We start from the raw sequence: 72,089 nt of genomic DNA on the forward strand, positions 1-72,089 counted from the left end.
TCACAGCCTGTTTGGATTCTTGTGGCTTGAGAAAATAGTATTCCAGCTAACAGATGCCCTGGGCCAGGGAGGACTTCTCACAATTTTCCTACCAGTTCCTTTGTTATCATCACAGTTGGATCCATCTCATATCAATGGTTGGGAGTTATAAGAAAGCAGATTTTATGTTTAGCTCAGATGAAGGATGTGCTCTGTTCCATACTTCTCACTCCCTTTTAGGTCCTCCAAGTAGATCTGCCTAACAGTGAGGCATGCTGCCTGGGGAATTAGCACTGTTTAAGTCGACATGTCTAAGCAGAGGCTGAATTTGTGAACAGCCATCTGTCTGAGATGTTGTATGGCATAATTTTGTGCTGGATGCATGGTAATTATATGAATTATTATTTAAAAGTCCCCACAGAGACACAGATTTATAAAATATGGCTATGAATGAGCATTATTTTTAGATGCTTCTTTCTAATGGCTAGCTGATTTTTCAAAGGAGCAACTATGATTCGAGCAGGATAGGATATTATCCCTAGTGTTATGGTTTCAGAATCTGTTGATAATTTTTTTCCAGTCATAAAAGATACAGACTGAATATCAGGGTCAGCCTGAAAATCATCTTTGGAACACATTCCATTAACCCATATCCTGCCTTAACACTGGCCAAATCTCCTTTGGGGCATCATGAAAATATTGAACTTACATATATAGTTAATGTTCTCAAATATGGAAACTCACCATATATTTTCATCATAATAAGCTATTGGAAATCAGGACTATTCTTGACAATTTTGACTTATACACATTGGCCCATTATGGGGCATCTTCACATATCCAACCCCAAACCTTCCATCTGAACTTAAGGTAAAGAATATAAGAGAAATACATTTCCATATATTTACTGTATTTCTTTATTTAGGAGCCTTTTAACCAAATTAAATCATTCATTTTTCTTGTACCTATGAAGACCTTTTTCAATCCTACAAAATTGTGTGTTTCTCATCCTCAAAGTAAACAAAGGATTTGACCAATATTGAATGAGGCTGTTGAAGGTGATAGACTATTTCTTTGACATCACATTCCAAATTATTGCTTCATCCCTTGAAAAGTCAATTATTAAGGCTCTACATGAAGGAATTATAAGAATCTCTGAAATCGAAAGGAATTATTGTATTCTTCAGGTAAAATTAGCTTAATATCTAAGTATTGAATAATTTTATTACTCCACTTTTTCATGCTTTGTGCCATCTTCTTCTCTCTTTATTTTCCAGTAGTCTATGTGATGAAAGGGTCAAGAGACTTCATAGCTATGAATTACAGCAAAGAAAAAGTATTCATTTAAAACACATCATACTGTGGTTTTGAAATACAAATGTCCCAAGTGTATTTACACAAAAATAGGATTTTAATTTGGTGCATAGTTTTTCAGGGTAAGAATTATAAGGCAATGCTTTCTTCTGTTCTTATAATTTGATGAGAATTCAACATAAGTGGTTTTTTTTATTTATTTATGAGTGTCAAACTTTTTTATTTGACTTTCATACATTTCTTTTGTTCTAGGAATGGTGACCTCCTCATAGCAAATTTGAAGAAAATCTAATTAACCTGGATTTACATTGGCAATATGTTCATACAAGTAGAAAGGCTCATAAAAAATGTATAGGTTGATTAAATTTCCTGTTATGCATTCTTCAAAACACACCAAGTAGAAAATTGATAATCTAACATAATATCAACCTGAGTAGGAAAATAAAAGAAGTCTTGATTATAGTAGCTGCCCCTTATCCCTGGTTTCGCTTTCCACAATTTCAGTTTCCCACGGTCAATCATGGCCCGAAAATATTTAATGGAAAATTTCACAAATAAACAATTCATAAGTTTTAAATTGCATGCCATTCTGAGTAGTGTGATGAAATCTAGCATCGTCTCACTCCATCCCACCCAGGACATGAATCATCCCTTTGTCCAGCGGATCCACACTGTATACACGACCCACCCATTTGTCACTTAGTAGTCATCTAGTAGTCATCTCAGTTATCAGATGGACTGTCTCCATATAAGCATTGCAGTGCTTGTGTTCAAGTAACCCTTATTTTAGTTAATTATGGCCCCAAAGCACAAGACTAGTGATGGTGGCAATTCAGATATGCCTAAGAGGAGCTGTAAAGTACTTTCTTTAAGTGAAAAGGTGAAAGTTCTTGACTTAATAAGGAAACAAAAAAAATCATATGCTGAAGTTGCTAAGATCTATGATAACTTTTATTAAATGTTATTGTTATAATTAGTCTGTTTTATTAGTTATTGTTAATAGTTTATAAATTAAACTTTATCATAGGTATATGCATATAGGAAAATACATAGTATATATAGGGTTTGGTACTACTTATGGTTTCAGGCATGCACTGGGGGTCTTGGAATATATCCCTTGAGGACACAGGGCACTACTGTATATCATGTTGAACTGCAAAGAAGTGTGTGTATCACATAAGGGATGAGATCAGCCTAAATTGCCATTGCAAGCCAGGTCTATAATTAGCAGTGGCCTATGTAATATTTAGTTTTTCTGTACTTGAGTTGAACTAACTAGACATATCCTCTTAAAAGTTGTTTCAGAGAGGGCTGGTCCCATGGCCTAGTGGTTAAGTTTGGTTCACTCTGCTTTGGCGGCCCAGGTTCAGTTCCTAGGCATGGACCTATACCACTTGTCTTTCAGTGGCCATGCCGTGGCTGTGACCCACATACAAAATAGAAGAAGACTGGCACAGATGTTATCTCAGGGCGAATCTTCCTCAGTTAAAAAAAAAATAAATGTTGCAAACCTTTGGCTTGCTCTGCTTCAAGTTAATGTCTTTCCACTTTAGATAACAGTATGGGTTTTATAGCTGAAAATGTCATACTCCATGTCCTACTATATTTAGATGTTAAAACACTTCATAATCCATGATAAACTTAAAAAATTCTCTCTCATTTAAAAATATATAAATGGATTAACTAACCACATATCTAAATAGGAGAGTACAAGAGAAGAGCAAATGGAGAGAATATAATCATATGTACTTTTGAGGTATTAGATTATGAATTATCTACTCATTTATTTTATTTAAGCATCTCTGCAGATGAACTTCACTTTTGTCCTCCTAGTCACTCTAACCGGTGGATTGGTTCATGTTCTACACAGCTGGTTCTCACTGCCTGGTATTTTCTGCAGGGACTGAGATTCCACTTCATACCACTTGTAGTACCTGCTACATTTAAAAATGAATATGCATTTTATTCATCAAAGTAATAATAATATGACAACTGAATGGCACATAACAACATTATAACCTTCTCCTGGACATTGAAACAAATAGTTTCTATGACTAATTTAGCTGAATAATTGAATCATAAAAAGAAAAAGAAATTAAACCAGTCAATTGGCATGTATAAAAAATTTATATTGTTTGCATACAACTTTTATTTTTCACTTAATTATTATAGATAAAGTAAATTTAAAGGCTATGCAATATAAAATGTTACAGCTAAAGGGAATGTGGCCAGAAAGTCAGAATTATTCAGGGAAGTTTTCCCTATTCTCAGTCCTATAAACAGAACCATAAAGATCAGAGAAACCCAAATTATTGAATGGAATGTAAACTTTTGACAATTGCTTTTCTAAGGGGTAACTTTTTTTTATTTCTTAGTTTGTTGAACGCGTCTTGAAAAAAGCCATCCACAGATTACTACAGAAATAAGTATTTTAAAAGTTTATTTTTTACACATAAATAGGTTAGGAGGGTAGTCATATTAATGTGTGCCATAATATGCAAAATGTTATAATACAGCAAGTTAATAGCTGGAAAGTTATCATTAAATATTCAGATGTTCAGAATAGCAAATGTAATTTAATCAGGGACTTTGTTAATGACTCCAATGATTTGCAATCAAATAATTTTCCTCTTGTCTGTTCAATCCCACTTGGAATATATAAATTTAGATAAAAAAGAATAGAAAAGACGTGATGCTTATACATATATAAGGACAAAAATTTCCATATTTTTTTATTTCAGAGAAGCAGCCTGTTGTTACTTAGAATTGAAAAATGTAGCTAATTTATCTCCTTAATTCATTATGTAATATTAGCAACTTTGTGCAAGATGCAACTATAGATAAAATTGATTGTGCCACTGTTTCAGTGCTTCAGTGTCTTACAAGAAACTCATGACATAAGAGTAAAGTATCTTGAAGACAACTAATGCCTACACAGAGAAAAAGAAAATACAAAAGCTATATAAAGTACAAATAATGTCTGTTTAAAAGCACCAGAGAGCAACTGATGAAACAAGGTCCAGAAGGGTCAAGATTCTGGAGAGAAGAGAACACTGAGAAGTGAGCTTACAAGCAGTAGATACTTTTAATCCCAGGAATATTTGTCATTAATGGGCCCAGAACAAGAGGCTGAAAATCTAGTCTTTCCCAGGCAGAGTTGTTGCTGAGAAACAAAGATACAAGCAAAATGTTTCTCAGTATCAACAAACTAGAGAGAAAATTGAAAGCTTCATCGCACAAAATCCATGTAAGAAAGGCATAGTAAGAAACTGGTCCTTGCGTGCATCTAGTTTTATCTTCAATAAATTTGCCAAATTCTGAAGCTACTAGTGGCAAGATGCTAAAAGCTAAGTTGAAATCTTCGGTAAAGGGGTGTAAAGTTTTCTGCCATTTATTTTTGCTGAGAAATGAAAATGAAAGTTCAGGACCAGCCAGGGAAAGGGATCCTAGTTATCATACCAGACTCTCAGCTGAAAGGTCTAGATGGCTGCTCTCTAACATCAGCGTCAAATCAAAGTCTACCAAGCCTTATCAAAAGTGCACTGAAGCTCCTATTCAAATCAGTCCATATTCAGATTAAAGCGAACAGGTCCATCTACTTGGCAGAGAAAATTGGAAACCTGTATCTAGGAAAATAACATCACCCGCAGCTTCAAACATTTTATAACTAATGGTTTGCCTTCAGTAAAAAAAAACAAAAAAAAGTCCCCACCTAGAGACAGGACGACATGACTAAAAGCAAGAGAAAAAACATCATACAAAAAGACAGAGCAGAGGAATTCCAGATATTGCAGATGGAAGACAAAGAAAAATGGAAAAAAGAAAAAAATGTGGGTGACTTAAGCAGAAAGTTGTTCTGGTTAGAGACAGGTCACAAGGCTGTCACTGGGTCCGCAGTAGCATCTGCAGTTGGCAGGCCTGTTACCAGGGGCTTAGACAGGTGTGGATCTTGTCTGGTTTCTGAGTGGACAGGACTATCTCTGGACACTGTTCAGTAGGGTGCGGCTGGGACAAGAGTCTGCTTTAGAGTCTGCAGTTGGATCTGCAGGCAGCAGGCTTGTTACCAGGTGTGGATGGGTGTGGCCCCTAACAGGTCCTTGGGAGATCTGTTGCCAGGACATTGAGTAGGTCCCTGAGGGGCTGAATTCAATCCTAGGGCTGTTTCAGGTCTGCAGTCTATCAAGGTCTGCAGCCCTGGGGAGGCATGAAGGGGTATGTCTCCCGTGGGGTCCCTGACAGGCAGGATTGCTCCCTGACTGTGGCTACAAGGAGCTGGAGCCAAGTAGAGGGCCATTTCAGGATCTCCAGTGGTACATATGGGAGTGTCTCCCACTGAGTTCCTGGGCTAGCAGGACTGTTTGCAGACTGTGACTGGGATGGGCTGAAGCCCAGTTACAGGGCCAATTCAGAATCTCCAGTTGGAGTGAGTTCAGCAAGCTTTCCTCTAGGAGCTCCCAGACCATGGCTGAGAGGAGCTGCAGCTGCATCATGTTCTACTTCTAGGTTCAACGCTGAGACCAAGGTCTGCAGGCCTATTATGTGAGGCATGGATGGGCATGACTCTTCCAAGGCGGCTTGGCAGATGGTGCTGGTGGCAGGACCAAGACTGAATTGTGCTGAAGCTGAGTCCACAGGAAGATGAGGCTGTTTCTGGGTCTGTAGCCAGGACCACAATCAGCGAAACTGCCACCTGGGCACAGGCTTGCCTTCTCAAAATGGCCCTCCTGAGTCTTGGACCCCACCAGGGCCCACAATTGTCTGTCTATCACAGGGTTTCACAATCTCCTACCTGAATCCCAAAGCTCCCACGAAGGCACTTTTGTATGTGGATGGCTGCCAAATTATTCTTGCTGAGGGGAGATACTGCTGAACACCATGTTTGCTGATATCTTGCTGATATTAACCTCTCAAATGTGTTTCTTCTGGTGCTAAAAGTAAATTCATTCAACCTAGATTTCTATACCCAGTCAGGTTATCTTTCCTAAATGAACTAAAAGTGAGTATGATTTCAGACAAATAAAAACTGAGATATTTGTCACCAGCAAATATCCAAAATTTTCTTGTGGCAGAAAGTAAATGATCTAAGACAAAAAGATTAAAATACGGAAGGGAATGAAGAACATGGTAAAGAAAATTAAAAATAAACATTTATTGTTCTAAGTGAAGCTTGCAATGCCTATTTTGGTTTGAAATATACCTGGAATAAAACTGCATGATGACAATAATGCAAAAGGCTTGGGGTATTGGGGTGGAGGGTAATGGAGTTAAAATCTTTTAAGATTGTAAAATTATGAGGAAGATGGTAAAAGTCATATTTATTAGACTGTAATAAGTCAAGGAGCGTGTTGCAATATCTAGAGTATCCACTAAGAGAATAATAAAGAATGCATAAGTAACATGTTTTGAAGGAAAAATGACATGTGTGTATAAATTAAAGAGACTGAGAGACAGAGAATGATTAATACAAGAGAAGGTAAGAAAGAAAAATGAACATGAAAAGTTCAGTAAAATAGAATGAGTTTGCTTCAAATCAAACTTTTATGGTCTGTTGAAATTTTCAAAACCCTCCATTAGAAAAGTCCCATAATCTGAAAGGCCAAGTTTCCACAGTAGTAGGGTCTTTGATTCCCTTCTCACAACCTCTCCATCCAGCAGATGGAAAAACTCCTTTTGAGTGAAGAACTGATTCAAACATTTATACCAGCTCATTAGTGAAGATGTATCACGGAAGAAGTAAAACACAGTAATTCAGGACATAGAGTGTTCAGAATTACTATAGGACATGAAGATAATAATTGGACAAATTAAACCTAAATGCATCAGCACAACTACAAACCTACATAGGAGATCTGGGTATCTGAATAAGTGCTGGTAGAGTTGAGGTCACTAAACTTTTAGTATCTACCCTACACTAGCACTGATCTAAGCACTTAGAGCTGCCAAAGTGAGGACGACATTATATCTCTTGCTCTCACATTTTTATAGTCTAGTAAGAGAGATAAATGCAAACAAATAATCATAATCCTGATTTCATATATATATATAGTTTTTTTCATAATATTGCCATGTACCCTCCAAAAAGTAAGAGAGTAATGAAAGACATCCATTAAATTTGCAATTAGATGCTCAGTGGTGACCTCAGTGAAATTAGTTCCTGCTGTTTGTAAGGACGAGAGTCATATTATAGGAGAGGAAAAGGGAAAAAAAAGTCAGAAAACGGAAATAGAAAATGTTGACTATTTATGAAAATGCTTTTATGTAAAAATGAAGGAAAAATTAAAGCAAGAGCTAGACAGGATTAAAAGGTAAAGAGGTTACAATGGCGTAGTGTGTGTACGTGTGTTAGAATGGGTGCCATATAGATATATATTTATAAACTTGGGGGAAAGAGTACATAGGGAGAGGGAAGATGAAGATAAGGTGAGAAAAGGAAAAAAGAATGATCTCTGTGGGAGATGGAAGCGGATAGGATGAAGAGCACAGGACAAGAGATTATGTAGAAGAGGAAGGATCCTTCTATAAAGTTATTGGACTTTAGAATAGAGTTGATTTGTCCTCTCGTTAGAACATTTTCATTCAAATTTTACTACTAGGCAAACATCTCTCCTTCCCTCAAAACTCTTCTCACCTGTCATCTTCTCTACGAAGATTTTTTTCTGACATATCTAGGTTGCAAAACCTGTCTTTCAATTGTGACCACACTCAAATCTTCTTTACATAATAAAAATACATTTACCACTCTTTTGCTCCTGTTTACTTGTGCATAACTAGTCAAACATTTTAAGTTCCTTAAAACCTGATACAATGTCTGTTTCGTCTGTCAATCACTGGAATCTAGTACAGTGTCAGGCCCATGGCTTGCATTAAATAAATAGCTGGTAAATATATGAGCAAATGAATGGCTATACACAAGCTATACATTAAGAGGTAGAAATGATGTTGCACAATTGTTTACCCAATTATAAACTATTTACAACACTAAAGACAAAATATTCCCAGCTGTGAAAATAAACAACCCAAACTAAACTTCCCTAAGAAATTCTCAAGCAAAAGATGAAAGTTTAAAAATTCCATTAAGAGGGGTCAGCCCAGTGATGCAGTGGGTGATTGCACACATTCTGCTTTGGTGGCCCAGGGTTCTCCAGTTCAGATCCCTGGTGTGGACTTATGCACCACTTATCAAGCCATAGTGTGCCAGATGTCCTCCATACAAAGTAGAGGAAGATGGACACAGATGTTAGCGCAGGGCCAAGCTTCCTCAGCAAAAAAAGAGGAGGATTGGCAGTGGATGTTTGCTCAGGGCTAATCTTTGTCAAAATTTTTTTTTAAATTGAAGAAAAAAAAAATAAAAATTCCATTAGAAAATGTTAATAAAATGACAATAATTAGAATACTACATATCAAAATCTGTGAAATATAGCCAAAATTGTACTCCAAGGAAAATCAATAATTTTGAACTTTTCATATTTAAAAAATTAAAAATGAACAATGAAACATTGTCAACTCAATGCACTAGGAAAAAAATTTTTAAAATATACAGCATAATGAAGGAATTGATAACCATAAAAACAGCTAAAGCTCTGTTTAAAAGCCATCCACCACAGGGGCCTCCCCCAAGGGAAGATACACATTTCTCTAGGGTGTTTTAAAAAGAGCACAAGACAAGAAAGGCTAAAGATTTGGTTATCATTTTTAAGTAGATAAATATGTTTAAATATTAATAATTAAAATATTTAATTAAATATTTAAATATTTTATAAATATTTAGTTAAATATATTGTATTATAAAGTGGATTTTAATTTGTTTATAACATTTAAAATGACTATAATTTGTCTAATCTACACTATGAAAAATTATTATAATTCAACTTTTATAGGAATTCACGTTTTCATAGGGTATTCAGGCCCCAAAAGCACAGACTTAATATCTCTATAGCTATATTCTTCTCTCTTGGCCTCAAATTGGATTTCTAATTCAGTTCATGGATATAACTAAGTAGTTCATGGATCATTCCCTTTTACTTCTCCAAATCTACCATCTGTTGCCCTGCCTAGAAGCCTAGGTCCTTCCAACAAAGACATTGGGGAATGACAAGCAAAACAAGTCACTAGTTTGTTACCCACAATTTGAGTAATGTTTTGAATTTTTTTAGGGAAGTTGACGGTACAGACATCTACTGATAGTCAAAGTAATATTTTTTGGTGTGGGACTTAGTGAGGGTAGTGAGGATTTGGAATAGTTGCTGAAAGGAATGAAAGTGAAAAGATTTATTTATTGACATCAAGATACAACTGAGGTTGTGTTAAGGACCATGGATTTTCAGAATCATAGGTCTACACAGCTGTCTGGTATTTGTTTAGCATCGCTTATCTACCAAAATATAGTTGCAGGGAAGAAGTGTTATAGAACTGGTCAATCTTCCAAATGTTAGCAACACATGCAGCTACAGCATGTCTTACTCATTCTGTACCAGTCACCTCACAGCCCAGTCAGCACTTCATTGCTTTGCCAAGAGTTGCAAACTCAAATGCCTACTTAGGTGGGGTAGGTAATCTAAAGAGGTGATAGGACATATGTAAGATGACAGGTCATGATCGGGATCGATATGGCCCTAAAAAGATTGTATTCTACCTTGATTTATGCAAGTCAAATGTTCTTTCAGTAGTGGAGTAAAGCTGTTAAGAACATTGCTTGGAGCCAGACTATATGGACTTGATGCTCAATCCCACTGTTTGCTACGTGTGAGGCTTTAAGCAAGTTACTTACACTCAATTTTCTTAGCTGCCAAATGGGGCTTATAATGCCCCAAACCTCCTCAGATGGTTGTAAGCATTAACTGAGTTAATATGAATAAAATGCTCGAAATAGTGCCTGGGTCACAGTAGGTACTACATCATAGGTGTTTCCTACCATTATCATTTATGTTCTTTTCTTACTTCCTAAATATTAATTTAACATTTATTTTCCACTTTGAAAACCTGAAAGTGCTAAACAATAAAACACCTTCCAAATTCGAACAAGTTTTAAGTCAGAATACTCAAACATGCCTACATATGTTGATTTCAGTGTTATTTATAATAACGGATAATTAGAAACCACTTCAATTGCAAACAACAGGAAAATGGTTATGTAAATTATGGCAAACCCAGATAATGTAGTATTAATCAATCATTAAAGTTTTGTTTTGAAAGATATGCAAGAATATATCATTTTTTATGATTTGCCTTTAAATGAAAAAAACAGAAAGCAAACATATGCTATACTATAATGTATATGAAAATATACACAAAAATAATAGAAGGAAATAGTTTTGTCAATAGGATTAGAGATAACTTTTGATTTTCTCTATTGGGAAAAATTTATATTCTTGTACTATGATACTTTTATAAAAATGTATTAAAAATATAGGATATTTTTGGTTAACAAATTGGACTACATCAGACTAAAAACCTTCTGCAAAGCAAAGGAAACCATGAACAAAACAGAAAGACAATCCACCAACTGGGAGAAAATATTTGCAAATCATTTATCTGACAAGAGGTTGATCTCCAAAACATATAAAGAACTCATACAACTCAATAAGAGAAAACCATACAACCTTATCATAAAATGGGCAGAGAATATGAACATTTTTCCAAAGAAGAAATACAGATGGGCAACTGACACATGAAATGATGTTCAACATCACTAATTATTATGGAAATGCAAATCAAAACTACAATGAGATATCCCCTTATACCAGTCAGAATGGCTATAATTACCAAGACAAAAAACAATAAATGTTGGAGAGGATGTGGAGAAAAAGAACCTTGATACACTGCTGGTGGGAATGCAAAGTGCTGCAGCAACTATCAAAAACAATATGGAGATTTCTCAAAAAATTAAAAATAGAAATACCATACAATCCAGCTATCCCACTACTGGGTATTTATCCAGATAACTTGAAATGAATGATCCAAAGAGACTTATGCACCCCTATGTTCACTGCAGCACTATTCACAATAGCCAAGATGTGGAAGCAACCCAAGTGCCCTTCTATGGATGAATAGATAAAGAAGATGTGGTATATAAATACATATACAGTGGAATACTACTCAGCCATAAAAAATACAAAATCATCCCATTTTCAATAACATGGATGGACCTTGAGGGTATGATGTTAAGCCAAATACATCAGACAGAGAAAGATAAATACTTCCTGATTTCATTCATATGTGGAAGATAACAATCACATGGATAAAGAGAAAAGATTAGTGGTTACCAGAGTGGAAGGGGTTTTGGGGCTGGGTGAAAAGGGTAAAGGGGCACATATGTACAGTGATGGACAAAAATTAAACTACTGGTGATGAGCGCAACAATGACGTCTATTCAGAAATTGATAAATAATAATGTACACCCAAAATTGCACAATGTTATAAACCATTATGATGTCAATAAATTTACTGGAAAAAATTTTTTAAAATATAGGATATTTTTAAATTCCCATTCATCATTGGTAAGAATGCAAAATGGTACAGCCAATTTAGAAGACATTTTGGCAGTTTCTTATAAAACTAAACATGCTCTTACCTTAAGATCCAGTAATCACATTCCTTGGTATTTACACGAATGTCGATAAAGTTTGATCACATGAAAACCTGCAAACAAATGTTTATAGCAGCTTTATTCATAATTTCCAAAACTTGGAAGCAAACAAGATATCCTTCAATCGGTGAATGGATACACATGCTGTGGTACATCCAGACAACGGAATATTATTCACTGCTAAAAAGAAATCATCTGTGAAGCTATGAAAAGACATGGAGGAACTTTAAAGGCATATTGCTAAGTAAAAGAAGCCAGTCTGAAAAGGTTACATACTGTATGATTCCAACCATATGGCAAAGGACACTACATGAAAAAGGCAAAACTACGGAGACACTACAGAGATAGTGATTGCCAAGAGCTCTAGGGGAGGAAAGGACAAATAGGCAGAGCACAGAAGATTTTTAGGGCAGTGAAATTATCCCATAGAATACTGTAATGGCAGATATTTGTCACTATATATTTATCAAAATCATTGATTATACAAAATCAAAAGTAAACCTTAATATAAACCATTAATTAATAATAATGTATCAATATTGGCTCATCAATTGTACCAGATGTATCACACCAATACAGGATGCTAATAATGGGGGACACTGACAGTTGATGAGAGAGTGTATAGGAACCCTCTGTATTTTCTGCTTAGGTTTTCTATAAACCTAAAACTCCTCAAAAATAAAGTCTATCAATTATTAAAATATTAAAATGGAACCTCACGGCAAACAGAATATTAACCAAAAAGTCCTCAAACATAAATGTTATGGATCCTAGTCTTAATTACACTCCTCATAATCTGTGTAACAGTATTTTTAAGTGTCAGTTTCCATACCAACAAAATGAAGCAATGTGGGCTCCATAACCTCTGAAGTCAGACCCCTTCTAATTTTATGGTTTTCTTTTTTACCTTATCAGAGTTTCATTTGATTATTCCTAAATATTGCAGGTAATTTCAGTTAAAAGGAAAAATTATAAAGCACCCACCACCTGTCGCCAGAGTACATTTTAGTTTCTTGAGTGCATTAAAACTCCTTAGCAAAGAAAATCAATTACTGATACATTTATTGACATTTTTAGAAGCTAGGTCTAGGGTGAAATGTTAGGCTAGTGGGAGAATGTGTAATATTAACAAGGAAAAACGTGAATTGATAAGTAAGATTTTAAAAGCTTAACTCAATGAAATTAAGGAATATTCTAAACTTGATGCACTTTCTGCTTTTATCTAGGGCAAATCATTTTTTAAAAAAGGTATTAAGGGGGCCAGCCTGGTGATGTAGTGCTTAGGTTTGCACACTCTGCTTCAGGAGCCCAAGGTTCGTGGGTTCGGATTTTGGGCGCAAACCTAGCACCACTTGTCAAGCCACACTGTGGTGACACCCCACATAAAATGGAAGAAGACTGGCACAGATGTTAGCTCAGCAACAATCTTCCTCAAGCAAAGAGAGGCAGATTGGCAACAGATGTTAGCTCAGAGCCCATCTTCCTCCCCAAAAGAATAAAAAAATGGTATTAAGTACTTAGCCTCAGATGAAGAAAAACAATACTACAAGTCTGGCAACAGAGGTTAGACAATCAGTGGGAAGGGAAGGTGCTGGATGCTAGCAACCAAAATAAAAGTATATGTCCTTACATTATCCCTGATAAAGTCCCTTGTCTTTGCCAGGATGTCTGCTAGGAAGAAGGGAATTCAAAGGAGCTAATCTAGGTCCCCAAAGAAGGAATAGACAATTGTCAATACCTGATTAGGGTTGTCTTAGTCAGCTCAGGCGGCCGTAACAAAATACTATAGACTCAGTGGCTTAAATGACAGAAATTTATTTCTCACAGTTCTGGAGGCTGAAACTCCAAGATCGGGGTGACAGCATGGTCAGGATCTACTGAAAGCTCTCTTTCTGGCTTGAAGATGGCCACCTTCTGGCTGTATGCTCACATGACGTTTCCTTAGTGCATGTGTGTAAGGTCACCGATCTTATCTGATTAGAAATGACCTTATTTAAACTTAATTGCCTCATAAAAGTCCTATCTCCAAATACAGTCACACTGAGGATTAGGGCTTCAACATATGAATTTTCAGGGGACACAATTAAGTCCATAACAGGGGTGTTAGTGAGGAAGAAATAGGTAAAGAGTAGCATTTTTCTTTCATTTAAAAAAGGCTAACACATAAACCAAAAAGTAATTATTTCTTGGCTTTGGATCAAGATGGGAAACTGAGTCCATTCATGTACTGCCTCTACATTCCAAAATCCCATTAAAGTTATAGTAAATATGTACATAAAGGAATAAACATATAACATGGAGGAAATGAAGGGTAAGGAGAGATGATCTTTAGAAGATAAAAATTGCTCATGAAATTCTGTAAGATAAAAAGTGAAGGTCAGCACACTAATGTGTAGAACAAAGAGGAGGAAGCCACAAGCCAGAATAGACACAAGGAAAACTTACAATTGTGGTGGGAGTCAATCTTCCTAGCATAGGTTTGGAAATGCCACACACTCAGAGTTGGAAGGTATGCAGTTGCGAGCGAAACAGAAAACAGGCTGAGTATTTAAAGGGATGGGAAACAAATGGCCACATCTGACCACACTGGCCACTTTCCATTCCTGTTAATGCAGAATCAGCCCAGTGATACCACCAAAAGATTGTTCCCTAATGAAATTTCAGGTTTGGCCTGGGACAGTTTGGCTTCTTGGAGGGGTTTTGTACACCAGATTCTAGCCCAACTACCTGTAAGCATGGTGGGGAACAGGGAGGGTTGGTAATGAACCAATTCTCCAATGCACAATAAAGTAAAATCTAGTAGGCCACAATACTTACTCGATTATACAAGACTTTTCCCTTTCAAACAAGGAAGGAACCTATAAGGGAAACAACTCATTTTATAAACAAGCAAACTAGGTCTTCATTAAAACAAATAAATTACCTTCAGGGATAAGCACATATTTGAAGAAACCAATGTACAAAATAGAAAGATGAAGAGGATCAAACCAAATATATCAAATATATCACACTGCAGGAAATAAATACAATTCAAGGAAGAGAAAAGGATCAAAAAAATCTAACTAGACTGCTTAGATATATTTGCATCAATAATATAAGGACAGGAGATTTTATAAAGGCAATTATGAGAATAAGAATTCATGGAAACTAAACATCACTGATTCTTAAAATGGGAAGTCCTTACAAGGGATATATCTTTTTTGGTGTGTATGTGACGAAGATTGGCCCTCAGCTAGCATCTGTTACCAGTCTTCCTCTTTTTGCTTGAGGAAGATGGTCCCTGAGCTAACATCTGTGCCAGTCTTCCTCTACTTTGTATATGGGACGCCGCCACAGCATGGCTTGATGAGTGGTGCGTAGGTCCCGCCCTGGGTCTGAACTTTTGAATCCTGGGTCGCCCACGCGGAATGTGTGAACTTAGCCACTGCACCACCAGGATAGAGCCAAGAATATCTCTTTAAAACATAGTAAAGTGAAAAAAAATAACATTTTGGGGAAATTTGATTAATAGGAATTCCAGCAAAAAGGAGTGAGAGGAAGTCACCAAAGGAAAAAAAACATTACTTGTAAATAACAATAGTAACGAATCTTTAGACTGAACAGATTCACCACATACTAAGCAAGATGTATTCATTAATGCAAGCAGTATTTCCTGAGTGCCTAAGGGCAGGCCTATTTCTGGTGGGCTGGGAGTATAGCAGTGAACAGAACAGACAAAACAGACAAAAAATCCCCTGTCCTTATGGAGTGTACATTTTAGTTGAGGGAGACGGACAATAAATGAAGAAATAAGGGAAATACATAGTGTCTCGGATAGTGATAACCGCTACATAAAAAAGAAAACAAGAAAGGATAGGAAATGCTGGGGAAGCTGTTATTTTAAATAGGATAGTTAGGGGAAGCCTCTTTAATAAGTTCACATGTGAAAAGAAACTTGAAGAAATTAAGGGACCAAGTTATACAGACATCTAGAGAAAAACATTACAGGTAGTAGGAACAGCAAGTGCTAAGCCCCCAAGGTGAGAGTGTGCTTATTGCAGACCAGTTATAGCACAGAGGCCAACATGCCTGGAATGGCATGAGCAATAGCTAGCGCAGTAAATTAGCTTAGGGAGAAAAGGCCTTGCAAGCCACTGTAAGAGCTTCCGACTTTCCTCTCCACTACATGGAAAGCTTGGTGGATTTTACAGGTAGTTGTGGTGATATGATCTGATTTACATTTTAAGGAATCCCTCTGGTCTCTCTGATAAGAATGGGCTACGGAAAGGCAAGAACAGAAATAAAGGGCTCTGTTATAAAATAAAAGGATGAAGGAATTCCAGGTGAAAACAGACACTTCTACTTCAGCAAAAATATCTACCAAGTCCTTCATAGAACCATGCTCACAACTACTATAAAATGAGGTCAGTGGCACTAAAGACTAGCTTTAAAAATATTCTTTCATATTCCTATCTATCAGTGTCTATGTCTATTGCAGGTGGAAACCATCTTATGGGAATTTTCTTTGTGACACTAAGCGCCCTGTCAACACTTTAAAAAGTAATAAGCAATTATATAATATTTATAAAATAGATCCAACAACTCAATTTCTAGAGTCAATAGGATATATCACTTATTATGACAGTAGTATACATAATTATTTTTTGCCTTTTTTTTCAAGAAACTATGTGATTCTGAAAGATGAAAGGACTTTTCCCAATTAAAATCATTACGCTGACACTGAAGCCAGATATCAACATCAATTTTCTAACTGGTAGCTACTCCTGAAACAAAGACCTAAGCATCATTTTTCCTCCTGAGAGAACTTTATATTTAATGATTTCTTAGATCAGTTCTCATAATTCTTGGGTTAAATAAAACCATGAATTTAGTAAAGTGAATAAGGAAAAGAGAAACAACATCAATTAACCCCACATGAGTTCATTTTAAGTATATCTTCAAATTCATTGATGTTCCTCCTATAATCACATTTATTTATTTTTTAATAAAGGTAAAATTCACATAACATAAATTAGTCATTTCAAGGTATGCCATTCAGTGGTATTTAGTATATTCCCAATGCTGTGCAAATATCACCTCTATTTAGTTCTAAAAAAATTATCATCACTCCCAAAGAAGACTATACCCAGTAAGCGGTCATTTCCCTCAACTCGTGACGAAAACCAATCTTTTTTCTGTCTCTATGGATTTGCCATTCTGGACATTCCACATAAATAAAATCGTACAATATGTGATGTCTTTTGTCTGGTTTCTTTCATTTATCACAGATTTTTTGAGATTCACCAGGCTATAGCATGTATCAGTACTTTATTCCTTTTTATGATTACAAAATTTCCATTGTATGGATATACACCATTTTGTTTATTCATTTACCAGTTGATGGACATTTGGGTTGCTTTCACCTTTTGGCTACTGTGAATGGTGCTGCTATGAACATGTGTGTACAAGTATTTCTTTGAATACATGCTTTTATTTCATTTCAGTATAGATCTAGGAGTGGAATTGCTGAGTCATATGCTACGTCCATGTTTAACTTTTTAAGCAACTCATAAATTGCTTTAGAGCCCTTAAAAGTCAGCCAACATATGAAGCTATGTAATACATCTAGTTTTCTATATTCATTGCTCAATTTTGTCAATACTTAAATGCAAATTTAGAGCCCAATTTGATACTGTTGGCATCATAATGAAATGACTGAGACACATTACTAAGATTAAGTATGTTTTCTTAACTTCTCAATGAACCTATAAAATTCAATTACTACATCTGATGAAAAACAAATTCTCAATAATTTAGGAATATGGTCATTCCTAAACAAGTTAAAACACAACTGCATCATCACTAAAAGCGTTTGAAAAAAAGAAGCTTAGTATTGCCTAAATTGAAAAAAGAAAACAGATAAACAACTGAAATAAGATATATAGCAATTGAAAAAGAAACAAAATTACTCTTGAAAGATGAAAAGGACAAAAACAAAAAAAAAACTTTTAATATACTAGTAAAGCATAAAAAACAGCACAACAGTCAATAAACATATGAAAACATATTCCACCTGATAACATCTGAAGGAAGACAAAATAATATAGAATTGTAATATCATTTTTCAGTTATTAAATTTCAGGCATTGCTTTTTTAATGCTAATACCAAGTGTTGGACAATTTCGAACATAACTATTTCTCTGTCAAAAGTTATACAGATTTTTAAAGCTTTTGGTATATAACGTAATTTTTGCATTTATACTTAGGGTTTTCTTACATAAACTTTGACTACAAGGATGTTCATCAGAATATTATTTATAATATCATAATTTAGAAACCATCTAACTGTCAACAATTAAAGACAGTGTGTCCACATAATGCAATGCCATGCTAGCATTTAAAAAAGTGGGTGGGGGGTTTTATTTTGGAGTAATGAAAATGTCCAAAATCTGATTCTATTAATGGTTGCTCAACTCTTTGAATGTACTAAAATGATTGAATTGTACTCTTTAAATGTATAAATTATACGGTAACTATTTCTATAAAACTGTTACCAAAAAAACCCATAAAACTTCATATATACAAAAATTATAATGTAAAAGTAAAGTTAATGATATCTAAAGAAAGTGAAAAAAAGCAGCTTATAAAATAGTATGCACTGCTCGCATCAGCAGCACGTATACTAAAATAGGAATGATACAGAGACGATTAGCATGGCCCCCGCACAAGGATGACATGAAAATTCGTGAAGTGTTCCATATTATTTACAACGAAAACCACAAGACTTTCCTGAAAGAAATTGATGACGACATAAAGAGTTGGAAAGGCATTCCATGCACATGGATTGGAAGAATAATCATAGTTAAAATGTCCATACTACCTAAAGCAATCTACAGATTCAACGCTATCCCAATCAGAATCCCAGCAATATTCTTTACAGAAATAGAACAAAGAATCCTAAAATTCATATGGGGCAACAAAAGACCCTGAATTGCTAAAGTAGTCCTGAGAAAAGAGAACAAAGCTGGAGGCGTCACAGTCTCTTACTTCAAAACATACTACAAACCTACAGTAATCAAAACAGCATGGTACTGGTACAAAAACAGGTGCACAGATCAATGGAACTGAATTGAAAGCCCAGACATAAAAGCACACATCTATGGACAGCTAATCTTCGACAAAGGAGCTGAGGGCCTACAATAGAGAAAAGACAATCTCTTCAACAAATTGTGCTGGGAAAACTGGACAGCCACATTTCAAAGAATGAAAATTGACCATTCTTTTTCACCATTCACAAAAATAAACTCGAATGGATCAAAGACCTAAAGCTAAGACCTGAAACCATAAGGCTTCCAGAAGAAAATACAGGCAGTACACTCTTTGACATAAGTATCAAAAGGATCTTTTCAGAAACCATGTCGTCTCAGACAAGGGAAACAATAGAAAGAATAAACAAATGGGACTTCATCAGACTAAAGAGCTTCTTCAAGGCAAAGGAAAACAGGATTGAAACAAAAGAACAACCCACTAATTGGGAAAAAATACTTGCAAGTCATATATTTGACAAAGGGTTAATTTCCATAATATATAAAGAACTCACGCAAATCAACAACAAAAAAATCAAACAACCCAATCAAAAGATGGGCAGGGGACATGAACAGACGTTTCTCCAAAGAAGGTATATGGATGGCCAATAGGCACATGAAAAGATGCTCATCATCGCTGATCATCAGGGAAATGTGAATCAAAACTACACTAAGGTATCACCTCACACCCATTAGAATGGCAAAAATAACCACAACAAAAAGTAACAAATACTAGAGAGGTTGTGGAGAAAAAGGAACCCTCATACACTGCTGGTGGGAATGCAAACTGGTGCAGCCACTATGGAAAACGGTATGGAGATTTCTCAAAAAATTAAAAATAGAAATACCATATGACCCAGCCATCCCACTACTGGGTATGTATCCAAAGAACTTGAAGTCAGCAATTCCAAAAGCCCCATGCAACCCTATGTTCATTGCAGCGTTATTTAAAATAGCCAAGATGTGGAAGCAACCTAAGTGCCCATCAACTGATGATTGGATAAAGAAGATATGGTATATATATACACACACAATGGAATACTACTCAGCCATAAAAAGGATAAAATCGTCCCATTCACAACAACATGGATGGACCTTGAGGGTATTATGTTAAGGGAGATAAGCCAGATAGAGAAAGACAATCTCTGTATGACTCCACTCATATGTGGAACATAAACATGTAGGCAAAGAGAACAGATTAGTGACTACCAGGGGAAAGGCGGGGTGGGAGGTAGGCACAAAGGATGAAGTGGTGTGCCTACAACACGACTGACAAACAACAATGAACAACTGAAATTTCACAAGGTTGTAAACTATCATAATCTCAATAAAAAGTTAAAAAAATCTGTATGCACAACATAATGTACTACTTTTTATAACATATATAGGAAAAAACATAAATCATAAAAAATAGAGGTCTTGCAATTTTAATCAAGAAGAGAAAATGAACACAACCCAAATTTTAATTAGAAAAAATAAAACCTTAATAAAGAAGATGTTTTTAAATTATAAGAAAATACTATTGATAATTGTATAGTAATAAATATAAGTTTCAATTGCAAGGACAATTTTTTACAAAAGATACAAAAAGATACAGATTAATTATCTGATGTAAAACACTTGAGCAAGACAGTGACAAGGCAAAATACTGAAAAAGTTAAAATATTACCTCAAATATAGCCCTAGGTTAATATTGTTTTATCAAACATTTATTTAAAATTTCAAGATATAGATAATTATTATACTATGTTAACTGTTCCATCACATAAAAAGAACTAAAATTCATATTTTACAAAGCAAGTTTAAGCCTAATACCACGACCTTATAAAAATAGTAGAAATTTACATAGATTAATCATACATATACTGATTAAAAAAATTTTAATACAATCTCAGCAAATCAAATCCATTTGTGTATTTAAAGATGTTATTCTATGACGAGTAAATTTCTATCCCATCAATACATGACTTAATGTTACTAATTTTATTAATATATTAACATAATCGTATTTTATTATCTATAAGTAGGGAGAATGAGAAAAAAAGGTTTAATTTCCTCAGGAGAATTCTAAAAGATATTTCATTTAGTATCTGTACCCACTATAATAATCCTGAGCCCTTACTATACGTCAATCACTGTAGCAGACATTTTACATTTGTTATCTCATTTAATATTCACAATAACCCTATAAGATAGACACTATCAACAACTTTGTTTCAAATAAAGATGCAGTTTCAGAACATTGAGTAGCTTACAGAAAATCAGTCAACTAGTAAATACAGAATTACTCTAAAGGCTGTACTCTTAGCCATAGCGCAAGACTATCTTTCTGTCAATGATAAAGGATATTTATCTTAATTCAAAAGCCGATATTCTTTCCATTGAAATAAAAGACAACAAATGATGTCCACTATCATAACTATTATCTAATATTAGTCTGAATGACTTACCTAAGCTATAAGAAGAAAGTGATTTAACTTTAGGAAAATTGGTGATAAAATAATGATTATTTTAAGGTGATATGATTACCTAACTAAAAAATGCAAGAGAAGCAACTACAAAATATTACAAGTATAAGCAAAGGAAGATGGATAGTTATAAACTCAAAACACAAAATCAGTAATTTCCTTATAAATGAGAAAATATACTTGAAATAGATCTTATTCAAAATGGCAATAAAATAGTAAAATAAAATTAATACAAAAATAGTATCTTAAGAAATCTAAAAAATTTTATTGACAGACTTAAAAGCACTTCCAGAATTCCATCTTACTCACTGGAACCACTTGAACCTATATAGATATCAATTTCTCCAAAAGTAACCAGCACATCTTTATTATTTTTAAGACATCACAAGGTATTCTGAATTTCACCTAAAATTAGATGAATTTTTAAAAGTTATTAAAACCAAGAGGAAAAATCTTGGACAAGTGATTACTAAAACATATAAATAAGCAAATGAACAGTGGATGTATTGACAGAAGCCTAGACACACACAGCCATGGACTCGAATGTAATGTCCAGAGAGTCGAGAATATTCATGACTGTATTACATGATGAGGTTATTTCAAATAATTATGAAATTTAAAAAAGCCAATATCTGCTTGCAAAACACCATTGATAATTATTTATGTTTTGAAAACCACACATCAAAATAAATCACAGATGAATTAAATAATTAAAAGCAAAAAAGAAACTATTAAAAGTTCATATTGAAAGTATTGGAAAATTTAAAGAAATGATATAATAACACCATGGGACTATCATGCAGATAACAAAATTATATTTCTGTGACAATATTTATTGATTTGGGAAACTGATATGTGAAGTGAGATCAAATAGAATTGAATTTCATAAAATATGATCTCAGGTATGTCAAAATTCAACAGTCATTTACTTCTATCTAATAGAATTATGAGACCCTTTTATTTTAATTTTATTTTCAAATTTTCTACAATGAGTGTACATTATTTTTATTTTGACTTTGAAACTACACTTTATTGAAGTATAATATGGATAGTGTAAAATGCAGCCATTTTAAGTGTTCAATTTGATTAGTATTGCTAAATGTATACATACTTATGATGGTAAAAAAAGAAATAGAATATTGTCTTTACTCCATAAAGTTACCTCATGCTCATTTTCAGTAAATTCTTCACAGACCTGGACCCAGGAAAATACGGATAGGCTTTATCTTACTAGATTTTTACCTTTCTAATATTTCATATAAAGTAAATCATATAAAATTCATTTTTTATTCCTCCTTTTTTTAGCATGTTTTTGAGATGCATCCATGTTTTCTGTATTAGTAGTTCATTCTTTTATTAGTAGTACTTTATTTTCAGTAGTATTTTGTTGTAGATTACTTTCCTAAGGCTGCTGTAACAAATTACCACAAATTGGGTGTCTTAAAATAACTGAATTTTATTGTCTCATAATTCTGGAGGCTAAAAGTCCAAAATCACTCACTGTGTTTGCAGAGCCGTGCTCCCTCCGAAAGCTGTAGGGAAGAATCCTTCCTTGCCTCTTCCACTTCTGGTGTTTTCCAGCAATCCTTGGTTTTCCTTTGTTTGTGGCAGCATAGCTAATTTCTCCCTCTGTCTTCTCATGGCTGTCTTCCTTCTGTATTGTTGTCGAAATTTCCTTAATCTTAAAAGGACACGTGTCATTAGATTGGGGCTCACTTTAATCCAGTATGACTTCAATTTACCCTGATTACACTGCAAAGCCCTTATTTCCAAATAAGGTCACATTCACAGGTTGTAGGTGGACATGAATTTTAGGGGGAACACTATTCATCCCAGTATACACTGTTTGGATGAGCCAGTTTGTTTTTCCATTCATCAGTTATTTTCAATTTCTGGCTATACAATAAATAGTCTATGAACATTTGTGGAAAATTTGTCTGGAAATGTGTGTTTATTTCTCTTAGGTAAATTGTTGTGTCATATACTAAGTGTATTTTTTATTTTATAAGAAAATTTTCAAAATGTTGTCCAAAGTTGTACTATTACAATTCCTATCAGCAATATATGGGTGTGCTGCTTGCTCCACATTCTCACAGACGCTTTCAATTGAGTCTTTTATTTCTGGCAATTGTAGTGGGTGTGTAGTGGCATCTCATCGCAGTTTTAATTTTCATTTCTCCAGGGACTAATAATATTGAGCAACTTTTAACATGATTATTGGTCACTCATATTTCTTCTTTTGTAAATTGGCTTGTCAAAGGTTTTTGCCCATTTTTTTTTTACTGTTTTCTTTTCTTATTCCTGAGCTTTAAATCTTCTTTGTATAATCTGTAAATAAGATTTTTGTCAGTTAGACATATATTGAAAATATTTTCTCCAAATCTGCAATTTTACTTTTCATTTTTAAAATTGTCTCCCAAAGAGCATATGTAATAAATGTTGCCAATTCATCAATTTCCTTTCTTCTATGATTAATGATTTTTTGTGATGTCTAAGAACCCTTTGCCTACTTCAAAGTCAGCAAGATTTTCCCATATTTTCTTCTAGAAGCTTTGCAATGTTAGCTTTTGTGTTTAGGTCTATGACCCATTTTGAGTTTGTTTTTGTATATGATGTGAGATAAGGGTCAATGCTGATTTTCTTACCTATGGATATCTAGTTTTTCGGGCACAATTTGTTGAAAAGATGATCCATTGCACATTGAGTTATCTTGGCGCTTTAGTCAAAAAGTCAATTGCCCGTGTAGAGCATCTCTATAGTGAGCCTTGAAACTCGGTATTGTAAGTTTTACAACTTTGTACTGTTTCAAAATCTTTTTAACACCACCAGCCTGTTGCTTTTTCATATATTTTTCAGAATCAGCTTAAAAATTTCTGCAAAAAAAAAACCTGATATTTTTAGTGGCATTACATTAAATCTATTTAGCATTTTAGGAAAAATGGACATCTTAATAATGAGTTTTCAAATTCATGAATGCCATATATCTTACCATTAATTCGTGACTTTTTAAATTTTTCTCGGCAATGTTTATAGTTCTCAGTATATAAGTCTTACATATATTTTGTTAGATTTATTCTTAAGTATTTCATGTTTTATTATGCCATTATAAATGTCATTTAACTTTTTTCCAATTGATTGTTGCTAGTATGCAGACCAACAATTGATATTTATATATTCATTCTGTATGCTGAAAACTTGAAAAACATCACTTACTAGCATTAGCTTTTCCCTGCATTCCTGTAGTATTTTCTACATCCGTGATCATCCAATAATCAAATAAAGAGAGTTTTTATTTTTCTTTTTCAGTCTATATAATTTTATTTAAGTTCTGGCTATATAATGGGCTTTAATTTCTAATGTCCAACGTTGCAAAGGGCAAGGCCTTGTAAATTTGGCTGTTACAATGAATGTCCTTAATCTCTACCACCTGTATTTGAGTTGTTAGACTGCCCCACTCATCCTGGGGAGCATCTGCAGTGTCAGCTTGTACACTTCTCTCTCCAGCTTTTAGTTCCCCCTTTATTTATAGCACCTGGTGTTTTCAGGGTTTTTTTGTTTTTTGTGTTTTTTTTGCAAACTAAGCTCTGAAAATTTTTCTCACATTTTATCCAGCATGCTTTTTAAATAAAAGGGTCTCTGAGCATTTTAGTTTAATTCACCATGATATTGGGACTGGAAGTTCCAGATTGAATAGTAACAAAAGCCTTTTCAGAATCCATGAAAGAATTGTATGGATTTTCTCTTTTTATATGATAATGTAGTGTTTTACATCTAAAATTTTCCTAATATTGAGACATCTTTGAACTACTAGTACAAATGCTGTTTGATCACAATTTGTCACATTTGTCACTTTTTTTAACACATTGATTGTCTCTGCAAATATACTATTAATGATTATTCATATAGTTACACAGGATAGGCTTATATTTTCCTGTCTTCATATACTATTCTCCCTCTAGGGTTATCCAATTCTCTCTATAGGGTTATGGTGAACTCAGAATGATTACTTAGCTTAATGAGATGTAATTCACATAACATACTATTCAACTCGATGTTTATTTTAGTATATTCATAGAGTTGTGCAGCCAAGATCACAAATAATTTTAGGACATTTTCATTACTCCAGAGGGAAACCCTATACCCATTAGCAATCACTACTAATTCCTCCAATCTCTCACCCTGCCTCCCTTAGGCTCTGGCAATAAGCAATCTACTTCCCTTTATCTATGGATTTGCCTATTCTGGACATCTGGATATTTCTTATAAATGGAATCATACAATGTGTGGCCTTTTGTTTCTGGATTAATTCACTTAGCATAATGTTTTCAAAGTGCATCCATATTGTAGCAGGTATCATTACTTCATTCCTTTGTACTGCTGAAAAGTACTCCTTTGTATGGATATACCACATTTTCTTTATTCATCACTTGATGGGTATCTGTGGTGTTTTCATCATTTCGTTATTATAAACAATGATACTGTGAACATTTATGTACACATATTTGTGTAGACATGTTTTATATTTCACTCAGGTTCCAATTTCTCTACATTGTTGCCGACACTTGTGATTATCTCTTTTGATTACAGCTATCCTAGTCAAAGTGGAGTAGTAGTTCATCGTGGTTTGCTCTGCATTTCCATGATGGCTAATGATTTTGAGCATCTTTTCATTTGTTTATTGGCCACTTGTATATATTCTTTGGAGAAATATATATTCAGATTCTTTGCTTATATTTTCATTGAGTTGTTTTTTTATTATTGAGTTTTGGAACTTTTTTAAAAATATATATATTCTAGATATAAGTCCCTTATCAGTGGTATAAATTGCAAATATTTTCTCCCATTTTTAAGCCGAGCTTTCACTTTCTTGATGGTATCCTTTCAGGAACAAAAGTCTTTTTATTTTTTACATCAACTTATACGTTTTCTTTTATCACTGTTCTTTTGATGTCATATCTAATAAACTATTATCTAATCCAAGGTCACAAATATTTAAATATTTGTTTTCCTCTAACAGTTTTATACCTTTAGCTCTTATCTATTTAGCTCTTCTGTCTTCTATTTTACGTAGCCTTTTATCTATGTTTCTAGGTCAGTTTTTAATAACAAACTGTACATTAAAAATTTGAATAAAGTCAACCAAACTATTGTTTAGGTCTTAAATGTCTTTAGGTCTGTATTTTTGTTCTTTTCAAATGTTTAGGATACACTGAAAGAGCCCATTATAAAATAAAAATTCAAGTAAAAATTATCAAGGTAGTTCTACTTTCCTTTCAATTCCCCATTCCTCTGTCCTTCTCAAGACACACAATCATTTTATGAAGCTCTTGTGTTTCCTTCTAGACACAATGGCTGCATATTGACATAGATCATGTAACCCATCTTCATTATGTATACACAATTAATAGTATAACATATATACTGTCTACTAGATTCATCCTCATGGTGATTTGTTTTTTCAATGTGCTTTGAAGCTTTCTGATGTGAGCTTGTAATCAGTGGGCTTTGTTTGATATATGAAATTCCCGTATTGTTCATTCTGTCAAACTGTTGCTATAGATTCGTTCCTCATTTGCTTTGTTTGGTTTGCCCTATACCGTCACTGGTCCCATATCACTTTAATGCTAACTTCTCTTAGAAAAGTCATACACCAGGAAGGTGTTGTTAATTTGTATTTCAACACTGCATATGCCATAGCTCTAGTTCCTTAATTTCACTCAGCTGCTTTTACCCTTCTTTAGGCACAGGCAGATGCAAGCTTCCTTTTTGCCTCCCGAGCTAGTGAAAGAATGTATACAGCTCTTTCTAGGTCACAGATTAATGCAGGGTCTCCAGTAACATTCCATCCTGTGGTCACAATGTCTCTTCTCCTATAGCTGTCCTGTTTATTCTAGATCACAGAGCTTCTGATATACTGTTTACTGTAGGTAATTTTTAGATAACCTATGATCGTTTTGACTTGAATTCATACATGTCTGATATTACATGAAGATTTTCCTTTCTTTCTTCTGTATTGTATTGGTTTCTTTTGCTTTCTTGCCATAGTTAAACTTTATAAGCCATATTTTCAGGTGTGTCTTATATATATAGCCTATATTTTTATTATGGTTTTAACCATCGTTTTCATTTTCCTTTAGTAGATGATGCTTACTTATCTCATTTATGTGTATTGATAAGACATAAATTTGTTCTTAACAGACGTCTTATTTCCAGTATGCTGTTTCTTGTTAATTCCTCTTTTTTATCTTAGTATTTCATAATAATGAATCTGGGAATTTTTTTTATTGTTTTACTTTCTTGTATGCAAGAATTTGGAGGAGTTTTCATCTCTTTTCAGTTTTTCTAATACTTATATTTTAAATATCATTATAATTTTACACGAAGTATTCAATCCTTTTCAGTTGATTGTATTCATTTTCAACTAGATGCCGTGATACCTTTCCTGTTTTCCTTAACCCCTGAACCTATTTTATTTTATATTGTATTGAGGCATAACATATAAAAAGAAAAATCTTAAGGGACAACATGATGAATATATCTGTGTAATCACTAGCTTGATAATAAAATAGATTTCTAGCACCCAGAATGCTTCCCTCTTACACCACCCATTCAACGCCATCCCTAAAGTAATCACCATTCTAATTGTTATCACCGTGCATTTGCTTTGCCTTCTTCATATGAATTGAATTCTACAGCCGGTATTATTTTGTAGTAAGATTCTTTAACTCAATGTAATGGCTATAGAATTCTTTCACATTGTTGCATGTGGCAGTGGTTCATTTCTTTTGTTGCCATGCAATATTCCATTATATGACTATATGACAATTTATTTATTCATTCTTCAATTGATGGACAAATGGGTTGATTCCAGTTTAGGGTTGTAATGAATAAAACTGCTATGGACATTCCCAACCATATCATGATGAACATAAGAACTCATGCTTCTTGGATATACACCAAGGAGTGAAATTCCTGGGTCAACAAACGTATGTATTCCAAGATATAGCAGGAACCACCAATTAGATTTCTGAAAAGCTGACAGCAATTTATCCTTCCACTAGCAAAGTATGAGTGTTCCAGTTCTTTCACATCCTTGCCAACACTTAGTATTATCTGTCTTTTCAATTTTAGTCATATGGCAGGTGTGGTAATATCATTGTGACCTTTATTTGCAATTAATTGATGGCTGATAATGTTAAATATCATTTCATATGCTTATTGGTCATGGAGATATGCTATTTTCTGAATGCCCTGTTCAGGTTCTTTCACCATTTAATTTTAAATTGGGTTGTCTGTCTTGTCCTTATTGACTTCCAGGATTTATTTACACATTCTGGATAGAGTCATTTGCTAAATACATATTTTAATTATCTTCTTGCTGTGTATGTTTCCCTTTCAAAAAATAAAAGCTCCTAATTTTGACAAGGTTTACTATATTGTATTTTTTTTTTTGTATTTAGCTACATTAACTTTCTCTAGATGACATTCCACATGGTATAGTTTTTCTATACTTTTTCTTTCAAACACTCTGTGTTATAGTTAATGTATCTCCCTTTTAAACAGCACATAGTTGCATTTTTTAATCATTCTGACAATCTTTGCCTTTTAATGGAATGTTTAGTACATTTATATTTAAAACAGTTACTGATATAGGTAAGCTCAAGTCAAACATTTTCTAATTATTTTCTTATGTCCTATTTTTAGTAAATTTACTTCTTTTCAACAAATCATACATTCATATACAATTTTTCTCTTACATTAGTTTTTGTTATTCATTCTATTATTAATCATTTATTAGCATCTTAAGATTATAGTGTGCATTTTTAAGCTATTATAATTTAACCTTTTCTGTAGTATTCTATTATTTCTATAAAATACAAGATTATTACAAAAGTATATACAACTCTATTCACCTTCCTTCCATGCTTTGTCTGATCTTTGCCATGTGCGTTTATTATAAACCTCACAAGACATTATTATTATGTCAACAATATTCTTTTATAATTATCCATATATTGAAAGTACTGATGCCATTCATATTTTCCTGCGGTTATTTCCATGTGGTATCATTAATTTCAGCTTGAAGAATTCACTTAAGTGCTTCTTTTTAAGCAGTTCTTCTGATGAATTCTCTCAGCATTTTTTGTTTGACAATGACTTCTTTTTTACTCTTTGTTTTTTTTTGTGTGTGAGGAAGATTGGCCCTGAGCTAACATCTGTTGCCAATCTTCATGTTTTTGCTTGAGGAAGATGGTCCCTGAGCTAACATCTATGGCAACCATCCTCTATTTTGTATGTGGGATACTGCCACAGCATGGCGTGATGAATGGTGCATAGGTCCATGCCCAGGATCTGAACCTGTGAACCCCGGGCTGCTGAAGTAGAACACATGAACTCAACCACAAAGGCACCAGGCAAGCTCCCTGATAAATGGCTTATTTAACTTTCAATTTTGAAGAATATTTTCATTGGCGATTACTATGGTCTGAAGGTTGTGTCCTCCCAAAATTTATATGCTGAAATCCTAACCTCCAAGGTGATGCTATCAGGAGGTGGAGCCTTTGGGCGATAATTATGTTATGACCGGGGCTCTCATGAATGGAATTAGTACCTTTATAGAAAAAGGCCCCCAATAGCTTTCTTGCCCCTTCTACTATCTGAGGACACAGCAAAAAGGTGCTATCGATGAATCAGAAAGTGAGCTCTCACCAGACACTGAATCTGCTGGCACCTTGATCTTCGACTTCCCAACCTCCAGAACTGTGACAAAAGATTTTCTGTTGTTTATAAGCTATTCATTCTGTAGTATTTTATTATAGCAGCCCAAATGGACCAACATGGGACTAATATCATAGGTTGGTTTCCTCTTTTGTTTGTTGGGATTTTGTTGTATTTCTGCATTTTAACAATGCCTTTCAATTGTTTTTCTGGCTTCTTCTGCTTTTGGAGAAAATCCAGCTGTTAGTTTTACTGATGCTCATTTTAAAGTAATCTTGTATGTCTTTTTTTCTATTTTTTAGGATTTTTTTGGCTTTGTCTTTCAGAAATTTGACTAAGAAGTGCATATGTGTGGTTTTATTCATATTTATTCTGCTTGGAATTCACTGGGATTCTTACATTTGTGAGTTGAGGCCTTCTATCAACTTTTGTTGTCACATCTTCAAATACTGCATCTGCTCCATTTTCTCACTCTTCTCTTTCTGAAACTCAATCACATGTTACACTCTTTTTGTTACTGTACCCACATTTTTCTTATACTATGTCCATTTTTAAAAATTCTTTCTGTTCTGTGCTTCATATTAACTATTTTCAAATGACATCTTTCCCATTTTACTCATTTGTCTCCTGCTATTTTCGGTCTTCTGTTAAACATATATAATATGTCCTTAGTCTCAGATACTGTTTTTTGTATTTCTAGAATATAAATTTTGTTCCTTCTCATATTATAATTTTTTAACTTCCTCATAATTTCCACTATTTTTTCCAATATTTTCACTATTTTCTTGAAAGCAAAAAACATTTTTATTTTAAAGTTTGTATGGTAATGCTACTGTCTGAATATACCACGGGTCTTTTTCTACTTTCTATTTATATTGTCATCCTTATTGGGTTCAGCGGCATCTAATTTTTTTCATATTACCTTCCAAGTAGAAGTATAGACTGGCACAGATATTCTAGAAAGTAATGTGGCAACAAGAATCAAGGCAATTTAAAATTTTAATATGCTTTAATCTACTATCTACTAAATGCATAAGAAATATAATTATCAGAAATTAGTAGATGTATGAAAATATTTGAGTACATGTATTTTCACTGTAGCACTGTTAATATAAATGAAAAAAGAAAATTTAAATGGTCAATAAATGAGTCAATAAATACATTATAATCTATTCTCTAAAAAAAGTCACATTTTCAGTCATTACTGAAAGACAAAGGAAAGCTTGTGATAATCTATTACGTGAAGCATCAGGATATAAACTCTATAACTTTACATGGTTTTATCTACAGCCATCTATCAGCTGGCACATTCTGCCTTTTTAGTGTAAAAACGAGATTTCATTATCAACCCCTTTCACGTGTCCTGTGGAAATACAAAGATCCCCTCCAGATTACAGGAAATTACTAAAGATTAGTGTTTTTCTGACTTTTACGATTCTAATGTTTTTATCCTCCTGATGGCTTAATCTCATTTACATGTCACTTCCCATGGCTATTTTCTTCCATCTGCTACACACGCACAAAGACACAACTGGAATAAAGCATAATAAAATTTATAACTTGATTTGTCTGAATTTTAAAATATTGAATTATTTTCATATTCTTCATTATTCTTTTCAATATTTTCTGACACCATTATAATTTAATCAACAAATTTTTAAATTAAGAAGAAATATTGATAAGACCTAGAAAGAAATTAACTAAATTAAAAATATTTACTAGTTGTCATTTTTAGTCATATTAACCTGAGAATCTAATTCATGATTCATATGACCAACCAGGTGATTCAATCAGAAATTATTAATGTAGCAGCAAAATTTAAACAAACATTTCTCATTGGTTAGCCAGATATAGGTTCTGGAAGCACACATACACTCAAAATCTGCATCATTTAGACTAGAACAGAAAGTGAGGATAAGCACATAGACACATATAAATACACTCACACACACACCTTTCAGCAACTAATCAGGCATAAACGGTGCAACGTGCACACCTCGTATATTTGCCATGATCAACCCTGAAATCATATACACATCAACACATATGAAGTTTCCCTGGCACTTTTAAATACATAGTTATTATTACACAAAAGGAACTTTTAAGCATTTCATTATAGCACAATCAGAGGTATAAAATTTGATTATATTATGTAGTTCTATTTTCAGTTCTGAAGTAAAGTAGGAGTCTATAAACTTTCCCACACAGATGCAAGGAACAGCATCTAGAATTAAGCAGGGCTGTCAAAAAGAAAACTATAGACTCTTTTTCAGATAATTAAGAGTTAAAATATTCTCTAGGGATTATAGAGCCAAAATTGTTTTTCTTTAATAAAACAACTTGAAAACAACAATAAATTAGTAAACATATAGTGCTTGCCTATGCTCAAAATTTGCTAAGTGGAAATGACATCTCCTGGTTATTTTTTTTTTTCATGAAGAGACAAACAGGATGGGAAAAGTCGGCTCTGAGGAAAGATTCAGATTGGTTAAATTCTCTCAAATCATAAAGGCAGTTGCATTTTATTAACATCAGATACTTGGAAATTTAAATTACAACATTAAAATTCTATCAGTTTGATGGGATATGTTTGTACAAACAGTGAAAAGCAAGGTAAAGTAATGTATGAAACAAGTATTTGCTATTACTGACTACATACTAGACAGTTTGCAGTGTGGTTTATGTACCCTGTCTCATGTAATTTCACAATAACCATATAATTAAGATACTTTATTCAAATTTCATAGTAAGGAAATAGCAGCTTATGAGGGTTCAATGGCTTGCCCAAGATCATACAGCTAGAAAACGATAAAGTCAGAATTTGAACCCGGATATATCTGATCCAAAAGTTGTTCCTCCTATGGAAATTTGCTTCTGAAGCCTAGTATGGTATCACAGAATTATCCTTGTCACTATTTTGTTTGTAAACATATGGGGATAAATATAAACAGAACCTACACCTAATACCTTAAAACATACTCAACACACACACCCATTGTTCTTTGTCACCCTTAACCTTCCTTTCTCTCAATCTTGTCTCTTTAGAAGTTAGATGATGGATAGATAGATAGACAGATAGATAGATAGATAGATAGATAGATAGATAGATAGAAAGACAGGTAGATGGAAGGAAGGAAGGAAGGAAGGAGAGAAAGACAGAAAGAGGTCGACATACAACTAGGAAGAGGCTAGATTAGACTAGATTCTGCTTCATCTTTCCATTCCTACAGATGTCTCCTCCACAGGACCCTTGATTTATAGGTGCTCAGCATTGGATGAATACTTCCTGTGACTTCATGTAGCAGCCTGCTCCAATGCTGTGTACTATTAGAAAGTTTTCCCTTATATTCCAGTAAAAATTTTCTTTCCTGTAACTTTCACCTCTTAATGGTAGTTATGCCCTCTGGGCCTACAGGGAAAGTCTACTCCCTCTTCCACATGACAGCTCTTCAAAAATTTCAAGACAACTAGCATGTCTCCCCTTAGTCTTCTAGTCCCCAGGCTAAACACCCACGGAAGATTATACTGCAGCCTTAATATCTCCACCTTGCATTTTCTACACTCCCACACGTCTTCTCCTTTGTTCCTTTTCCCTCAAACAGTGGGAACAATGAGAAATTATGTCATCTCTGAACCAAATTATATAATCTCACTCACCTCCTACTTCACTCCCCCACATAGCTGCTTTGCAGGCCTTGCAAGTAGTGAGTGCTATAGGATATAGAGGAAAGAAATAATTCAGGAATCATTCTTAAACCAATAACTTCTTTTTTCAATCCTAAAGGTCACAGAGTTATAAAAGGCAAGCACATTCTAGGATTCATCATCATTCCCCATTGGAGCTACCAACAGTAGCAAAGATTAAATATATGAAAAACATTTGATTTTTAAAAACTGTAATAAATTTACAGGAGCAGGTACAGTAACAGGAATGAGGAACGTTGCTATAAATATATTTTAGAAAAAGATTTGTGTTTGAATTCTAGCTCTGCCATTTACTAGCTGTGTATTCATCTACAATTTACAAATACTCTCTGAGTCACAATTTCCTCAGAAAGGGAAAATAATTCTTAATTCACATGGTTATTGTAAACATAAAAAACAAACTATGCATAGCAGAGTAGAACAGGTGCACTCTATTTGAAAGCATAGAAATGATCGAACTCACTCATGTGTTGGTCTAAGCAAATTAATGATTGATGTCACCTTAAAAGTATAGGTCAAATGTTCAACATAAAGGCTATTCAGCAAAGGAGGAATTTTATCATGTGAGAATGAAGAGCTTCCAAGATCCCTGGGAGTCAGTCATAGGCATTGATTTCATTCAACATGGTGAATTTAATCTACACATTAACCTGTGTTCTCAACCAAAACCCCAGTAAAATGACAGTAAATTATTTAAAGTCATAAATCTTCCAGGTCAAAGAAAGAGGAGAAACAACAGATTAAAAGAAATGCAACAGTATTTTAGAAGCTGGAAACCAGATGGACAAGTGGAAATTGACTTAGCAATCCAGAGAAATTTAAGTATGTACAGGGGAAAAAACCAACAAGCAAACCAATTTGTGCTGTAACACCCAAGAAAGACTTGAGAATTGCAGACATCACTTACTTCTAAAGACAGAGATATATGTATGGTAACAAAAAGAGAATTAATTTTAAGTCTCTCCTTTCATGCTTTGCCTAGAAATTTACTCACCTAAATATCAAAGTTGATCACTTACAAGTTCTATTTTCCACATAACAGTAGAACATAATTCAGCCATGTTCTCTATCATTTTGTAAAATGGATCACCTTTTACAAGTCTCCAACAGCATGTTCCTCATTTCTATCTGAGACATCACAGAAGCACTGTTAATTCATATTTCTATCATATGTATAGTTCTATCAACATTCTGTTCATGACAACATATATGTGTTATACAAGAAGATAGAAGCTTTCTTTACAGTTCTCCTCTTTTCTTTCTGAGACCTCACCAGGATTGCCTTTAACATATTTGTGATGGTTAATTTTATCTGTCAAATTGACTGGGCCATGGGGTACCTATGCATTTGGCCAAACATTATTCTGGGTGCGTCTATGAGAGTGTTTCCGAATGAGATTAAAATTGGGATTGGTAGACTGAGTAAAGCAGATTTCCCACACAAATGTAGGTGGGCCTCATCCAATTAATTGAAGATCTGAAATGAAGAAAAAGGCTGATTAAGAGGGAACCCCTCCTGTGTGACTGCATAAGTGGGACATTGATACTAGTTTTCAGCTTTTCAGATTCAGACTGAAATATCAGCTCTTTTGGGTCTTGAGCTTGCTAGCTTTTGGACTGGAGCTACTTATCTTCTCTCCTGGGTCTCCAGCATTCCAACCACAGATCTTGGGACTTCTTAGTTTCCATAATTATGTAAGCCAATTCTTTATCATCTCATCTCATCTCATCTCATCTGTCTGTCTCTCTTTCTCTCTCTATATATATGTGTGTGTGTATATATGTGTATATACACACATATATATAATTTATATATTCCATTGGTTCTATTTCTCTGGAGAATCCAATAAAATCCACATTTCTACCAATCATTTCTTCAAGGCAATCTAGATTTTTTTTTCTAACATGTACTTCAAAATACTTTTAGCTCCTACCCATTACCCTATCCCAAGACACTTCACATTTTTAGGTATGATTTTATAACAGCACACCACTTCCTGGTATGAAAATCAGTACAAATATTCCTTGACTTGCAATGGGGTTACATCCCCATAACCCCATCGTAAGTTGAAAATATCCTAAGTTGAAAATTCATTTAACACACCTAACTTACCAAACATCATAGCTTAGCCTAGCCTACCTTAAATGTGCTCAGAACACTTACATTAGCCTACAGTTGGGAAGAATTATTTAACACAAAGCTTATTTTATAATAAAAGGTTGAATATCTCATGCAATCTTTTGAATACTGTACTGAAAGTGAAAGACACAATGATTGTGTTGGTACAGAATGGTTGTAAGTGTATTGATTGCTTACCCTCATGACTGCATGAATGTGAGGGAGTTGGGGCTCGCTGCCATTGCCCAACACCATGGGAGAGTATCGTACCACCTATCACTAGCCCCGGTAAAGATCAAAACTCAAAATTCAAACTACAGTTTCTACTGAATGAATATTGTTTCGCATCATGATAAAGTCGAAAAATTGTAAGTCAAAGCATCATAAGTTAGGGACCATCTGTACTAATTTCCTAGGGAAGCTGTAAAAAATATCACCAACTGAGTGGCTTAAGACAATAGAAATTTATTGTCTCTCAGTTCTGGAAACTAGAAATCCAAATAAAGGTGTCAACAGCGTTGGTTTCCTTTAAGGGCTCTGAGGGAGAATCTTTTCCATTCCTTTCTCTTAGCTTCTAGTAATGGCCAGCAATCTTTGGCATTCCTTGGCTTATAGATGTGTCACTCTAACTCTGCCTCCATCTTCGCATGGAATTTTTTTCATATGTCTATCTTTTTATAAAGACACCAGTCATCTTGGATTAGGGAACTAATGTACTCCATTATGACCTCATGTTAACTAACTACATCTGCAACAACCCTACTTATTTATTTTTCTTTTTTTGGTGAGGAAGATTGGCCCTGAGCTAACATCTGTTGCCAATATTCCTCCTTATATTTTCCTTCCCAAAGCCCCAGTACATAGTTGTATATCCTAGTTGTAAGTCATTCTACTTCTGCTATGTGGGATGCCACAACCATATGGCTTGATGAGTAGTGCTAGGTCTGTTCCCAGGATCCAAACTGGTGAACCCTGGGCTGCTGAAGCAGAGCACATGAACTTAACCACTCTGTCATGGGGCCGGCCCCTGCAACAACACTATTTCTAACAATGTGACATTATGGGAATGAGAATGTCTGGGAATTTGGACTTCAACATATATTTTTGAAGGACACAATTCAACCCATAACATGGTTGAAACTAAACTGGTATTAGCTTTAACAAGGTTGCTATAAAGTAAGATGCTAATTGCAATCTTCAAGGCAACCACAAAAAGATAATTTAAAAATATAGAATACAACTAACAAAATGGTAATGAAAATGGTATACTCAAAAATATTTAACACAAAAAAGGGAGTAATGAAGAAATTGAGGGGAAAATATAAGATATACAGAAAAGAAATAGTAAAATGGCATAAGTAAGTCCTTTCTTGTCAGTAAATACATTAAATATAAATGGAATAAACTCCACAATTAAAATTTGGAGATTGGAAGAATGTAGAGAAAACAAACATTATCCAAGTACAAGATACTCACTTTACATTCAAAGACAGAAATAAGTTTAATGTGAAAGGATGGAAAAAGATATTCCATGAATCAACAACCAAAAAAAAAGAGCTTGAGTGGCTATACTGACATCAGACAATAATAGTTACAATAAACAGGGAAAGTCATTAAATAATAATAAAAGGGTCAATCTATTAAGAAGGCATAACAATTATAAACATATACCCCCTAACAAAAAAGCCCCAACATATACAAAAGAAAAACTGACAGAATTCTAGGAATAAATTGATATTTGAACAATAATAATTGGAGATTTCAATAACCCACTTAAACTTATAGCTACAAACATCTAAATTAAAAAAGAAGAAAGATGTAAAATCAGTAACCTAATATTTAACCTTAAGGAATTGGAGAAAGAAGCTCAAACAAAAGCCAAATCAGTAGAAGTAAATAATAAAGACTAGAGATAAATGAAACAGAGAATAGATAACAGAGCAAATCAGGGAAACCGAAGTTGGCTCTTTGAAAATATCACTAGAATTGACAAATCTTTAGGTGGACTGACGAAGAAAAGAACAGAGAATATGAAAATTAGTAAAATCAGAAATCAAAATGGAGATATTACTCTCAAGCTTATAGAAATGGAAAGGACAATAAAACACTATTAGGAACAAATTACATAACCCAGATGAAGTGGGCAAATGACTAGAAACACACAAACTACCAAAGTCGATTCAAGAAGAAATCGATATAAGAAGACATGTAACTAGTAAAGAGATTGAATTACTAATCAAATCATCACCATTACCAATTAAATTTATACAGCATGGTGACTATAGTTAACAATACTATATTGTATATTTAAAAGTTGTTAAGAGAGTAGGTCTTAAAAGTACTCTTAAAAGTACTCACCAAAAGAAAAAAACATTTGTAACTATGTGTGGTGATGGGTTTTAACTAAACTTATTGTGGTAATCATTTCACAATATATACATATATAAACAATTATGTTGTACTCCTAAAACCAATGCTTTCTTATATGTCAATTATATCTCAAATTAAAAAATAGTAAAAAGACACATAAATTGAAAGACATCCTATGTTGATGGATAGGAAGACACAACATTATTTAGATGGCAATAACCTATAATTTATAAATAATATATAATAATAATATACAGTATTATATTATCATTATAGGTACCAACATACTATAATCTCCAGATTAAAAGAACTCCCTACCAAAATTCCAATTGCCTTTTAAGCAGAAATCAAAAAGTTTATCCTAATATTCATTGGTTTAGCAAGGATCTCAAATAGCCATAGCAATCTTGAAGAACAACAAAAAAGTTGGAAGACTCACAATTATGGATTTCAAAACAATATATTATTATTAACTATAGTCACCATGCTTATATTACATCTTTGAACTTATTCATCTTCTAATTGAAAATCTGTGCACTTTGATCAACATCTCCACTTTTCCCCCAACCCCCAGCTTCTGGTAAACACCATTCTATTCTCTGTTATTGTGGACTGCTTTTTTTATTTTGAGCAAGAGTGGTCCTGAGTTAACATCTGTGCCTATCTTCCTCTACTTTATATGCGAGATGCCTAACACAGCATGGCTTGATGAGTGGTGTGTAGGTCCACTTATGGGATTCAAATCGGTGAACCCCAGGCCACTGAAGCACAGTACGTGAACGTAACCACTACACCTCTGGGCCAGGCCCTGACTGCTTTGTCACAAGGGTGCCAAGACCATTTAATTGGGAAAGAAGAGTATTTTCTATAAATGGTACTGGGATATCTAGAAATCCAATGCAAAGGAATGAAGTCAGACCCTTACATGACACTATGTATAAAAATTAATTCAAAATGGATCAAACGCCTAATGTAAGAGCTAAAACTATAATATAAACTCTTAGAAGAAAACATGTGGTTAAATCTTCATTACCTTGGATTTGGCAATGGATTCTTAGATATGTCACTAAACCCAAAAACAAAAACAAAAACTAGATTAAATGAATTTTAACAAAATTTAAAACTTTTGCACATCAAAAGACATGATCAGTGAACTGGGACTACAACCAGCAAATGAGTTAATATTTTTGAAAATTATATATCTGATGAGGAATTGCAACCAGAATATATAAAGAACTCTTATAATTCAACAACAAATGACTCAATTTTCAAATGAGCAAGAAATTGAATAGACATTCATCCAAAAAAGATATAGAAATAGACAATAAGCACATGAAAAGATGCTCAATGCCATTAATCATTAGGGAAGTACAAATCAAAATTATAATGTGATATCACTTCATAGCCACTAGGATGACTATAGTATTTTTAATGGAAAATAAGTGTTTGCAAAGATATAGAGAAATTGGAAAATTCATACATTGCTGGTAGAAATGTAAAATGATACAGCTGATGTAGAAGACTGTTGAGCAGTTCTTCAAAAAGTTAAATATTGAATTACCATATGACCCAACAATTTCACTCTCAGGTATATATCCAAAATAATTGGTGTATTAATCATGGTTCTCCAGAGAAACAAAACCAATAGGATGTGTGTGTAGAGAGAGAGACAGAGAGAGAGATACAAAGAGACAAAGAAAGGAAGACAAACAGAAGAAGAGAGAGAGAAGGTCGGGGGTGGGTAGGAGAGTGTGAGAGTGATTGCTTGAGAGACTGATTTTAAGGAATTAGCTCACACAATTGTGGAGACTGGCAACTCCAAAAGCTGTAGGATAATCTGGCACCTTGGAGACCCAGGGAAGAGTTAATGCTGAAGCTCAAGTCCAAAGGCAGTCTGCTGGCAGAATTCCTTCTTTGGGAGAGGTCAGTCTTTACTTAAGACCTTCAATTGATTGATTGAGGCCCACTCAGATTATGTAGAGGAATCTGATTTGCTCAAAGTTGACTGATTTAAATTTTAATCTCGTTTGAAAAGTACCTCCACCACAACATGTAGATGTGTTTGACCAAATATCTGGGTACCATGGCCTAGCCAAGTTGACACATAAAATTAACTATCACAATTGAAAACAGGTTTCAAACTTGTAAATTAATGTTTATAGCAGCACTATTTATAATATTCAAGAAGTGGAAATAACCCAAACGTCCATCAACTGATGAACAGATAAATAAAATGCAGTATATCCATATGATGAAATATTATTCAGACATAAAAAGGAATGAAGTACTGATACATGCTACAACATGAATGAACCATAAAGCCATTATGCTAAGTGAAAAAATCCAGACACAAAAGTCTACATATTGTATGCTTCTATTCATATGAAATGTCCAGGGTAGGTAAATCCATAGAAATAAAAAGAAGATTGGTGATTTCCATGGGCCAGGGAGAGAAAGTATGGGAAGTGATTGCTTGCTGGGTACAGGGCTACCTCTAGGGTAGTGAGAATGTTCTGGATTTAGACAATGGTGATGGTTGCACAATATTGCAACAGATGAAAAGCTACTGAATTGTACACATTAAAATGGTTAAAATAGAGAATTTTGCCTCAATAAAAAACTACCTACATGATGAAGAATCTGCATCCAGAATAATATAGGACTCTTGCAATTCATTTGTTTTATTTTCTTCTAGAACTGCCTACCCCGCCCCTCCCAAGTCATCCACACAATTATTCAATTTGACTCAATTAGAAAACATGAACTCCAACTCAATGAGTATCTCAGTCAATCCTATGGCTAGTTTGCATATCCAGATGTATGGAAACCTTGTGTTGCAGCACAGAACATTTTAAGCCATTAGAGACTATACTTGTTAGAAAGCTGGAAAATTTCAGGTGTATCTGAACAACTGAAGAGAATCTTGGGAATTCAAGTAACCAAATCCTGCCCCTTTAATAATCAGCTAGGAACAGATACCAACATGAAATTATAAGATATTGTAAAATGATTAATTTAGGGACTATTTAATAAAATTCCAAATGATGTAGAAACTTGTAGATAAAAATATATAAAATGAATGAAACGTTATGCCTCTTTTTATGGTTTAATTGGTGTAGTCAAGTAGATTATAGCATATGAGACCTGAAGGTAAATTCTAGCCTTGTGCTTCTCAAGACTGCCTGTCTGATAGGCTTTATCTATCTATCTAACTATCTATCTATCTCTCTATCTCTCTATCTATCTATCTATCTATCCATTCATCCATCCATCCAACTATCTATCTACCTATGTATGTATGCATGCATGTATGTATGTATGTATGTATGTATGTATCTGTCTGTCTGTCTATCTACTGATGCCCAAACCCAATTCAGGTCCAGTTAAATGATAATCTTTGGAACTGAGGCTTGGGTAACAGTAATTTTAAAAAATCCTTCATGGATTCCCAATGTGCAATTTTGATTGAGAATTCCTAATCTATTCCAATAATTTATTTTTACATATGAAGACTCAGACAGGGGAAGGAAATTGTTGCAAAGTGACACTGATGGAGAAAGTCAAAGCTACAAGCAACTAACTCATCTGAGTCCCCACAAGTACTCTTTATAGTACTCTAGGCACTGTCCTTCCAGGGAAACATGATGGTTCAATCTTAAAGAAAAAAAAGCACTCTGTAAGCGCTAAAGTCTTAGGAAGAAAATTACAATGATCACATTTAAATATTTTTCACCATAAATGTAATATATCTTCATTACAGAAAACTGGAGACATGTAAAAAGTAGAATATGATAATATTGCTATATTAAAATGTTTTTATTGTTTAAAAATCCTTTTCCTCATAAAAAGCTACACATTCTCATTTTAGAAGATTTAGAAAAGAATGCAACATATAAAGAAGAAGATAAAAATTACCCAGGTTTAACTACTTTTCACTTGTTATTGAGACTACTCCCATTCATTCAACAAGTAATTACTGAGACATTACTATGTGTTTGTCACCGTTCTGAGAATTTGGGATGCATCAGGAAATAAAAGAAAAATCTCTGCTCTCATGAAGTCTATAATGATAATTGTGTGGATTCTAACATAGCAGTTACATTCTTATTCAGTTAAAAAATAAAACAAAATATTTTGGCTCAAATACCCATCTAGAAGCATGAAAAATTAACATATGTGCTAATTCAAATGAAAAAGCCTACACATCGCTAAACCATCTGTTTCTGAGAGATCAAAATCGTCTTCAAGCACCAATACACGAGCATGGGCTACAGGGCCATGAATGGTCTGGCTCATTCCTACTGTTTTAGTCTAAACAGCCTTTCCGAACATATCTCCTATACTCTTCTTACAATCCAAACTGCTTGCAAATCATCTAGCCCTCCACTCTCTTACATGCTTTTGTCACATTAAACATGTTTCTTCTGCCTGAAATGCCCCCCGTGCTCATCCTGTCTTGCCCACTCATGGAACTCCTGTTCACCTTTGATATTCAGCTACAATATCCGTCTTTGAAATCCTCTCTCTCATTAAGCTACAGCTGAAAAATTCTTACTTTTTGTGTGGTGTTATTGTTATACATACCTTTACTAAATCAAATGCCAGAGTACATGGTAATTATTCTATTCTCAGTATTTTATGCTAAACAGTGGACTCCTTAAGAGTAGGATATTTTGTTATTGATTTATAAATACACAGTCGATATGAGAATGTCTGAGTTATATTAGATGTTGAGCAATTGTTTATTAAATTTAAAAAGCATATTTTGTTGGACTTTTTAAAAATATAGTGCCTTAGACCTTATAATTTATTTCCTCATACATCAAAAGCTGATATTTGTCCATCCCTGGCAGAATGAAGACTCTTGTCTACCACTCTCTGGCACATTTTTGCTGTACTCAAATGAATTTTACCTATCAAGTCAAAGTGCTTTAGAAAATGTATTGTTTTACTTCCCATAATAGAGGTATTGAATTAATGAGCATTGCGTTTTCTCTAATTGGTGCCTAAGTGAACAGGCAGACAGCACACAAATCCAATGCCCTGCACATGGAACGGTAGATATAGTTATTTCTGGAGGTTGGATGATTGTTATTTCTATATTCTAAATTATAATAATACCAACAATAAGGGTAGTATAATAATACTTTCTAAAGTTTGAGGCTACGTTTGATTTGAAGAACTTCATCTTTGTGAACCAGTCCAAGATTTTCGTCATGTCCAAAAGTTAAATGTGGCCTCATTGCATTATTTTGATGTCTAATTAGAAATAGTGCCCTAGAAGAGTGTTTCCACAGAGGTAGCTAGTAGGAAAGTCAGAATATAAGTAGGATAGTGTACAGTTTACCACACAGACAGAGGCAGTGGACCTGCTGGGTTCAGATCTTGGCTCTGCTACTTACTAGCCATGCGACTGAGTGTTTTAACAAATGCTTTCAAGCCTCAGTGAGTGGGGCCTGTAAATATGAGGCTAGTCACTATAATAGTCATGTTATATAAGACTCTGTATTAACAGATTGAAGAAAGATATGAATTGAGAGATATTCTCCTGTTGTCTTTGGAGAAGAAAACAACCATGATGAGGACTACCTGTAGAGGGGGCCATGCGGCAAGAAACTGAGAACGCTCTTTAGGAGCTGACAGCTGTCCCTCATCAACAGCTACCAAGAATTTGGGGACTTCAGTCCTAAGGGCTCAAGCAAATGAATTCTGCTAACAATCTGAAGCGGCTTGGAAACGCATCTTTCCTAGTCAAGCCTCCAGGTGATGACGCAGCTGGCCGTGAGACCCTGAGCAGAGAACCCCGCTAAGCTATGTCTGGATTCCTGACCCGTGGAAGCTGTGTGATACTAACTTTGAGTTATTTTAAGCCGCTAAGTTTATGGTAATTTGTTGCACCGCAATAGAAAATTACCCATGTGAGAACATTGTTATGAAGACTAAATGAGTGTAATATTTAAATCTATGTGAGTGCCTGTTAAATGAAAAATGCAAAACTGCAAATCATTCAAGAAACTAAAAATTAGGAGTACGTACATCTGCAAACTCATATAGAATAGGGGGTAATATTGGGAAAGTTTTTCTCAAAACCCAAGCTTTATTTTCCTATCTTAGACTCTAGATTTTTAATTACATTCCTTACCGCTTTCAAATTAGAGTCCGTTGTGACTACCTCCACAGAGCTAGACTACAATTTATTCTCCATTAATCTAACATATATAATATCCTCAGGAAGTGATTCAAATATATTTCTTCTTCATCCAATTAATAACAGTCCACTTCTCTTAAGATCTCTCCAAGCATAATAGCTCTATGAAAACTATGAGATTAAAAATATTTAAATTAATCAAATATATGCGACCAAAATGAATTACTTTTTCATGAATTATTCTCAATTTCTTCAGTATTATGCAAATGGAGCTTTAGTTTTTTAAAAAAATTCATTTAGGTTCTTTTTCGCCTTCCCATTATACTTAGAATAAAACATCTGTAGTGGTTTATAAAGCTTAGACTAATAAAACAAAATAATCGACATTTTAGCACTGATCTCAAGCTGTTTCATGAACAATAAATCATCAAAGGTGCCAATTTTACACTGTGAAATAAAAACGTTTCATACAATAAGAGTTTATCTTTCTAGTGGTAGCCAATTTATTATTTTATTTATGAAGATTCATTTAACATCCAGCTGTTGTATGCTAGGTATATTTTGGAATAAGTTTGTCACTTAGATATTGATTTACATGCATTAAGAACATTAAAACAGGTTGATGATTTTCTTCTGTTAAACGACTGGTATAGAATCAGGTTGAAGTCTTTTCCACACATTTTCATTGCTGTATCATATAAAATTGAAATTTTACCAATTGACAAAAGACCTTTTTCACTAAGACTCATTATATTCCCACATTCCAAATTATATTGGAAAATAATTAATATATTCAGTAAAACAATCTTAATCTCACTCATTTTTAGTGTTTAGAACATGTCTTACTTCATATTTTATATTGTGTAATATAACCTTTCTTGTCCAGTCTGCAACTGCCAATATCTGTTTATCGGCCTATGCTGTGGATTTCCACAGAGGTGCTTTTCATCCTGTGGCTTGCTGTGTGCTAAAAGGAGGGCTCTCCCAAGAAATGCTCCCCTTGCTCAAATAATGATTCTTATACATATTGAATGACATAATGTACCACATATGCATATATTTCACCAAACCTGGTGGGGAGACAAGAAAATCTTATGTGACTTTTCTTTACCAGGGTGGTGACAAATTCAATTTTATTTTTGGGAGACCCATCTCTCCAGACTTTTCAAAAATAGCACAGAGTACTTGGTGCACAAAGCCCGGGGTAAGAGTTTCTAATTTTTAATATGTCACATAAACTGCTGAGGTGCATACTGTCAAAGTCGGTTGGGAACTACAATCCCTCCATTCTAAGAGTGGGTACGGGGTTCTTTAGCCACACATTCTATGGCTACACTATCAGTTACTGGTATTCAATTCCCCTAGGATACCTATGTATCAGAGTTCCTGTCAGTTCTCAGGACACTGCACGGTGGCGGGATGCACGTCTCTAGCGCTTGTGGAATCCTACTTCTTCCCCCAGTCTATTGACTCTCTTTGTCCTCAAAGGCAGAAATGGTTCTGACCCTCACTCCCACACATGGCTCCATATATCCCTTATACTCCCCAAACAAAAGCCCTGGCAGGGCTTTATCTTCAGGTAACTTACATATTTTAATATTTTAAAATAATTTTATATTTTTGAAGCAATTATAGAGTTACAGAAAAGTTTTGAAAATAATAGTTTATGTATACCTCCAATCCAGTTTCCCATAATGTTAATGTTATGTTATCTTAGTACATTCGTCAAAATTAAGAAACCAACAATTGTTTAACATTATTAAGTAGACTCCAGACTTTACTCAGATTTTACCAACATTTCCACAAATGTCCTTTTTCTGTTCCAGGACTCAATCCAGGACACCACATTGCATTTAGTGCAATTTGATTTTGGCTCAGCAACAACAAAAATACCAAGGTCCTCCAGATGCATCAGAAGTCCAGATTCTTAACCCAAAAGATTTAGGGATAGTCAAGGTCAGATAACTCCTATTTTTTCCCCAATCTTCCACAGAAGCAGGACGAAAATAAATATTTCAGTAAATTATCCTGCCACAATAGTTTACAAAGCCCTATCTAACATGGTAATACATTTTAACCATAAACATTTTTTTCATAGAGGGAACTGATTGTCAGAAAAGGGATGTGATTTTCCACATCAAGCAAATACAGCTTTGACATTCAGACCCAATTTTATTGGCTATAATCCTGGGAATCTTTCCACAATACCATGTTGCTTCCCATCCCTTCTCTGAGCCAGTAGAGGCTCATAGAAGTGAGACAATTTTTCTACTTAAACAACATTATTATATTAGATAATGGAGTGAAAAGATGAGGTATGATATAAATAAATTAGCTGTTTTTTGCAAATGTATGCGTATATACTAGGTAATAGATGATACGGACAAAAACCAGATCAGTATTCTGAAAATAATGACAAATGTCCATATTCAACCAAGTCCAATCATAATAGATTTATAGAGATTTTCCAAAGTCCTTCATTATGCTATATTTTTGCTTCTAATATTGTTTGAAATTTATCAACTATCATCTATGTCTTGAGATCATTTTCTGTGCGGACATTTGCACACCAATGACGTTAGGATTGGTGGTAAAATATATAAGTAGGACTGTCTTTGGTGGGGCCCTAAATTCTGCTTCCCATTTACTTGTTCTAAAAGAAATCCATGCTGTCTTTGTGGAATTATATAATCGAGAGTGTTTAAATAATTTGTGGAAGTATACCTGTGTGGTCATAGTAATATGTTTCAGCTATACATAGATATAGATCAGTTTTTTGGAAAATAAGAATTCACTGGTAAACTTCAGAAGTAGAAATATGGTAATTTTTATCCCAGAACCAGTCTACTTCCAAGGGCCCATTGCATTAGAAATTCACAAATCTTAAAGCTTTGGAAGAATCCAAATTCTGTACTTCATGGAATGTCCACAGTGGAACTGCTTAAACTCATTTCCTTTCTCTTTAAGTAAAGAAAAGATTCTGCCCAAAATGAGTATTTTACATTCTGTTTCATGATTGCCAAGTGGTCAGATTTTAGAAGTATCTGGTATTACAAGTAGTAATATTATTTTCTCTTTTTAGAATCCTCTTATAACATATTAATTTTCCTTTATATATAGATTTTGTCTGTGGGAAAAATAGTATACCAAGGAACATTCCATGAAAACACAATTTTCACTTGTTCAATGATCTAAATTTCCCATGAATCCTTATGTATTTCGCTTGTATGTATTGTGCCGAGAGGGAACAACTATGGTGGTTTATTGTCTTCATTTAAAACAAACAAAAAATCTTGTTTTCTAACTGAATATGAAAAATATAATATACCTCTCTTCTCTTGCCCAGACCGGTTGTTCTTACGCTAATTTGTACAATAAGTCCCATCTTCATTATTTAGCCTTTCTAGATTGATCGAAACACATTTTGCGGGGCTGGTCCAGTGGCACAGCGGTTAAGTTCCCACGTTCTGCATCTCAGAGGCCCGGGGTTCGTTGGTTCGGATCCCGGGTGTGGACATGGCACCACTTGGCAAAAGCCATGCTGTCGTAGGCGTCCCACAAATAAAGTAGAGGAAGATGGGCATGGATGTTAGCTCAGGGCCAGTCTTCCTCAACAAAAAGAGGAGGATTGGCAGTAGTTAGCTCAGGGCTAATCTTCCTCCAAAAAAAAAAAAAGTTTGCTTTCTCTGTCTGGTCTGCACAGACTTCCCGCCAATTATATTCTATTCTCCAGCCTCACCTCCCAAAACTACTTGGTCTTGACAAATAAAACACCAGTTTGCCTATTCAGCGTTTCTATTATGTGTGGTATTATATTTGTGTGAGCTATTTCTGCATATATTGAATGTTGGAAAAGGTTTCAAAAATTATGTTTAGGAAAAGAAAGAGGTGTGACAAAGCTTGTGTAGCAAATCAAAGACAGAATTGTCTATTACTTTTTCTCCTCTAGTCCTTGAGGAGAGAAATTTCAATATATTTCTTATCATAATTCTGTGCGCATTTGTGCCTTTAATAAGTGCTAAATTGGATCACCAGAAAACAATGAGTGGACTGTTTTTGTCATCTTCTATACTTTATACCTCTTCTAAATTGGCTTCACTATACATCTACTCTGTCATAGGGTCTTTCTGAACTCATTCTCCTGCTAAAATGATATTCCAACAAGTTCAACATCATTATACAAGTGAATTAAGAATAACTAATCGGTGAATGGATGAGGGAAAGGGACACCAAGTTTTACCACATTACATGTCCTGTATTCCAACTGTGAGCAGTAGTTACTTGGTTAGTTGAAAGTTGGTTGAAACAGCATTTTTTTTTTATAAAAGGATATATACATACGTTAAACATTAAAAAATAAAACATATAAGTGCACATTAATTTGCTAAACGTTTGATGTAGGTAAGGGCTTTATTGGAAATGTGGTAATGCCTTTATTGCATAAATCATACTTTTATTGCATAAATCTCAGCCATAATGCAAAGCCTAACATTTTCAGTTTCTACGTCTTTAAAGGGAAACTAGAGATTTCTCTAGAAAGCTGGATAAAATACTTAGAGGGTTTTGTAATTTTTCCCAATATTTTATACTTTTCTCCTCCCACATCTAATTTGACAGTAACTTGGTTTTTAATGAGTAACTTTTATACAGTCTTTTCAAGATAGTCACTTTGTTTTTAATAGAAACAACAATCTTTTTCAAATTCATATTCCATCAATAAACATAATATTAAGTTAGGTCATTGTAGTACTAAGTTGAAGAGGTATAATTAGGTTCAGAACAATATACAGCTACCTATTGAAAAGCATACAACTCAAGTGTTGTGGAGAGATGTGCCTTCAGCACCAGTCAGCGCTTTGGAGAGGAGGAAGGAAAGTATAGATTAATCTGATGAGGAAGGTCAATGAACTCAACAGCAGTGAGGACAGCAAAAATTGAGAAAAGATTCTGGCAAGGAGGTAGATGGAAAGGAGAAACTTTGGATAGTTTCATATAAATATGTGCATAGACATTTGCTACTGTATATTTCTAAGCATATCCAATCAAGTGCGATCCCAGAATATCTGCTCTCAGACATGTTGTGCTCTGAAGGAATTCTCTCCTGAGGAATAATGTCCCTGATGGGTTCATTTTCTAATTTGAACTTGAATTAATTACCCTTAAGCAACTTCACAAATGCCTCTAAATTATCTTTTTGGAAAGATGTTATTGAACTTTTCTATGTAACTAGAGCTAAAAATAGAAAATTGACAGCTTAACTTTCTCCCCTGCTTTTTCTTTAAGATGTATTCCAAATTCCAGATATAGAAATAATGAAAACAGTAACACTTTGTTCAACAAAAGATAAGTTATGTTGAATGAAATTCTTCAAAATCTTCTTTTTGGGGTGAGAGTTATACCTTCATTGTGCCCACCTAATAGCAGAATGCTTGGGAATTCTGATCAGAATTAAAGACTTGAAATTTTCCCGTCATTAAAATAGACCTTTAATGTTCTCCATTAGTCAACTTATCATACAGTGTACTAAAAATACACCAATACAAATTACATTCAGTGAGACACTCTCTTGCTAAGAGTCCCTATTTTTAGCAAGCAGGTGACTGTTTTGAAATTAAAGATTGCTTCTGTTACAAAAAATATTCATGCTTTAAAATGCTCGGTTCTTTTAAATTGTCATCAGTCTTTTCAGAGTGTGCAACTCCAGAGGCATTCTCCCTACGACCGGGAATTGTGGAAGGCCAACTTTCTTTTGAGGGACCACGAAGCAAGATCACACTCATCAGCAACCAAAACTCATTTTTACCTGGGTTATATACCAGCGTGCTGCTCATTCAAAAGGGCCAAAGTAGCAACGCCTAGTTCTGCTTTTTGCTGAAACTAGTTTTCTATCTCATAGCTGTAGGCTGCTGTTACTCTCTCTCTCTGGTCTCCTTGCCATGGTCATGAGAGAATTTTCTAAAGAACATGATTTTATTTATTTATTTTTCCTGCAGGTATATTTTGCCATTACAGTGTCATTAGAAGTTTTTAGGAAATATAGTGTTGTATTTGTGAATTAGGGAGAGAAGGTTCAGCAATGGATTTAACTGGCTTTCATTTTCATTTACCTTTAACTCACTCTGAACCTGAGAATGGGTTTGGCAGATGCTGATACCAGCCCATTCCAAAATAACTGATTTGTAAGTCTGTATATTGGACAGTGCATTCATTCTATTTAAAACAACGTTGTGTAAAATTTTTAAATTGAAAGCAGCTTTTTCCCAGTGAAATACAATTTCTGTTCTATTGTCAATGTTATCACTACAGCTGCATAAGTTTTGAAATAGTCAGATGGCTTAAGTCCCTGGTAGTGTGCCAATAAGAGCATTAAGGTTGCTTTTCTATGGGCCAAGAAAATCTCATGACTATTTTCAGGGGTGTGTGTGTGTGTGTATGCATATGTGTATACACAAATTTTTCCTTTGTGGTAGATATGTGATGTTTCACTTTAAATCATATTCAAAACCCCAGATATATTTCCTGCACCTTTTTTTAAAAAAAAGCCACTAGCTTAAAGCAATGTCCTTGAGATATACACCCATGTTAATATGAAAATGAGGTTTATTGGACAGTCTTATTAATTGCACCCTCTGTAGCATTACTGGTAATTTCAGTTACTGCTCATATTTTTGGTTAACCTGGATTTCAAACAATTTGCACTTATTTAACTGTAGGAGGTAATTGGTAGGTTTGATTACTGTAATACAACTGAGAAACACAAAACTGTGCTTGTTTTTCAAATATGATAACTTGACTTTTATTTGACCTTACTATTGCGTCTACGTTTCTGTGAGGAAAGGCTTATGTATGATTTGTAATAAAAGATGAGAGATTAATATTTCAAACCATTTTGTGGTTTTAAAGAAGCATAATTGTTAAATACTAAACATTAAATTGTTTTCATCATGAAACATGACCACATTCAGAAAGTATTTATACAATATAATAATTATAAAGAAGACTCACGTATTAATGCCACTGGAGTCAAGAGATAAAATATTGACAAGATTCAGATACCCAACATATATATCCCTTCCCTATCTCAGAATGTGAGTATCTCTAAAAAATATATATGATTTATGTGATTTTGTTATTGAACTTTATTATACAAATGGAATTATTAGAATTATGCTATAAATAACTTGAATGTCTTGCCTTTTTTCATTCAACACAATGCTTATATGATCTATCATGCTATTCTATGTAGCTATAGATCGTTTGTTTTCATTACTGTACAGTATTCCATTATACAAATATACCAGGTCCATTCTACTGTTTGTGTATATTTGGGTTTTTCTGAAGTTTGCAGCTATTAAAAACAATACTGATGTAAACATTCCTGTACGTGTATCTGGATGCATATCTGTATTTGATTATCCAAGGCCTATACCTAGGAGTGGAATTTTTGGTCATAGTGTATATGTATCTTCAATCTTAGTAAATAATGCTACATAATCATCCAAAGTGTTTGTAGCAATTTAGCATCCTATCAACAGTGTATACGATTTCCTTTTGTTCCATATCTTGAATGACTTCATTATAATTATTTTAACATATGTTAATCCAATGGATATTTGGTGAGAATTTTAATTTCTCTGCTTATTAATGATGCGGAGAACTCATTCTTGTGCATGTTAATCATTTTAGCTTTCCTTGTTTGTAACATGCCCATTCAAAATTTTCAGTCATCTTTTTTTCACTGAATTATCTTTTTCTTACTGAATCATATATTTTATCGATACAATCTGAATTAGAGGTCTTTGTTGATTATACATTCAGCAAGTATTTCATTCCATTGTTTTTTTCATTTTAATCTATACAGTATGTTTTGATTAATGTAAGTTCTTTTTAATGTGGACATTTTCTTGTGCTTTTTTCTTTGTTCTTGAGTTCTATTTAAGAAACTACTCAATGATCATGACTATCACTGTTTATTTTCTTTTAAAAGCTTCACAGTTCTGCCTTTGACATTTAAGTCTACAACTTAAGTTGATTTGATATTTTCATATTGAGTGAAGTAGGGATATAATTTCATATTTATTTATTTATTTATTTTTTAGGAAGATTAGCCCTAAGCTAACTGCTGCCAACCCTTCTCTTTTTGCTGAGGAAGACTGGCCCTGAGCTAACATCCATGCCCATCTTCCTCTACTTTATATGTGGGGCGCCTACCATAGCATGGAATACCAAACAGTGCCATGTCCACACCCGAGATCCGAACCACCAAACCCTGGGCTGCCAAAGTGGAACGTATGCACTTAACGGCTGTGCCACTGGGCTGACCCCTGACTTAATATTTTGACAAGTAGATATCTAACCATCCCAGCTCCATTCATTGAGATGAACATTATTTCGCATGGTTCTGTAATTAAAATTCAAACGTGCATATATGCATGGGTATTTTTCTGGGCTATTTATTCTATTCCACTGGCTTATCTCTGTGCACATTGTCCAAATTATTATAGATTTTTAATAAATCTGATATCTGGTAAAACAAGTCCTCCTACTTTATTTTTCTTCCTTAAGAGTGCCTTGGCTGTTAGCAGACCTCTGAATTTCAATATACATTTTATAATCCGGTTTTCAAAATGAAGTGGGAGTTTTACTGTGATCACACTGACTCTAGATTAATTTGGAGAGAACTGAAATCTTTACAATGTTGCGTTTTCACAACGAGCATTATTTATCTCCATTTATTTGAGTCTTTTTTAATTTCACTACATGAAGTTTTAATATTGCCCTTAGAGGTTTTACACATTTTTATTTAAATTTATTCCAAGAATAACGTGTTTAAATTGTTTTTAAAACAAATTTTTTATCATTAATTTTTTTTTCAATTTTAAAGACTATGTTTTTAGAGTAGTTGTAGGTTTAAAACAAAAGTGAGAGGGAGGTATAGTGATTTCCCATACACACCCTGCACACATGCATAGCCTCTCCCATTATCAACATCACTCACCAAATGATATACTTGTTACCAAGGATGAACCTACATTAATGCATCATAATCACTCACATTTCACAGGTTACATTTCAGTTCACTCTTGATGTCACACAGTCTATGGGTTGGACAAACGCATAGGACATGTGTCCATCATTACAATATACAGAGTATTTTCACCATCGTAAAAATCCTCTGTGCTCTGCCTATTCATCCTTCCTGCTACTCCCTGCCAGCAACCCCTAATCTTCTTACTGTCTCCACAATTTTGCCTTTCCCAGAAAGGCATAATGTTGGAATCATACAGTATGTAGCCTTTTCAGATTGGTTTCTTTCACTTAGTTACATACATATAAGGCTGTTCCATGTCTTTCCATTGCTTTATAGCTCATTTCTTTTTAGCTCTGAATGATACCCATTGTCTAGATGTATCAGTGTATTTATACGTTCACCTACTAAAGGGTATCTTGGTTGCTTGCAATTTTTGGCAATTATGACTAAAGTTGCCAAAAACATCTGTGTGCAGGTTTTTGTGTGGACATAAGTTTTCTACTCCTTTGGATAAATACCAAGGAGTGCATTTGCTAGATCATATGGTAAGTATATGTTTAGTTTTGTAAGAAATAGGCAAACTGTCTTCCAAAGTTGCTGTACTATTTTGCATTCCCACTAGCAATGTATGAAAGTTCTTGTTCCTCCACATACTTGCCAACATTTGGAGTTGTAAGTGTTCCAGATTTGAGATATTCTAATATGTGTGTAGTGGTATCTCATTGTTTTATTTGCATCTCCCTGATGACAGATGATGTGGAACAGCTTTTTATATGCTTGTTTGCCATTTCTATATCTTCTTTGGTGAAATGTCTGGTAAGGTCTTTGGTCCGTTTTTTAATAGGGTTGTTTGTTTTCCTATTACTGAGTTTCAAGTGTTCTTTCTATATTTTGGATAACAGTCCTTTATCAAAAGTGTCTTTTGCAAATATTTTCTCCTAGTTTGTGGCTTGTCTTCGTGTTCTTTTGATATTGTCTTTCGTAGTACAGAAGTTTTTAGTGTTAAGGAAGTCCAGCTTATCAATTATTTCTTTCATGGAATATGTCTTTGGTGTTGTATCTAAAAAGGCATCACCACAACCAAGGTCCCCTAGGTTTTATCCTATGTTTTCTTCTTGTAGTTTTACGGTTTTGTGTTTCACATTTACATCTATGATCGATTTTGAGTTAAGTTTTGTGAAGGGCATAAGGTCTGTGTCTAGATTCATTTTTTTTTTTTTGCACGTGGATGTCCAGTTTTTCCAGCACCGTTTGTTGGAGATACCATCCTTACTCCATTGTGCTGCCTTTGCTCGTTTGTCAAATATCAATTGATCATATTAATGGGGGTATGTTTCTTGGCTCTCTATTGTATCTCATTGATCTATTTGTCTGTTCTGTTGCTGATACTACACTCTCTTGATTACTCTAGCTTTATAGTAAGTCTTGAAGTTGGGTAGTGTTAGTCCACCAACTTTATTTTTCTCCTTCAATATTGTGTTGGCTATTCCTGGTATTTTCACTCACCACATAAACTTTTGAATCAGTTTGTTAATATCCAAAAAATAACTTGCTGGGATCTTGAAAAAGATAATGTTGAATCTATAGATCAAGTTGGGAAGATCTGATATCTTGACAATATTGAGTCTTTCTATCAATGATCATGGAATGTTTTTCCATTTATTTTATTCTTGAGTTTGTTTATCAGAATTTTCTAGTTTTCCTCATATAGATATTATACATATTTTCTTAGATTTATATTTAAATATTGCATTTGGGGAATGTTAATGTAAATGGTATTGTGTTCTTAATTCAAATTCCACTTGTTCGTTGTTGGTATATAGGAAAGTAATTAACTTTTGTATATCAACCTTGTATGCTCTACCCTTCCTATAATCACTTTTTAGTTCCAAGAGTTTTTTGTTGATTGTTTTGGATTTTCTACATAATTGAACATGTCGTCTGTGAACAAAAACAGATTTATGTCTTCTACCCTAATCTGTGTATTTTATTCCCTTTTCTTTCATTACTGAATTAGCAAGGGCCACCAGTGTGACTGAAAAATAGTGGTGAGACGGGAAATTCTTCCCTTGAACCAGATCTTAGTGGAAAAGCTTCAAGTTTCTCACCATTAGATGTGATATTAGCTGTAGGTTTTTTTGTAGTCTTTGTCAAGTTGAGAAAGTTCTCCTCTATTCCAAGTTTACTGAAAGTTTTATCATGAATAAGCATTGGATTTTGACAAATGGTTTTTCTGTATCTCTTGATGTGATCATGTGATTTTTCTTCTTTAGCTTGTTAATGAATAGTTGTTAATCAATCATTGCCATTTTGGTATAATATACTAATGTATGATATACCACAAAATGTTTATCCATTATACAATTGATGGGCACTTGGTTGCTTTCCAGTTCAGAGTTAACATGAACAGCACTGCAATGGACATCCTAGTATGTATATTTTAGTTAACATATGTGTATATTCTATATGTGGGAGTGTAAATGCTAGATCACAGTGTGAGTATGGTAAAATTTTGTAGATAATATCCAACATGTTTCAAAGTGTTTTTACTAATTCATAACCACCAACATATGATCATTCCAGTTGCTTAACATGCTTTGCAGTATTGGAAATTTCCTGTCTTTTTCATTTTAGCCATTTGATGGGTGCTTATGGAATCATATTGTAGATTTAACTTTTACTTCCTTGATGTTTAATGAACTTGAGGAATTTTTCATAGCTTTTACTATTTTTCATAGGTTTACTATTTTGATATCCTTTCTTGTGAAGAGTTTATACAAAACTTTTGCCTTTTTTTCTATTGCATTGCCTTTTTTGTGTGTTGATTTATATATCCTGGATGCATCCTGTTGAGGAAATCATTGCCTACTCCAGGGTGACAAAGGTGTCCTCTTAAGTTTTCTTGTTATTTTTCTAGAAGTTTTAGTGTATTACATACCAAATGTAGATCAGAAATTACTCTGGAATTAAATTTTATGTGTGAACTGAAACGTGATCACTGTATAATTTTTCCCTATGTACATCTAATTGGTCTAGCATCACTTCTTGAAACTATCCCCCTGTCCCCACTAAACTGATTTGGAGTCTTAAGCATAGATCAGGTGCCCATTTAAGTGTGGGTCTGTTTCTGGACTCTCTATTCTGTTACATTGCTCTATTTGCCTATTCTTTACCAAATATCATATTGTCTCACTGCAGCTTCAAAGTCAGTTTTAACTTCTGTTAGTTCATATCCTCTACCTTTTTATTTCTTACATATAATTTTGAATAATTTATTTCCTTCATAATTATATTAAAGTCTAATAAATAAAAATGTGCCCACCATATGGTCAATCAATATCTTCACGTCAATTCATATCAGAATCTCAGCATCAGTTTACCAATTTATCCAAAAATAGACATTCCTTGATGTTGTGATTTTGATTGGAATTATAATCATACTTTAGGTTAATTTTGGGACAATTGATATCTTTACCAAAATGTGTCCTTGAACAAAAGAATATGGCATATTATTCTGTTTATATATGCTTTTAAAAACTGCTTGAAATAGTGTTGTTGTTGTTTTTTAAATTTTTAGTTTTGAGGTTTTACAAGTCTTAATTATATTTATTATTAGATATTTCATGTTTATTAATACTGTTTAAATTGTCATATTTTAAAACTATTATTTTATATTTGTTGCTTAAATACAATTAGTTTTGTTTTCAACCATGTATTCAGTAAACTTGTTAAATTTACTATATTACTATAAATACATTACTATAAAATATAAACAATATGATATATGTATTATATAAACTATAATACATAGTTTATAAATACATAATATGTAAAATATAAAGTAATAGTATAATATATAAAATACAAACAATATTACTTTAGTTTGCTAGGGAATTCTTTTGGATTTTCTAGGTGCACAATCATATTCTCTTGCAAGTAATGACAGTTTAATTCTTCATTTCCAATTCTTCTGCCTTTTCTTCTTTCTATGCCTTATTGCACTAGCTTGTATCTCTAGTACAAGACTGAATGAAAGTCGTGATAATGGGCATCCTTGTCTCCTCCTTGGCCTCAAGGGAAATATTTCCATATTCAACTTTTGAGAATTATATTTCCTGTAAATTTTTGTAGATTATTCATTGTATTTAAACATCCCCTCTCTATTCCTTGATTGTTAAGAACTTTATCATGAATAGGTTCATTCACTTATGCTTCCCTAGGGGTTCTCTCTTAATTAAAGATGCCATCATCCATCCAGCTATAAATACCTGAAACCAAGAAATCATCTTTGACATCTGTCTACAGTTAATCTAACACCAGGTCTTAGAGATTTTATCTCTAAAACATATCTCAAATCCATTCACATATCTCCACCTCCACTACCACCTTGTCTAACCACTATCATACCTTGCTTGGACTACTGCATCGGCCTTCAAACTCATTTCCTAGTGGTGCTCCCACAGGACTCACCCTTCACTTTGCTCCATTTCTTGTACACAAAGCAACCTGCACAATCTTTTAAAATGCAAATTTGATGTTATTCTCTTGCTTAAAATATCTCAATGACTTTCTAAGTATTCATAGGATAAGGCATAAAATCCTAATAAAATCTGCAAATTTTGTTATGGTCTGAAATTTACCTATATCTCAGCATAATACCACAGAACTCTCTATCTCACTCTGAATTCCAGTTACACTGACTTTATTTTACTTCCTCAAGTATACTATTCACCCTCTAGTCTCAGGGCATTCACTTGATACCCAAGAGATTTAGGAACATTTGGCATTCTGGTCGATAGTTTCTTATTGATATCCCCTAAATTTCAGTCAGGTGAAAAATAATATGGTCAAGTCACCTTCCATATGCCTCTCCAAGTAGGTGGGCCCATAACTGGGAGCAAATTCCTCTTGAATACTATTCTCCAGGATGCTAGGCCCTGACTGATTTCCTATCACCCAGCCTCAAGATATCAAGGACTCAGGAAAACATAAAGGAGCTTCCACAAAGAGAAATGGTTGTGGTCTACTGATGAAGAAATATGCAGATATCAAGGCCTAGTTCTCTCTATGATTATCTTTGTGACTTTGTGTAAATCATACTCCTCTAATTCTGCTTTCCTTGGGGAAAATGGTCATAATAATGTCTACCTAAAATAATCTAATATTGTTTATAAAAGGATAAACTAAAATGCATATTAAGAATATTGAAAAATGATCTACAATTATTAATTATTACTATTGTTCAGGGTACTGTTATTTCAGAATCAAATAGTTACAGAAATACGTTATAATCCTTAGAGAAAATAGAATAAATCTTGGAAAATTGGCATATCTGGCTACACAGCTGGATAATTACTAGAGCACAGCTTCCTGTGTCTGGCAGGAAAAATTTACATGGTGAGGCAACTATCAACAAAACAATATTTTCCAGGCAACTCTTTCACTTGAATGTGCATCTGTCTTTGAACCCAGTCCTGTTAGTCACCACAGTTTCACATTAAGTCATATACATCATGACACAAACGTTATACAGAAAAGGAGATAGAATTTTTTAAAAAGAGGCATCTGTATGTTTCATAAGAACTTCCATAAACAGTGTTAGCTGCTGAGATTGTAGGATCCACAAAGGAGATTTTATCATTGTGAATGAGGTAGCTCATGATAAGTAAAAGAATATATGACAATAAAACATCTATATTTCACAGATCAAGATTGTTGAACACGGCACTTCAGGTTGAATAAATTTCTTGCAGTATTTTCTGAATTAGACACAATTGAAAAGCAGAATTTATCATTGCCAAGTCACCCAGCAGAAAGTTTTTGTGACTACAAATACTACTAAAATATATCTACTAAGATATCATTCATTTTAAGGCTATGAAGATAATAAGCCATTATGGGCATCCTCAAACAACTTTTCTCCAGGACACTTTTTACTTACGTGGATAGGATGTTTCAAATATAGCTTTCAGAAAATCCCATTCCTTGATCAGTCAGCAATGCCTAAGTAGCTCCTCTCTACCAGACTACCCTTATGACTAAGGTGGTTGCTAGTCCTTGTAAACAAACAGAGGATACACTGTGCAAATCCCACAATTATCCACACCACACATCATAATTTTCTAGAAGTCAATTCTTCCTCTTTTAGCTTTTTGGACTGAATAGTCTTTATTTTTTTAACCTGTTCTTGTATAGTTTCTTTCCCTACCTTGAATATATCATACTCTGTTTTTTTTAAATATGACCATGGAATTCCAGGGGGCAGGAATCAAATCTGATAATTCTCAGTAGCAGTTCATGGTACATAGCAGATACATCATAAATGGCTGTTAAATAAACAAGCAAAAGAAAAAATGAGGGAAATCATTCTAACAAGAATGACTCTTTCCCTCCATCCATTCCTATATCGGATAATTTCTGTTTGCCCATCCAGGTATACTCTCTACTACTCTTTATTCCGCTCTGAGCCCCAGGAAACTAGGTTATATGGACTGCTTGAACATGTTCCCTTGCCCTTAGGTCTCTGTTTTGGTTTGGCAGATGGCAACTACTGGCAGGAGATGAGAGGGCAGGAGGGAGATTGAGGTAGAAATACTATTCCTCTGATTTCTTCTGTATAGAGTCGCTTCAGACTGCCTGTGTCCCTCAATCCTTGTCTCCAAAGCGTTCACTCCCAATCTCCTGTCTTAGACCTTATAGATAGTAATGATCGCCACCGTTAGCAGTCCTGGGGTACTATACATTATCCTTTCGTGGTTTTCTTAGCCCTGCACACACTTTGTAAAAGTCCCTTTATTAAAATCTCTTTGAATAATCCTAATTTGGTTGTACCATCTGTTTACTACCAAAACTCTGATATAGTGTTTCATAATACTTTTTATCAAGCTAAAATTTACATACAGCACAATGTACATTTGAAGAGTGTTGGGAAATATACACATCCACATAGCTGATACCACAATCAAGATGCATTTCACACATTTTTCTGATTTCTACTGCATAGATGAGTTAGGTCTGTTCTTGAACTTCATATAAAGGTGAACCTATAGTAAGTACTATTTAATTTTGGGCTACTTCTGTTCAATAAAATGTTTTTAAGATGCAGCCAGTGTTTTTCTATTGCCCAGTAGCAATCCATTGTTTGACTGCATACTAATTTGATTATTCATTAACCAAATGGACATTTGGGTCATTTAAAATTTTCACCTATAACCTTTCTTCAGCAGTTTTTCTTATAGATATATCTTTTCATTTCTATTGGATAAGTACCTAGAAGTGGAATTCCTGGGTCATAAAGTAGTTATATGCTTAATTTTACTAGAAACTACCAAAAAGTTTTCCAAAATAGTTGTCCCATTCTATACTCCCACAAACAATATGTGAGCAGTCCAATTTCTCCACATCATTGCCAATACTTGGTATGGTCAGTCTTTTCAATATTTGTTATTTTCAAGGGCATGTACTCATATCTCAATGTGGTTTTAATTTGCACTTCTCTAACAGCTAATGATGGTGAGCACATTTGCATGTGCTTATTTGCCATGTGCATATTTTCTTTGGTGAAGTTTCACTTCAAGCCTTTTGTGAATTTTTTATCAGGTTTTTTGTTTTCTTGTTACTGAGTCTTTGAAGTTCTTTATCCATTCTGGATACATGTTCTTTGTTAGATATACTTACTGAAAATATTTTGGCCCAGTCTGTGGTTTGTCTTTTTATTTATTGATATTGTCTTTTGATGAGCAAAAGTTTTTAATTTGATGAAATCCAATTTATCAATTTTTCTTTTATGGTTAATGCTTTCTGAGTCTCATCTCAGAACTACTTGTCAATACCAAGTTTGTTAAGATTAATATGAAGATTAAGCTGAATTCCTATGTTTTCTTCTATGAGGTCTATAGTTTTAACTTTACATTTAAATCTATAATCCATCTTAAGTTAAAAATTTTTGTTGGTATAAGATAGTGGTCAAGTTTCATATTTTTCTCCATAAATATCCAGTTGCCTTGCCATCGTTTGTTGAAAAGTCTAACCCTTCCACAATGAATTTCCTTGAGGTATTTATCAAAAATCAATTGATTGCATACATGTGAGCATATTCTGGACTCTAATTTGTTCCACTGATCTATTTGTCTAATCCTGGACTAATACAACACTGCCTTTATCACGTAGCTTTATAGTAAAACTTGAAATCAAGTAGTGTGAATCCACCAGCTTTGTACAATATTTTCAAGATTGCTTTGCCTATTCTGCATCTATAATTTCCATATAAATGTTAAAATCAACTTGTTACTATCTACCCAAAAGCTTTTTGGGATTTTGACTGGGATTTCATTGAATCTATAGATTTAATTTGTGGGAAAATTAATATCTTGACAATTTTGAATATTCTTTTCCATTAACATGGTATCATGCTCTGTTAATTTAGGTCTTCTTTCTCTCAGCAATGAGTTGGAAATCTCAGAATATAGGTCTTATATGTCTTTTATTTTGTTCCTGATTATTTTATGCTTTTTATGCTATTGTACACAAAATGTAATTTCTTAAATTTCATTTTCCAATTGTTTTTACTAGTATGTGTAAACACAAATGGCTTTCTATCTTGACTTTGTATATAGTCATTCTGCTGAATATTAGTTTCAGTCCTTTTTAGTTATTGTACATCGCTTAGAGATTTTTTTATGTACATTCCTGCCATCTTTATAAAGACTGTTTTTATTACCCATTCCAATATGTATGTCTTCTATTCTTTTTTCTTATCTTACTACACTGGCTAGGGCCTCCAGAACAAAGTTTAATAGAAGAGATCAGAGTAGACATCCTAGTGTTATTCCCAAATTTACGGGAAAATGTTATATATGCTAGCTGTAGGGTCTTTTCTACAGATTCAGTTAATCAAATTGATAAAGTTCCCTCCTCCTATTTGGCTGACAGTTTTTATCATGAATGTATGTTAAATTATATCACAAGATTTGGTTTTGTTTTGCATATACTGAGATGATCATATCATTTTAATCTGATCTATTCTGTTACTATGGTAAACTACCTTGATTGAGTTAACATAAAAAATATAGACATATATGTTCACATGTGTGTTTGCATGTATATACATACATATATATATATATATATATATATATATATATATATACATATATCCTAGCTACGTCTATTGAGAGGGTCTCAAAGCAGTGACATGTCAGTAGTAATCGGCACATCTAGTACCCAGGTCTTGGTTTTTAGATACTATTCTCCACCAAAAGGATGGCTGAAGCCTTGGAGAAATAGCTGATTCCAGACTTGAGGCAAGAAACTACAAGATGAACCTCATGTCTTGGAGTTCCCTAAAGTGAGGTGCTCAAAAGGATACACGATTCAGTCCAAAGGAGCTCCCACTACCCAAATTGGTAGCAATTTACACATAAAATCAACTAATGATATTAACAGCTATGGCTGATGGAATAAGATATTAATCCATGTTTTCATACTTATATTAATAAATTCATGAATGAATTTTTTAAATGAGGTAATTCACACAGAGAAGTACACTATCATTTCTGTCAAAAATGGGTGGCTTGAGTCTTATCATGATTAAACATTAAGTAAACACAGATCAAAGAACATCCCACAGAATTATAAGACCTGAACTCTTAAAAACTGCCAAGATATTGAGAAACTGTGCAAGACTGATGACCTGTTCCAGGTTGAAGAAGTCTAAAAGCATGTGACAACTAAATGTGTTGTAAGATATTGGATGATTATTATTATTATTCTGGATCAGAAAGTAAAAAAGATATTGTTGGGGCAGTTGAAAAATCTGAATGAGATACATATGGTTTTTGAGAGTGTGATATAATTTTTAATGTTTTAAAATGAATGACTGCAGTGGGATATGTTACAGAGTGCCCTTCTTTGGGGGAAATGCACACTTCGATTTTTAGTAGTTGCTATTTATTCTCAAAGGATTCAGAAAAAACTTTGTTTGTGTGTATTCAAATTCAATAAACATATACAGACAGAGAGAGATGGAACAAATATGGTAAAATGTTGACAATTGGGGGAATTGGAAAAATTTTCATGAAGGAACTATGGGTTTTTATTTTTACATGGGGCTTGCAATATTTCTTTATTTTTAAAATTATTTCAAAATTAAAATACAAAGAAATAAAGGTCATCTCTTGTAAAGAGCATGGTGGTGGGTATTACAGGAAGCTTGAGGGATTGGTGACTGATCAAGGAAAAAGATGACAAGCAGAGGCAGTAATACACACTAAGTTTGATTGGATGGCACTTGGACAAGGTTGCATGAGAGGGAAGTCACTCACAGCATGAGACAGTCCAGAGGCTATGGCAAGGGAGCAATCATCCAAGGGGAGGAGTGCAAGGGAACCCCTGGAGAAGAAAGGGATCAGAGAGGGGCCTTACATGTCTAGATGATGTCGCTCAGCAGCAGAGCAAGGAGTCTCTGGGTCAGAGAGCTCTGAAGAGCCATAGAAGCTTTGGATCTAATAAGAATAAAGTTCTATCTTGATGGGTAACAGCTATCAGGTGAGGTTTTCCATGGTGTGCAAAGCAGGCAGGTCCCAAATTATAAAAAATTTGCTTGTTTGGGCTGTTTTAAAAATAATTGGATATGTGAAAATTTGAGTTTGGCACCAGTAGTCTTTTGAGCTAACAAATCTCAGCCTGTTGTGAAGAAACAGTCTATGGGTCCTTATACAGGGTCCATCTTTAGCTAATTCATATAGCAGATGCTTATTTTATTATATTCTCTGCCTCCAATTGCCTTAGTTGTTTTATATTTGATGCAATTATTGATCTGCATGTATTTAAGTACAGCAACTAGTTTTCCAGTTGTCCTCTTTTTTCCCTTGATTCCTCCTTTTGTGCCATATTTTGTATTAATCAAATTGTTTTTAATATTTTATTTACTCTATTGCATTTTAAACTATAACTCATGTTGTTTTCAAGTGTTTTCTCTAAGTATTACAATAAACATACTTAATATAGCATAGTTTATTAGAGCTCATATTGTTCAAAATCACATAAATGTTAAGATGTTACAACAGAAAAATTCCATTTGCCTCATTTTTGCTTCTATTGTTATCATATGTTTACATTGGCACATGCAATAAACTTCACAGTATAAGCTTATTAGTTTGCCTTGAAGAGTCAGTTGTCTCACAAAGAAATTAAGAGAAAAATTTTAAAACTGGCTTTTCTATATTCTTATATATTTAGCCTTTCTGGTGATCCTCATTCCTTCCTGTAGATCCTAGTTACCATTTGGTACCATTTCCTTTAACATTTCTCTAAAATTTTATTTATCCAAAAGTGTTCAAATCTCTCCCTCAGTTTTGAAGGGCATTTTCAATGAGTATAGAGTTCTGACTTGACAGAAAATCTCTTCCCCTGCCTTCAGTATTTAAAGATTTTATTCCATTGTCTTTGGGCCTCTGTCTTTTCTGGTGATGTGGGCCATCATTCTTGTTGTTACTCCAGTGTACGTAATGTGTTTTCTTAATCACAGACTGGTTTGTTTTTTTGACAAATTTTGGAAATTTCCAGCCAGTATTTATTCAAATATTCTTTCCAGCCCAATTACACATACTTCACCCACTTGATATTGTCCTAAAAATCATTGAGTTTCCTTCCATTTCTTCCATATTTTTTCTTTTTCTGTTCTTAACAGTGGATAATAACCTATTGATCAATCTTCAAGTTCATTTACTCTTTTTCTGTAGTCTTAATATGTTGTTAAGTCTCTCCAGTGATTTTGCATGTTAGATATTATGAGTTTCACTTCCAGATTTTCCGTTTGGTTCTTTCGTAGATTTTCCTTTTCACTGCTGAAATTCTCCATCTAGTCATTCATAATGATCTTGTCCTTTAACAGCCTTAACTGCTTATTCTAATATGTAGGCCATCTCCGGGTCTCTTTATTTTGACTGTGTTTTTTAAATTAGGGTCACACTTTCCTGCTTCATCATATGTCTCATAATTTTTATTTGATTCAGGACACTATGAGTGATCATTTTCAGGAGTCTGAAATATGTTGTCTTCTTTTAAAGGATATTGAGTTTTGACTTGCAGACAGGTAACTCAAATATCTTCCAGCACCGTATGAACTCTGGTATCACCATTCAACTCCACTCTACACATTAGGCAATTTTTCTAAGCCTTGAGTGCCCTTGCCTTGCACATGTATATCCCAGCCCTTAGTCAAAGACATACCATGAATCATCTCACAAACTTCTGAGGGCCTTCCTCTATAGAGTTTCCCCATTTCCAGTACTCTGAAAATTATTGTAAATATCCCTTATCAACATTAGCTCTTAGAACAATGAGAATCTTTCAAAGATTTGTAAAAATTCCCTATAGAGCAGGTGTTGGGGTCAGAGAGATTTAGGTTTGAAGACTGGTTTTGCTATTTTATTGCTATGTGATTTGGGGCAATTTACTGAATCCAAATTGCTTCACCTGAAAAATAAGAACGATATCATGTTTCTTAGAATTCTTGTGACAGTTCTAAAATGTATCAATACGCCTAGAACAATGCCTGAAGTAGAACAGTATTCAATAAATGGTAGCACTAATAACTGTATTACTAATAGCAGCATTAGTACTCATATATAGGCAAATGACCTTAAACATGCCTCTTAACCACAACTGTAATGCTTTCTCTTGATAGTGAAATTACATTTAATAACTCTAAATCCCTGCCTCTCAATGTGGCTTCTCTTAAAATATAGAAAGTATCAATAACTTCCTTAATCAACTTAAACTGCATTCACAGGTAGACATAGATAAACTTTGAATTTGGCTATGCCTGAAGTTTAAATTTTAAGATATCTTTGATATTTAGCTTTAGTTCACAATTTAGATTTATCTGGAAAGCATCAGACAAAAATATGAGGGACAAAAAGAAAACAGTTGAATCTATGATTCAAAACATTCAATATGCACAGAAATCAATTAGTGATATTGGTAAAGATAAAAAAAAAAAAGAGCTGCTAGGGAAATGAATAATACTATGACATGTGCTTAAAAATAACTAGAGTGGATGATTCTGTTTGGCAGCTACAGTGTTCTACAAACATTAGGACTTTTACCTAAAGTGGACTTTAGGAAAGTGGACTCTGAGATAACATCTGTTGCCAATCTTCCTCTTTTTGCTTGAGGAAGATTAGCCCTGAGCTAACATCTATGTGAATCCTCCTCTATTTTGTATGCGGGATGCCACAGCATGGTTTGATGAGTGGTGTGTAGGTCCGGGCCCAGGATTCGATCCTGTGAACCCTGAGCCGCTGAAGCAGAGCACCCAAACTTAACAATATACCACTGGGTCGGCCCCTTAATATTGATTTTTAAACCCAAATCTCTGGTTCCTGGTATCTGAAAAGGAAGTTTGGACTTTATATTTAAGGTAACATGTAGCTTTCTTCTAGAATTTTCTCATGGAAGTGATAGAAATAATTGCTAAAATAATCTAAATTCTCTTATAACTCTAACAACTTTCTTATGGTATGTGATTTACAGGGTAGTTTCTGGATAGAGAACTTACATGTTCTCCATTCCCACATCTAATACAAAAAACTATAAGGTTTAAGCTAAAATTGTTTAGCTATTTTGATTAGGATATATTTATCATGGAAATCTAAATCTGCCAGTCCATTACTTTGAACAGTTTCATAGTCATTCTTTTCACAGCTCTATACTCGTGATCTGAAATATCCTTCATGTACCACACTATTAATTTCATGTGACACCCTTTGAAATCCCTACTAAATTTTCATGAAGGAAATAGAGCCAGACAGCACGAGTAACAGTACACCTACATAAATCTTGAATGGAGTCGGGAGCAGGGCAGTGAAACAATGACCTGGAGTAGAATTTTATAAATTACTTCTCCTGTATAACACTGAATTATAGTTGTGTGCTGTATTAATGTGAAGCCTAAAATTATTACTGCAGTATTAATTTCTAGTCAGTATAAATGGCTTAGGAAGATTTCTATCTTAAAAACAATAGCTTGGATGAAAATCTCTTGGTTAACTGTGGGCATTTATTTTAAGGTGCAATAAATACTGATATAATTTTTTAAGTTGGCACATACGTTTTAAAGATATTACTTGAGTTTTTTCTCCCACGATTGTTTTGAGTTTTCAGGAGTTTGCAAGAATAATATGGATGATGGATATTTTCTTCATTCTCAAAATTGCCATAACTTCCAAGTAAATGTAAAGGAAAGATTTTTGAGAGTAAAGAATGAGTCAAACTCATTTTTTAAAATTTCTTGGTGCCTAACACACTGTATTATATTTCATAGGTATAGAGCAACTGTTCCCTGAATTGAATTGACTCAAGTAGTCTCTACTGTGAATGGCTTTTGCCTTTGGGAATTAAGTCCTTAATCCAGAACTTTACTCTGCCTGAGGACTGTGCTCTATTTTCATATTATGCACAGTCAGTAACACCTTGTCTCTCAGGTCACGGGTATATCATTCAGTAAATTCTAACTACAGAGTTATAGCTCGTATCATGATGGAGTGAAAGAAAGTACTAGAGCTAGTACTAAAGTAATTAGGCGTAGAAAACTCAACAATCCTAAAAAAGTATCTTCAGTTTCATGTGAAGCTTTGTTCATCATATATACCTTGGTACCTTTGTGTAAATTGCACCCATTCACCATGGAACTCTAATCCTGAAACATAAAGAAGGCACCTTATTAAACTCTGACAATAATTGAGTTCTAAATAAGGCTGTTGAGCAGCTAAAGTATTGAATTTCAAGGACCATATTAAAAAAATTGACATACATAATTTAAATATTTATAGCTGACATTCTATAGGTTTTACAAAATTAAAATTACAATAGAAAGCATCAATGAATCCTAAAAAAGAAATATACATAGTCATTCATTACTCTGGAGTGAATTTAGACCCTGACCTAACCTTTGCTATTTCTGTGATAAAATAAGTATTGATTAGAGCATTTTTATTTAGGATTATTTTAATCAGAAAAGAATACCTCATTATCACCTATCAATCAGATGTCTTCCCAATTGTTCCCCTTTAAATATCTACTACGGTTTAAGAAAGGTAATTTAGTATTTTCAGAAGCCAAATATAGATTTAAACATACAAAAATATGTTTTTTAAAATTTTTAATTTAAATAAACATAATATTTTATTTCAGATATTTCATTATCATTGATTTATTTCATTTTTGTCAAAAGCAATAATTTGTACTTAGATTAGATTAAAATTTATTATGTTCACTACCTACTTACTTGTTTATTATCAAGACTACGTTTGAAATAATAATTTGAGATTTTTTATATTTTTAATGATTCACTAATAATTCAAAAGAAGATGTCAATTTTATGAATTATCAATCACAAAAAATATACCTGTCAAATCTACAAAATTAGATGTAAATTTAGGATCTAAAATTTTGGGCAAACTAATTTCAAGGGTCTATTGCACTGGCACTTAGGCATGTAGTACACAAAGATTAATCCTGCTTAAGACAGTAAACTACAAATATTAATCCTTTGAAGTACCAAATAAGTTTGATAAATGAATATGTGAGGCAGCCTATTCTAAAAACTTAGGCCCAAAGAGGCAAATTGGTGAGAAATCATTTCCTTTCTCATTCCAGAGTTGTGGAAAGAATAAATAAAAGACCTGAAAATGTAGTCTGAGAATTTCAACGTGAGGAAATTCTATAAAAACAAATAAAATTTAAATAAAACCAGGTTACATTTCAAAAGGCTCATTGGTACAATCAAGCCATGTATTTTATTCTTTCTGTCATAGGGAAGGATAGCTCAGCCTTTCTGGAAAGCCATAGTCTGTTATAACAAAAAGTACACGAAATTTGCAATCAAATATATGTAGATTCTATCTACAGGTCTATAACTTACCAGCTGTGAAACATCAGACATCTTAACATCTATGAACTTCAGCCCTATATGTGTAAAATGAGGATATCTTATTAATATGAAAATTATATAAGATAAAGGATGAAAATAACCTAGGACAGTGCATAGCACATAGCTGGAATATAACAGATGGTAATTGCTTTTATCTTTTTCCCCTTTTATATGCATGGTCAAGTGTTAAACGGCTCATGCAACAGATCTCTTAAACCCTGCCAGAATTTAAACATCTCCTTCAAAATACATAGCCTCCCTGGAAAACATAATAGACTTTGTCTTTATATGTTTTCACGGTCTTTTATGATTATTGGTTTTGTAGGTATCTTTATATATGCAGTCTTTTCTTAATTTTCTCCTGGGGGCATTACCGCAAGTCATGTGTTTCATGTTAGACTAACCATTCCTGCCTCCAGTACATCATGTAATTCAAATGTAAAAAAGAACACAGGAAACTGAAGGACGCAAATACGTCACAAGGATTGAGGAAAAACAAGTCATCTATCTTGAGAAGATACTGCTCCTCAAATGTGAATTTGGTTTAAAAATTAAAACATAGCACAGTCATTAATCATTATTTATTCATGTTTGCAATGTAGAGAAAATTTCATTGCACAATTTCTAAAATGAATGGAGTTATCATAAACACAGATTTTAGGCCTATTAAGCTAATAAGAAATAATTTGTGTTTTCTAGTAATTAGAATTGCTTTGAGACCACACGATGGCTTTTATAGTTTTCATTTTGAGCAAATAACTTTTATGCATCATCTTCTTTGTATGCCTTCAAATTAAGTAAACCCACTCAAACTAAAGCTTTACTACCCTTGTTTTTTCCCCTCACCAAAATATTCTTCAAACTGTAATAGACAATAATGAAACTATAGTGATACGTGTAAAAGAAGACTTAAATATATATTTAATATATATATTAAGAACTCATCAGTAATGAAATGTTTGATCTATTCTTAAGATGAGCCATAGTAACCAAAAGCTTGTGATGGTTTATTATTGTTAATACTAATAAAAATAAATTATAATAACAATAGCACCTTACATTTAAATAGCACTTAAACAGTATACAAGACTTTTTATGTATCTGATGCCATTTTAACAGTCAGTATAGATAAGTAAATGTGAAATATGAAATAAAATACATATTAAATTAGATGAGCATATGACCTTAATATGGCTCACTATTGGTTTCAAAATAAAGTCCAAATGACTCGTCGTTGCGTGCAAGACCTTTCACAGGCTGATTGCACTCCCCCTTTGTAGGCTTTTCTTCTACTGCAACTTTCCCCATGACCATTGTTCCAGCCTCAGGAGATGATTCATTATACTACAAAGGAATCATATACTTTCTGGCCTTTGAGTCATTATCCATGCTGTTTCTTCTACTTGAAACATGGCTGCCTCCCTCCGTTTAAATCAGCCAAAATAGCATAAACGTCTGTTCCCATAGAAAGCATTCCCCTCCTCCTTTCCCACTTCCTCAAAGGCATTTGTTAAGTGTCTGCTTGTGACTTTTCATGGTACTTTGTTGTGGCAGTTCTTACAGCACCTATCATGATAGAACACATCTCTCTTGCCAGTCTTATTGCAATGTCTTTTCAAATGGTCTCTCTGCTCCCTATTTGATCCCTTTAACTGTAGTAATCAGAGCAATCTTTAAAAAATCAAGATCTGATCATGCTACTCTTCTTTTAAAAATATCCAATAATCTCAAATCTTTTAATTTCCTTCTTCAATCTATGTACTTCAGCCACACTTGCCCTCTTTCCATTCCTCATAATCACTAAATTCTTCCCACCTCAAGGCCCTCATACATAGGAAGCCTACCAAATAAGAAAACATAAATTGAAGGAATCTGAATCTCTAATGACTTTAGAAACATTATATTAATATTAGACTTCTTATTTGAGCCATTTCTTTTTGTTGTCTCATATACTGATCAAAACTGACACAGGGATCTCCCAGGATAGAGTCCATTAACTAAACTTTAATGGAACCTATTTTCAGTGAACATCTTTTTCAATCAAATCCAAACTCAGACCCCTGTGCTAAATTAGAGGGGCAGGGTTCAAGGGGAGGGGATGGGAAACACGTAGGAGGAATTGACAAGCAAAAATAGAGTCTAGATGTACCAGAGTATTCGGTAGGTTTCCATGCAAGAATTCAGGATCTTGGAGACAGGGGAACAAGGTAGTAATCTAGTGTTCTGAGCTGACAAAATGAAGACAGGATATCCGGAGGGGATGGTAAATATGCTGTACAATTTCAGCTCCCACTCATCCCTTCAGTGCCCAAAGAAGTCATAACTAATGGATCTTGTGTTGAGCTAAGCTCAGGCATAGTCTCAGAGTTCTTCTCAACCCAGTGCTGTAGATGACCATATTCCTAATTGACTATCACGGTCTTCAAGATGAAACCTATTGACATCGTTGTCCTCATATGTAGGAACTGAATAAACTGATGTGGGTCAAATAACCAAGTTTGAGGAAAAGAGCCCTGAATTGCAGAAGCCAAGCATGAGGCAAGGACGAATATCTTCTTCTCATCTCCTCTCACTTGCTCTAATGTTATTGACTATAATGTCCCCAATATCCTCTCTAATCATGTCATATGCAACTTCCTCTTTCTATATTGGAT

The 72,089-nt window shown here is 33.9% G+C and overlaps 1 non-coding gene across 1 annotated transcript; it reads left to right on the plus strand.

Moving 5' to 3' along the window:
* Positions 1–18,515: 18,515 nt before the first annotated feature.
* LOC111771675 (U6 spliceosomal RNA) lies at positions 18,516–18,622 on the plus strand. Its single transcript, XR_002805603.1, has one exon. It is a non-coding gene; the product is annotated as a U6 spliceosomal RNA (small nuclear RNA).
* The last annotated feature ends 53,467 nt before the right edge of the window (positions 18,623–72,089 follow it).

The sequence above is a fragment of the Equus caballus genome, chromosome X, assembly GCF_041296265.1.
Source record: "Equus caballus isolate H_3958 breed thoroughbred chromosome X, TB-T2T, whole genome shotgun sequence".
NCBI classification, from domain to species: domain Eukaryota; kingdom Metazoa; phylum Chordata; class Mammalia; order Perissodactyla; family Equidae; genus Equus; species Equus caballus.